Below are 69837 nucleotides of genomic sequence, written 5' to 3'. Positions count from 1 at the left end.
AGAGCTGCTGGGGCAGGAGTTTGCAGGAAGGTTTTCTGGCTTGGGATTTAAGCCCAGCCCCAGCGGATGGTAGAACTTCTGGAAGAGGAGAGGAGGACCCCGCAGGCTGGACTAGGAATTAGCCTGCGGCTTCTAAATATGGTGGCCAAGTCCTTGGTGCTCCTCCCACCGAAAGGTGGAGTCCGTGTCCGAGCCTCCCGCATCTAGGGAAGGCTTGTGACTTCTTCAGCCGACAGAGCAGCAGCGGGCTGCTGGGGGACTTCCAAGGCTGAGTCATAAAGGGCCGAATGGATTGCATCCCAGATCCCTGAGCCGCTGTGAAAGAGTGAAGTTCAGGTCCCCCCAGGCCTCCGGGCTGTGAGGAAGCCCCGACGCCCAGAGAGCCCGCGTGGAGGCCCGGTGGCTCCCAGTTCCAGCCCACAGGTCTCCCTAGTCCCAGCGCCAGACCCGTGGGTGAAGACGGACCCAACCAGCTGCGGCCCCTCCCCCCTCAACAACTCGGGGCATCCCCAGGGGAGTCGGCCCCCCTGGGCCTTTCGGGGTGCCTCACCCACAGATTCTGTAAGCAGAATAACATGGCCGTAGTTCTCTCTCGCTGTTCCGGGACCATCTGTTACACGGCACTAGCTGACCGGACCAGGTGGCCCTCAGAGCTAGGCCCACGGCAAGACGGTCCGAGCCCAAAACTCAGTCGGTCCCAGGAACAGTCTCCCCAGACTCCCGAGGCATCTGCAGCCCGGCCCGATCCATAACCCATCCCGGGGAAGTTCCCTCAAAGGAGTGGATCCCGTCTAGCTGCACCCCAGCCTCATCACAGAGCCGTTCCCAAGTCACTCTCCAAACCCAGAAGAGGGTCTCCCCTTCTCAGAGCTCCCATGGGCCTTCGTAGCTTGGATATTTCATGGGCCAGAAGCTCTGGGGAGTTTCGACGCTCCGTGTCATATGTCCATTCCCTTGTGCCTCAGTGTCCCCACCCATGGCATGGGGCCCTGGCCTCGTGATCTCTGTGGTGTCTGTGCCTGACTATTGGCTCGTGTGTCTCCCCCTCACTTCCTCTTATCCACAGACTCTGCCTCCTAAGAAGGAGGGGCCCTACCCGGATCCCACATTTCATGCTCAGCACCCGGCACCGGGCCTCAGCCCAAAACGAGGATGCCACTGTTGCTGACTAAACAAATGAGTGGATCGGCGAGTGAATCCTTCCTGGCTCCTTCATTCCAGCAGCGCGTCTCCGCACCCACAGCAGCTACCCTTATGCGAGCAGCTCCAGGAGTCGGCTCTCACGCGGGCTGTGTGCTGGGGAGGTCATCACCCTTCAAGGCAGCCCCTTTCTTCTGGGCCGCTCTGATTGGAGAGTTATTTCACTGAGCTGGCCTCCTTCCTGGGCCCCAGGGGCGGGTGGCTGGAGCAGGGAGGGGGCCTGTGGCAGAGGAAGGAGCCCTTGGTAGCCTGGTCCTCAGAGTCCGCGTGTGAGGAGCGCTGGACGGCTAGAAGTCTCTGGGCCCTCTTCGGCCCAGCTGTGGCCCTGGGCACGCCGAGCGCAGAGCTGGGGCGGGACAGGTGGTCTGTGTCGTTTCCATGGCTTCGGGGCCTCAGCCTGCCCAGGCTGGCCTGGGAAAACCGAGCCGGGCACTGAGCAAGCAGGCCTGCGGCTGCCAGGGACAAAGGCTGGGCTGTTTAGGCGCTCCTGGCCGCCAACTGGGCCTGCCTGGCGGTCCAGGAGCTTAGACTAGGCCAGCAGGGCTGAGCGGCCAGGCTCCCAGACGGTCCTTTGGGCCCCTGGGGAGCAGGCTGTGGCTATGGGCATAGAGGGGGGAGGAGAGAGGGCTCGGGCTGGTGTGGGGGGCACTTACCCAGCTCCCTCCCTGCCAAGCCTGTCAGGGAGACAGAGAACAGCAGAAGCTCCTCAAATAAAGGAGTAGGATTTCTCCCTCCGTCTCTGTCTCTGAGTGACATGCCAACAGACCAGGGTGTCAGCTGCCACAGGCCGTGGGCCACCCCTACCCTTCCTAGGGGGACCCCCAAAGACAGACCAAACACGAGCCCGCGTGGCAAGTGTTTTCACTGACTCCATGGACAGAGGCCATCTCTGGCTGCAAGCCAGGCAAACACAAAGTGGAACCATGCTGGGGTCCCGAGGCAGCCCCCCGCCACCTCCAGGGATGGGGGAGCAGGTGGACAAACACCCCTCAGCCGGGCACCGCGGCCTGGCTGCCCTCAGAGGTGTCGGTGACATATTCTGTATTGTCTGGTCCCCTCTCTGCCACTTTCTCCACTCCCTCCGGGTGTCTCCTGGGGTCCCTCCCGAAGAAGCAGGGCTCACATGAATCAGCGCTCCAGGGCCGGCTTCTGGGGAGACTCAGAGCAAGCCAGGAGCTCACAGACAGTCTCTGTGTGCATTTCAGTCCTGGGGGCTTCCTGGAGCCCAGAGACAGAGGAGGCAGGGCTGCATCGTCCCAGGAGCTTTGACTCTGGGGACTGTGGGAGCCTCAGCAAGGAGGGGCACTGAGGCCAGAAGAACCCAGAAGCCATAAGCCAAGAGATGCTGGGGTGCACTTATAGGAAAGGGGCTCAGAGCAAGGGGTCCACCCAAGAGCAGTTCACAGGCCTATGGAAGCCCCTTACGCCCCTCCATCTGGGTTTGGGGGGTTCCCTGCAGCCCTCACCTGCACAGATCTTAGCCCCTACGGCCGAGAAGGGCTGCTGGGCTCAGCTCGGCCGGTGTGACAGCACAGGCTACCAGAAGGCCACTCGGAGGCAGGCTTGTGGGAGGAGGGTGTCAGAAACAGCCCAGGGAGCAGAAGGTGGGGGGTAAGGTTGCAGCCACAGACTGAGGCATGACGGTGCGGGGGCTCCAGAGCAATGGCGGTCTCTAGAGCTGGCCTGAGTTGGCCGGCCTTAAACTCTTGTCGGCATCCATCACTGGGTGTGGCTGGCCCAGTGAGGCTCTGACCTTGAGCCAGGCAGCTCAAGGCCAACCCTGAAGGGGCGAAGGCCCGGGGCTGCGGGTGCTGGAGGGAGCCCCGCTGTGGAGGAAGGGAAGGCTCAGAGCACCCACAGGCCAGCTCTGCCTTGGGGCCTCCCTCCTGTCCAGCTACCCTGGACATCCCGCCAACCCCGCACACTCAGCCTCCCCAAGGCTGAGCTCTTTACCGCCCCAGGCTCCTGTGCCTGCTACTCCCGGTCTAGGAGTTCCAGGGTGCCCCCAGGGGCTTGTCACCTCTACCCCTCCTCTCCTTACGTGTGGGCCTGAGCTCCCCAAAGCTGGCCTCCACTCCCCAGCAAACGACCTTTCCAAACCCTGTGACTGTCCCCAGCCACCTTCATGGCCTATAGCCCTTGATCCTGTTTCCTGCTCACCTCCACCTTTGTCACATAAAACCCTGCCTTGCCCGTTCTCTGAGTCACCCCTTAGCTCACAGCTGATGCCTTGAGAGGCCTTCCCTGGCCCTAGGCCCCAAATCAAGGCTCTCAGCATCTTACTGGCTTTGCTGCTCTAGGCAGGATAACTCCTGTGGGCTCTGGGACAGGACCCTGTCGGTGTCCTCCATGTGCCCAGCACGGGTCCAGGGGCACAGCAGGCCCTCAGTGAACACAGGGAAGGAGGAGGGAGGGAGGGAGAGAGGAAGAAGGTTGGCGGGAAGGAAGGAAGGAAGGAGAGAGGAAAGGAAGAAGGAAGGGAGGGAAGGAGGGAGGAAGAGAGGAAGGGGAGCGAAGAAGGAAGGGAAGGACAGAGGGAGGGAGGGAGGCAGGGAGAGAGGGAAAGAGGGGAAAGCTGTGAAGGAGGGACACACCAGTGTGACTGCGGACAATTTGCATCACACTGAAGATTCCCTTTCTGGCCCCAGGACCCTGGAGACCTAGGAACCAGCTCAGAAAATGTCTTTGAACTCTGGGAGGAAGAAAGAAGCCACCTTGGCTGAGATCTGAGAGGCCCTTTGGAACTTTCCCAGGAAAGGGCTCTCGGGGGCGGGGCTGGGTGGCTCCCGGATGCTCGGGATCCCGCAGGACAGCACCCCCCCACCCCGCCGCCCCTCCACATCCCCAATGGCAGCTGCGCTGAGTCAGGGCCTGAGTCAGCTTCTGCCTCCCACCTGCCTCACGAAGGGCTACCGTGCCCAGCCCCGCCCCTGGTCCCCCAGCGCCCAGCCCCGCAGCACGGAGTGCCCGCAGCCTGCACTGCTCCTCGGTGGGGCTCTGTGCTGGAACGTGCACAGATCTGAACGCAGAGGTCCTTGCAGCCACCTTCCCACGGTGCTGCCCCAACCTGTTAGATTGTCACACGGGTAAGTCCTCGTCCCAGGTGCGGGACGGTGGTGGTAAGAGGCGGTCCCTTGACCTGGGGCAAGGTGCTGCCTCACCCACCTGCTTTTCGGAGCCTTCCCTCACCTTCCAGACACCCAACCCGCCATGCATGCGTCCACACCCTCCCCTCCACGTCCCCACCTGCCCATCCAGGCCCTGGCCCGTCCCCTCCGCCTCCTTGGCGGCCTCCTTCCAGCCCTGCCGCATCTCACCCCTCCCTTCCCTCCAGTGCCAGGCTCACTCCAGTCCCTCCCTCTGCAGGGGAAAAACACCCGCCGGGCCACACCCACCTGCCTCCAGCCAGGGCCACATTTCCCGCCTTCCACCTCCAACCCCTTTGCATCCGCCAACAAGCCCCTCGGCCATCCTCCACCAGAAGGCCCCGGTCAGGGTCTGTGACGAGCTCTCTCTTGCCAAAGCGGAGGTGATCCATCCAACACTCCTCCTTCTGGAAGCTTCTGTTCCCGGGCTTTGCGTGGTGGCTGGCCGGCCTCTTGGTTGGTCTGAACCACCCCCAGACTATAAGGACGGGAGCACACTGAGGTTTCCCACGTCCACATCTTCTGCTCTGCTGCAACCCCAGGGCCCCACAGCAGTGTTACTGCAGAGGGGGTGGGGGCGGGGACTTACGGAGAAGAAAGAGTGAGCTGCAGTGAGACCTTGACCTTGACCTTGACCTTGACCTTGACCATGAGACCCCTAATGCACCTGTAGGCTGCTGGCTCTGTCTCTACTGTGCAGAATTAATTTGCAAAACCCTGGGCGATAGTCCTGCATCTGCCTTGTAATCAAATTTCCCCAAATTCTACTCTGAAAGAGCTGGTACTTACAAGCTTTTTAAAAGTACTTTTTGTAATATATACTATTCTATCCTACTATTATAATATGCTTATAATTATTTTTTAAAAAGGTCGTAGTATAGTGAATTTTTTTATATAATTTTAGAATTTTCCTCCCTCTCTCCTGGATGATCTGAAATTCCATTGTGAGGTACCTTTGTGTGGAATCTTGAGATTTTTTTCTTTGTGTTCTTTCTGGTATCCTGCTTGGCAGTCACTGAGCATTTCCAATCTGAGCTCTTACATTTTCCTTCAGTTGTAGGGAATTCCTGCTTAGTATACAACCATGAATTCCCTACCCTTCTCCCTAGTATCTACTCATGGGACTTCTTACATATACAGGACAATTCTGGATTTATCCTTCTTGGTTCTCAATGAGAAGCCAGATGTCAATGACATCATAATTTTCCTACACAGAGCAAGTGTTTTTTTTGTTCCAAACATTTCAAGATTTTCCTTTTTCCTCTGTGTTTCAGAAGTGGCTTCTCTTGTGTTCCTCGTGTTTGGGGTTTGTTGAGCTTTTTGGATCTGTAAGCTAATGTTGTCTGTTAATGTTGAGATGTTTTCACAAATTATTTCCTCAAATTTTTTTAACCCCCTCCCTCTCCCCCGACTCCTTCTGGGACTCCAATTACATGAATTTGGACCACTTGATGGTCCCACAGGTCTTCAAAGTATGGGGTTTTGGGGGTTTTGTTTGTCTGTTTTTCCAGTCTTATTTCTCTTTTCTCTTTCACTGACTGCTTTCTACTTGTGTATCTTCCAGGTTCACTGGTCCTTTCTCCTGTCATATCCAGAACTGGAGTCCACCTAGCACCTTTCTACACTTTCAGTTACTTGTATTTTCAGCTCGAGATTTTCCACTAATAATTTCCATTCGCCCCTGGAGAGGCCCTATCTGTTTAATCATTGATGTCATCTTTTCATTGAACTCATTGAACCTATTTTCCTCTCCACATAGTTTCCTTGAATTCTCTGAATATATTTAAAGCAGCCGCTTCGAAGGACTGGCCTGCTCCATCTGAAAGTTGGTCCTGCTCTGAGTTCACCTCTGTTCACCTCTCTGTTGCTTGAATGATCTAAAAATGTGGGGTTGAAAACTGGCCATAGGAGTTCGTACACTGTAGAAGCTCGGGAATCGGGAGCCAAGGGAGAGGAGATCAGTAGGGGCTGGAGATCAGGAGGGGCTGGAGCGTGCCAGGAATCACTGGTGTGGGAGGGGAGGGGACGGATGTCATTTCACATTGTCGCTCTTCTGCCCATACCTGTTTGCCTCACCACGCATCCCACTGAATCCTCCTGTCGAGAGTTCCCCCTTCAGGAAGTCTCCCCAGTCATCCTGAACAGGACAGGACCCCTTGTTAAACACAGTTCTAAGTCCTTGCTACAACTGCACTAACTATAAACTTGTTTGCGTACTTTCTTCCCTTCGATCTGTCCCCCCACCCCCCGGAAGGTGAATGAGAGTGAGAGTGAACAGCACGCTGTTACCACGTGCCTGGCACACACAGAAGCTCCGTAAATATTTGTTTAATGAATGAATGTTGCCCACTTTGCCTCCAGGACATTTTCCCAATTTGCTGTCTCCCAGCAACACGTTAAGAGTGTTCGTTCCCTGAAGTCTTACTGCTACGTATCATCTTTTAACCCCCTTCTTCAATCTTTTTAGAAGCTTGTTCAATCTAAGAACTGAAAATTTTATCTTCGTTTGCAGCCTTTGAATTAAACCTCTTCTGTAGATGGATTAGAAATTTGAACTTTCCCCTCTGTTTTCTTCCCATAACCCGTGCATTTATTTTGTCTCATCAATTTGCAAAGGGATTTTTTTTAATATTGAGTTAGAACTATTTTGTAGGGTCTGTATTTTTTCATGGCCATAGTTTACCTTTCAACTCTGCTTACATGGTTTCCCCCCCAGGTGGGAATTGTGTTGCTTAAACTTATTTATTTTTAAAGTGTATTTATTTGAGAAAGAGAAAAAGCAGGGGGAGGGGCAGATGAAGAGGGATTGGAAGAGAAGGTCAAGGAGACCCCCTGCTGGGCCGAGCCCTGGAGCTCAATCCCACGACCCTGAGATCACGACCTAAGCTGAAATCAAGAGTGTGATGCTCAGTGAACTGAGCCATCCGGCGCCCTGAAGAGCAGACTCTTAAGCCCCTCTATTTCCCCCTCCCACTACCCACTTCCCCCCAAGCCCCCGCAACCACCAGTCTGTTCTTTGTATTTAAGAATGTGGGTTTTAGGGGCTCCTGGGTGGCTCAGTGGGTTAAGCCTCTGCCTTCAGCTCGGGTCATGATCTCAGGGTCCTGGGATCAAGCCCCACATCGGACTCTCTGCTCAGCGGGGAGCCTGCTTCCCCCCCCCCCTCTCTGCCTGCCTCTCTGCCTACTTGTGATCTCTCTCTCTGTCAAATAAATAAATAAAACCTTAAAAAAAAAAAGAAAGTGGGTTTTATGTTTGTGTGCCTCTTTTTTCTCTAATTGTTTTGTTCCTTAAATTCCACACGTGAATGAAATCATATGGTATTTGTCTTTCTTGTATGGTATCGTTTCTCTGATTGGTTTCACTTAGTATCACACCTTCCAGGTCCGTCCATGTTATAAGTGGCAAGATATCTTTTTTTTATGGCTGAGTAATAGTCCATAGTGTATGTATGTGTGTGTGTATAAATATGTATAATATAATCTATAAATATATGACGCATTTTTATACCATTTATCCATACATATATGTATATATATAACATCTTTATCCATTCATCTGTCAGTGCACGCTTGGGCTGCTTCCATATCTTGGCCATTGTAAATAATGCTGCAGTGAACATAGGGGTGCATATGTCTTTTCAAAGTAGTATTTTCATTTTCTTTGGGTGCATACCCACTGGTGGAATTACTGGATCATATGGTAGCTCTATTTTTAATTTTTTGAAGAGACTCCATACTGTTCTCCACAGTGTCTGCCACAATCTGCATTCCACATGTAGAAATCCTCATTTTTATATAGCGAAAACCTTTTTTTTAGGGCCCGATGTGGGTTTTATCTACCTCCAAAGAGTTTTATCCACCTCAAAAATTATGTAAATAATCATAGTTTCTCTCGGTTTATTTATGATTTTGTTTTTTTAAATTTAAGGGTATTAATGTACCTCAAGTTTATTTTGGTGCAAGAAGAAAGACATGGACATCATGTCATGTCACTTTTCAGAACGGTTGCTAATTTCCCCGTCTCTGGTTAAAACAAAAGTAGACATATACAGAGAAACTTGTGCGCCACACCTTTCTCTCTTTCTAGGACTTTCTATTCTGTTTATTGATTCACCCATCCCAGGGAGAGTCTTAGAATTTTTTGAAAATGGTTGCTTTGTATTTTACTAGTAGGAAATCCCACTTGAAATTCCTTTATTCTTTTTTTTTTAAAGATTTTTTTTTATTTATTTGACAGATAGAGATCACAAGTAGGCAGAGAGGTAGGCAGAGAGAGAGGAGGAAGCAGGCTCCCTGCCGAGCAGAGAGCCCGATGCGGGACTCGATCCCAGGACCCTGAGATCATGCCCAGGACCCTGAGATCATAACCTGAGCCGAAGGCAGCGTCTTAACCCACTGAGCCACCCAGGTGCCCCTTGAAATTCCTTTATTCTGCTAACACTTACTGAGCTCGTAGTTTGAGTCTGACACCGTTGTAGGGGCCGGATATGCAACAGTGCTGGACACAAGCAGGAATTCTGTTTTCATGGAAACTATGCTCTGTTCACATACCCACTGCTCATCCCCTCCCGTTCTAGTGACCAGTACGTGGCAAGTGATCTCAGTGCTGGACGGTGGGAGATAAACTTATACACAGACCACGGTGTTCCCAGTATTCAGAATCCACTCATCCAGAAACCAAGGGGATCCGATCCAGGAAGTGGGACTGTGTCCTCTGCCACCCATCCCCACGATCTCAAGATTCATTCAAGTTGGGGTCCTGGTTTCCACAGGGACACACATAAACCAGGGCCCACGGGGGCAGGCAGGAGGACTTCTCAGAGCCAGAGAATTCACTGAGTGGCCTTTGTCACTTCTAAGATGGTGACGACATGAGCAGGCAAGGACAGTGACCACAGTCTAGCAAGGGTGATACCCCCAAGGGCTTGGATCCCTCGGCAGCAAAGGTCCGGGACCCCCTTCCCAGCCAGGCAGCATAGACCCGTTGAGAAGCTTATCAGGAACCTGCACTGGAGGCGGGAGGTCACGGTCGACAGTCACGGTCTCATCCCACCCGGGCGCTTCTCTGAGAATGTGGCTTGGACGCCGGAGGAAGCCACTCTGCGCTCACACTCACACGGCCCAGAAGTGCGGCACCCACATCCATGGAGCCGTCCTCCACCAACAGTCAGAGGAGCTGGCGACAAACTGGTCCTGCGTTCACCCCCGTGTACACATTTCTAGGATGGATTTCCCAAGTACCCCAGAAGTTTCCGGAGGATCGAGTACCAGTTCCCAGTAGCCGCAATCAACCTGAAAAAGCATTTTGGGTTTTTTTTTTTTTTTTAGATTTTATTTATTTACTTGAAAATGAGATAGCAAAAGCCAGGGCAGAGGCAGAGGGAGAAGCGGGCTCCCCGCTGAGCAGGAAGCCTGGTGCGGGACTCGAGCCCAGGACCCCGGGATCATACCTGAGCTGAAGGCAGACACTTAACCAACTGAGCCAATCTGGTGTCCCTGATAAAGCATTTTTTTTATTGGTTTCCCCCAGGATCTCATTCCCAACTAAGCAGCCTGCAAGCAAGCTTTCGTCTTGGGCTCTGCGTTCAAGGAAACCAGATGAGCGCCCTTGCCAAGCGGAGAGACAGATGACCAGAAACGAGCTCATGATTTTGAATAAATACAGTAAGTGCTCTGACAGCATGTTAACTCAGAGAGAGGGGACGGGGCTGTGACTCGGAGCTCTGTTGTAGAAGGAGCAGCCGCTAGCCACGTGTGACTAGTGAAATTTCAATCTGAGTTGACGAAATAAAATGGAATTTAAAATTCAGCTTCTCAGTAGCTCTAGCCACGGCTGAAGTGCTCAAAACTTCAACCAGTCACATGGGACTAGGGGCTACTGCCTTGGCAGTTCAGATCTGGAACATTTGGACTGTCTCAGAAAGTTCCACCGGACAGGGCTGTTCTGCACGGCTTGCTCGACACCGGCTACTCCGCACTAGGTGGTTAGTGTGACGACAACAGTCCGCACGCCGTCAGCCGTACTCTCCGTGTTCAGCGACTGACAGAAGCAGATACTAATAAAATTGAGAGAGAGAGTCTGGGGGACAGAGAGGAGAAGGAAGAAAGCAAGGGAGGGAGGGAGGAAGGAAGGGTAGAGGAAAGGAGGGAAGGACAAAGGGAAGGAAGGAAGGCAGCTTAGTCATGGGCACAGAAGGTGACTCCAGACCATCCAAATGGAGACCAAAGCCTTCTTTTACCATATCCCTTGTGGACCTCATGACATTCAACGAAGCCTCGGGCTTCAGGTCTGAGTCTTTCGTCCCCTTGGGCACGAACCCTCTCTCTCAGCAGGGCCGGCAGAACAGCCCTGCCCGGCCAGCTTTGCTCAGACTCCGTGGATGGGTCTTGGATGCTCAGACCCCTTTTCCCTAGCTCCCCGCTCACTCCCGCACAGAGCAGTTCGGGTCTGGGTGCCAGAGGAAGGGGGAGGGAAGACAAAACTGACAGGGCTTCGCGAGGGCCTGGGACTCAGAGGGAAAGAGAGAGCCCAGGAGAAGGACCAAGCAGATGCTGGCATTTACTGAGCACTTACTATGTGCCAGGCACGACGCTCGGGCTGCTAGCTGATTCCACGGATGATGAAACAGGACGGGGAAGGCAGGGCAGCCTGACTGAGGGCACAGCACAAGGGAGGCCAGAGCCAGGGTCAAGCCCCGGCAGGCCCGCTCCAGCACTGGCTCCTTGGCCTCCAGGACCCCCCAGGACGAAAAGAGCACATCTCTGGGAGACCTCACCATCACCCCCGGCCAGCCCCGGCCGGCCCTGCCAGCCCCGCCAGCTGCCCACCGGGATCTCTTCTGCCTGGGTCCCAGCCCCAGGGTGGCGGCAACCCATGGAGGAGGTTGTCCAGCGCCCGCTGAGGCTCCTCCGGCAGCTCATTTCACACAGGAGCCCCACCCATGATGTCAGCGCCGCCAAGATATCCTCATTCACTGCCCCCACTCTCGTGACAGAGCCCAGCTCCTCTGCACAGGATCTGTGGGGGACCCACCACGTCCCAGGTGCTTGCAAGGAGCCAGGACGGAAAATCTGACTCGCCTCTTCCCCCAGCGTGGGATCACTTTTCCATTGCTAATTTCCGAGGAATCCGGTGAAGTAGTGGAAAGATCCAGAAGGCGGGAGACCTGGTTCTCTCCCTGGCCTGCCGTGGTTTTTAGACAAGAGCCCCCAGGGCCTCAGTCTCTCCTTCGGTTGGCCGGCCTCCAGGGGCCAAGACGCCCAGGGCCCCATGCCACCCGGTTTTGACTCCAAGATGCCCCAGTGGCGGTGAGAGGCTGAGGGGTTTCAAGGACAGCAGCCAGCGGACATCTGGGGCTTTGCAGCGTTTGTGGGTTTTGTTTGTTTCCAGAATGTGTCTTTTGGGAGCGAAGACCAGTCAACCATGACTTACTGATTTTATTTCAGAAATCATGCTGTAATGCTAGGAGTATGAAGGACTTAGGAATTCACAACTGGGTCTCCCTCTGTAGCTGCCCTCTCTAGAGGTCTCAGCTTTGTCCCTGATGCAGCCACATCTTCAGTCACAGAAGACCGTCAGGAGGCCCCTTCAGCTGCCTGCCCTGCGAGGCTCCTACCATTTTGCCACCATTCCACTTTCAGCCAGAATCAAATCAACCCTTTGCCATCACCTCTTCCAGGAAGCCTTCCCTGACTCCCCAAGTCATGCCCAGGCACCTGCCAGGCCCCCACCCCAGTCATGGGGCCTGCATATCCAGCATGTGTCCCTCGTGTAGACACTTCCCGTGCTGACTGCAGTCAGCCTGGTGTCTAGCACTGTGTCTGTGACATTTGCTGCTCCGTCAGCAGGAAGGGGCAAGGACATGCGTGGGGCTGGCTTTCGGGGCCACATCAAAGGGCCACCCCTATGCACATAGCTGCTCCTGAGCAGCTCCCCAGATCTTGGGGCCAAGAAGTGTGCTTTTGCTCTGAGGCCGAGAGTGCTCCCCACCTGCAAAGCCTCAGGAGCTCAGGCCCTTCTTTACTCACTCCCCCATCTCATTCTCCTGCCCTGCCACTTCTGTTAGCCCGGCCTGCTCTTGTATTGTATTGTTTTTTTAAGGTTTTATTTATTTATCTGACAGAGAGACAGACAGCGAGAGAGGGAACACAAGCAGGAGCGCATGAGAGGGAACACAAGAGGGAGAAGCAGTCTCCCGGCGGAGCAAGGAGCCCGGCACTGGATCCCAGGACCCTGGGATCAGGACCTGAGCTGAAAGGCTGACGTTTAACCACTCAGCCACCCAGGCACCCCTCCTGTATTATATTTTAATTTTGGTATTTCTAGGGCGGCTGGCCACCTGTGAGGCAGAGTGTATAATGCAAAGAAGAGGGGAAATTGGCCTGAGGAAGGGACTTCCCTAAAGTGCATTCTCAGTGCCTTTGCCTTTTAGAATACTCCCTCCGCTGGGGATGCTCCCTGTCTCGCGAGTGCTCCCTCGCTGGGGGTGCTCCCTGTGTCAGGAGTGCTCCCTCTGCCAGGATAACCCCCTATGTCCTAGAAGCAACCTCTGTCCACAATTTCCCCTCTGCCTGAGGCGCTCTCCACTCTCTTCTTCTCTGACAGGAAACTACTCATCCTCCTTAAGACTCAGCGCAGGCAACTCCCTCCCAAGAGGGTTCTGCCCCCCCCCACTGCCTCTCCTGTGCTCCCCCTACACCACGCCCAGCACTCAGCATGCCTTGTCTCCAGCACATTCACCATCTGCTTCCTCACCCATGCCTCCCCACCCCTCCGGCCTCCAGCCAGTCTCTGAGCTCCCCAAAGACAGGGACGGAGTCTATACCTTTTGGGGGGTCTGCTCCAGTGTCCGACCCACAGGAGGAGTCCTGGCTGTGAAAGGTGTAGCCCTGTGCCCCATTCCCGTTCTTTAAAAAGTGGTCGTACTTATACAGTTACGGGTGATTGTTGAACGTGTTGTATGTTGTATGTGCTATCTATTGTGTTCTCACAATAAACTGAGAGAGAGAGAAAATGTATTAAGAAAATCAGGCGACCCTCCTGAGTGGCTCAGTAGGTTAAATGTCCAACTCTTGGTTTCAGCAAAGATCTCAGGGTTGTGAGACTGAGCCCCGCATCGGGCTGCGCACTCAGTGGGGAGTCTGCTTGAGAGTCTCTCCCTCCACCCCTCCCTCCCCAACCCCCTCCAATAAATAAGTAATCCTTTTTTTTTTTTTTTAAGATTTTATTTATTTGTCAGAAAGAGAGAGAGAACGCACAAGCAGGGGGAGCGACAGGCAGAGGGCGAAGCAAGCTCCCCATGGAGCAAGGAGTCCAATGCAGGACTCAATCCCAGGACCCTGGGATCATGACCTGAGCCAAAGGCAGCCGCTTACCCAACTGAGCCACCCAGGCGTCCCAATAATCCTTTAAAATAGAAAATCATGGGGGAGAGAAAACACATTGACTGTCCTGTACCGTATGTATTGAAAAAAAAAAAAAAAAAACCCACCCATGGACCAGTGCATTTCAAACCTGTGTTGTTCAAGGTCTACCTGTGTATCTAAGAAAGCTGAAAGACTTCTTAGAAATCCTCTCTCCAACCCTCTCCTTTAACCTGGGGAAACTGAAGCCCAAGAGCGCGTGTCTTGCCCAAAGTCCTTTCCTCCGAACCTCTCACTCCTGTCCTGAGCCCGCTCTGTGGCAGAAGTGAGCTTCCTAGCACCTTTGTGGGAATGGACATGCGTGCCTGCATATACAGGGGCCTCGTCACACCTGGCCAGCCTCATGGACCCAGGGGACTGACCCTTATACCCACTGTTTCTGTAAGATGGGCTCTCAGGCGACAGACCCCTTATCAGATGAGGACACTGAGTCCCAGGAGGACAAGTGGGCGGTCCCGGCCATCTTCAGGTCTGGGACATCTGATTCTGGGCTGGGGCTGTGTTCAAGTCAAATTAATAGAAAGTGCTAGAATTGCCAGTTGTGCACATAGACCTAAGAATCCGTGTAAGCGCCCTTCCTGGCCCATGTGCTTTCTGACACACTGCTTCTTGCCTCCTTAGTCAGGGGTTGAAGACAATCTCCCTGCCGGTGACGACAGAGGCCCTAGGGCCCACATTTGGCCTGGCACAACCGTTCTGGGGATCAATTTGGTGCCTCATGGGGAGGTCCCTCCCTGCATTTCCCCTTTGTACAGCTACTTATGGGACTGGTATGACCCTGTTGACAAGCTGCTGTCTCTGCCATGGGGCAGAGGCCCGCAGGGACCGCCACTCAGCCAAGGAAAATACTGCTCGGTCTTTAAAAGGGCCATTGGTGGAAGGCGTCAATGACCAAAGGAGAAGCCAGGTCCGGGGACCAAGGCAAGATGCCGGATTGTAGGAGTTCACCCTCCACGCGGAGGGGTATGCCCCAGGGGAGAGGCCGGGACAGAAACCCAGCCCAGGGAGCACAAGTCCTCTCTGGGTGGGGCGGTTATTGGGGCGACATTTATTCTGATACCAATCACTTAGAGGATTTTAAAAATAAAACGAATAAAAGAAATATAGGGAAGGCAGGAGGGCGGGAGGGCGGGACGGTCACCTAAAAGAGCCCGAGGTCTGGGTCACAGCCGCAGAGGCCGGTGCGCGCGGCGGGGGGCGGGCTGCGGGGCGCTCGGGGCGCGGACGCGGCGCTGCTCCTCCCGGGCGCCCGCCCCTCCCGGCCCCCCGCCGAGGGTCGCCCGCGCCCAGCCCCGAGGGTCGTCCCCGCCCCCCAGCCCCGTGGGCCCGGCCGGGCGAGCCCGCATTGGCATTCCGCGCCGCGCCGCCGGGTGCGTGCCCGCGCCGTTCCCAGCCCGCCGCGCCGCGCGGGGACAGTGGCGCATTGTTCGCCCGGACACCCCGGGCGGCGCAGCGCCCTCGGGGCTTGGCGCGGCCCTGCCGCGATTTGCATGAGCTCCAGTCACAAAGGTTCAAGGTCAGGAGCGCTGGGCGGCCGAGCCCCGCCCGGCCCAGGCGCTATTCTTCGCCCCGGCGGCGGGAATTCCTCGCCGCCCGCGCCCGGGCCGCCCCTGCGCGTGAATGGCCGAGCGCCGCCGCCGTCTGAGGCGCTTTGTGTCTCGGCCGGGCCAGCTGGGCCCGCGAGGGACGTGCCAGCTCGGCCGGCGGCGCCCCCGCGCCAGCGCCCCTCGCCCATGCTAATCAGCCTGGCAGCGCGTCTGGGCGGGCGGCCCGGCGGGAGCCCCCCATGTTCCCAGCTAGGAGGCCCCCAGCCTTTTCCTGCTGCCAGGAGGTCCCCAAGTCCCCCGCCAGGGGCCCCCCACTCCCATCCCCCTGCCAGGTGCCTTCCACCCCTCCTGCCGAAGAGCCCTCCACGCCTCCTGCCAGGAGCCCCTCCTCTCCAGCTGCCGGAGTCCCCCTGCCCCCGTGAGAAAGGCAGGGCCACAGCGCGGTCAGCGACTGGCCAGGGAGCCCGGCCTGGGACCCTGTCCCTGCTGTGACAGGACTCCTGGCGGGGTCCGGGGCAGCCTCTCTGGGCCTCAGTTTCCCCAGAACAGTGGGGCAGGCCGCCGGTGCCTGGTCTCCAGAGGCCCATCTGGAACTGGGGCGTGTCTTCCAGCAGGCCCTGGGGGCCAACCTTGCACCACCTCTGCAGCCCTCCAGCCTGGTGGCCTGGGGACATTCACCCTTCCCTAAATTGCTGTCAGCAGAGATGTGAGGACTCTGAGCCTGACAGCTTGGGGGAGGGGGACTCAGGAGCATCCTGGTCATAGCATGGCATTGTCACCACTCCCCAGCAAGGCCCCACTCACGCGGCATCTAATTGTGCCCCACTCAACTGCAAACTTCTTGTGGGTAGAGCTGCTCTATCCCCACAGCTCCCTGGCACCTAGGCCGAACTTACTGATGGCATATTCGGATGAATGAATGCCCGGCCATGTGGATTACACTGTGCCAGGGCCGATGGGGACAGGCAATGGCATTTGGTATTTCTAGTTCTTGGAAAGAGGCACAGAGGGAGAAGCAGGCTTCTCTAGGACCTCTGAGCTCCACTGTCCCCCAGGAGTGTCCCTAACTTCTGACCCTCTGGGGAGGCCCAAAAGTTGTCTCTCTGCTGAAGGCTGCCCCCCAGGGGCACCTGCCAGGAGGTCTAGAGCCTGATGCTACCAAGGACCCTCCCCTTTCTGCAGCATCTATGATCCCACCAGGCACCAGAGGAGGCCTAAAGGATGGGGAGAGGGAGCAGCGTGTCCGGGACAGGGGCTGGTGGGGAGGTGGGGTGAAGCTCCATGGAGCTTCTAGCAGCCAAGGCTAAGTTGGGCCTCACTGCCAGTCCACCCCAGACATCGCAGGCCCAGGAAGGAGGGTCTGGGTGTGTTGGTGGCATAGGGCACCAGAGAGGGGACTCCCATCACCATACAGACCCTTGGGTGGCAGGGAGTCTGCCCTTTGGACTTGAAAGACCCAAGTTCAAACCTCTTCTCTAGCACTCGCTCACTCTGTGCCCCCGGTGGTCCTTCCTTCCCTCCAAGCCTTATCTACGGGCACAATTACATTTTCCACACTCCTTGGAGAATTACTTAGGACCCTGATGGTGACACTCCCTAGTCTCCTGTCTGTCTCCCTGGCTTCCGTTTCCCATGGGTCCCTGACCCGGTCTCTGCTCATGGGATCCTACTACTGGGCATTTTTCAACCATCCCAGCACATGAGGCTGCCCTGCAGGGAATAGCCCCTCCAGCCGGCCACCTCTCCCTGCCTCTCGGTCCACCCCTTGCCATCTAGCCCAACCTGTCTGCTTTGGTCTGGATACCGCCTCCTCCAAGAGTTGCCCCTAATCCTTTCTCCCTTCCATCCTCCCTCCTCCCACCTGCCTAGACTTTCCATGACGTGCTAAGGAAGGTGACTCCAAACGTAAAGGTAATGGGGAGCCACGGCGGGTTTGAAGCGAGGGGTAGCAACCTGGTGAGTCTCGCTGGTGACCTCGGCAGGGAACGGGCAGAAAGGCGTTCTCAGGAAGACTGGAATCCACAGACTGGTCAAGTTTGAAAGGAGATATCGGGGCCTACTGAAGATTGCAAACTTTCTGTTTTTCCATGTGGAGGGCTTTAGAAAAGTCATTAATTTTAATTTTCTTTTTTTTTTTTTAAAGGTTATTTTTAAACCAAGAAAAGTAGGAACACAACCTCAAGATAAAGGCCGTTTCCTCCTGCGGGGCACACATGGTATTTAACTGACCACATTATCCTCACGTTGTCATTTCATGTGGCAGTAACACACGCGGTCACGGCAGGCCCTCACAGTGGGATCCTCCTGGTGGCATCCCTTCCTCCCTGGACCAGGGGGATCTCCTGATGGGTCCCCTGGCTCCACTGGGGCCCTCTAACCTGGCAGCTCTCAGAGGCCAACCTGGGGCACCCAGCCAGTCAGTGGGTTGACAGCCGGACCGTGAAGAGGGGCCATGGAGGTGGCCTGCAGCTGTGACACAGGTCTCTCAGACCACTAAGATCAAAGAGCCTTTATGAGGAGAAGAGGGAACAAAGCACAGATGATTCTCTCTATCCCTGTGCTGTGGGATCAGGAATGTGCAAACATAAGTATTCAATGTGCACATGGACCGTTGGCGCTCCTGCCACAAGCCAGCAGACTCCGATCACTTGGCGGGGGGCAGAGCACAGGCCCAGCACAAGAGCAGGACCTGTATGGAGCCTTGCAGAATGTTCTAGATGGAGACTCATCCTCACTTCCAAGGGCAGGCTGTGCTGTGGACATTTTGCTGATTGGAAAGTGGGCATCTTTGGTAATTAGCATCAGAGTCCTGAGATGGGAGGCCCTGGGTGACCACAGAAGGCAGCTGGGTATTGACCAGAGAGGGTACCCGGCCAGGGACAGCTCTTGCCTGCAGTCACCCAGCAGGGTTAGAGTAGAAAGACAGTTGCTCCTTTAGGTGACGCGGTGAACCTCGGTCGCCTGCCTAGCTTCCCGTTGCTTTTCAATCCTTCTTTGTCAAGAGTACATTTCAAGCTTCCCTGTTTCCAGATGACGGTGTGTTTGAAACAGGAGGGTCTGAATTAATTTCCAACCAGTGCCTCTCCGAGTATCAGCGCTCATACGCTGTGCCATCCTGGACTTCACACTGGCAACAGGTCCTGGGTTGGGCACTGAAGACAGAAATCCTTGCTTTCCAGAAACTCACAGCCCAGTGAGGCTCTGGGGCAAGGATATGGAGCTTGTTCCCGAAGGCGGCAAGTGCCGGGCACCCCAGGAGCTGCTTGTCATAGCCAAGGGATGCATCCCGGAGAGCTTCCTGGAGGAAGTGGTAGCTGAGCTGAGCCTTGCACAAGGTACATGCTCCATAACATCAACAGTTGTTGTTATTCACAGTAGGAGTAAGGGGAGCTGCCAGCAAGGCAACTATGAGTGGAAGACCAACCCCACCAGCAGAAAGAGCTGGGAGAAAAGGCAGGCAGTTCTCCGTGGCAGGAAAAGGGGGGGAGGCACGATGGGGGAAGGTGAGACTAGAGAGAGAATCCAGGAACCACCGTAGGTAGCAGAGCACTCAAGGGGTTCAAGAAGGCTAGGGATGGCAAAGCACCTGGGTGGCTCAGTTGGTTAAGCATCTGCCCGCAACTTGGGTCATGATCCCAGGGTGCTGGAATCGAGTCCTGTATCCAGGTCCTTGCTCAGCAGGGAGCCTGCTTCTCCCTCTCCCTCTGCCTGCGGCTCGTCTCTCCACCTGCTGCTCTATCTGCTTGTACTTTTATTCTCTCTCCCTGATAAATAAATAAATAAAATCTTTTTAAAAAGTGTGGGGGGCTAGGGATGGGTAATGAGAGTTTGGAGAACCATTCCTGCAGCCACCCCGGAGGAGGCAGGCAGCCTGTGGGGAGCCTGTGGCCCTGGGCAGAGGACAGGGGCCTCAGAGGAAGGGTGGCCAGGGCTCTGTAACTCTGGGGGACCTGGTGGCCTGACTCGTAACTGAGATGGGCACCTGCAGATAGTGTGCCTCATACCAGCCCCGGGGTACTGGGCTAAGCCCCTGTGTGATGGGACCAAGAGCACTGGCCACAAGAGAGTGTATGGGACAGACTGCTCTGTGGCAGAGGAGGCTGCGGGGTGTTCCCGGTGGTGACCCCTTGATCCAGAAGTCCTGCGGTAAAGCACAGATATGTCCACGACTGTTGGATGCCACCCACCCTGCCACAGCGAAGTGCCAGGTCGGCCTGGTGGAAAGTCGGGGGTCCTGCCACATCCTGCACCTGGGAAATGGTCCAGGCAGTCCTGGCAGTGTCAGCAAACAGTGCAAAGTGGCATCTGGGGCCAAGTGGGAGTCAAACCTTTGCCAGTTGGGTATCTCGAGTCCAGGGTTATGGCCCCACCAGAGCTCAGAACCCAGAGCCTCCCTGCCCACCTGTCTTTGGAATTTGTTCAGCAAAAGTAAGAAGATGGGGTCCACAGAGGACCCATCCTGGGACAGTGATGTTCCTGCAGTAATGCGTCTCCTATTGGGTAGAATTAAGACATCTCTGGGCAGAAACCCACCAGCACATACTCATATGCTCTGGGTGCTGGAATAATCCATTCACCTCTATGCTCCCAGTGCTGGAATAATCCATTCACCTCTCCTAGAGGGCCAATGGGGAATATACGCAGGAGTCTTTAAAAAGCAAATCCTTGAAGTGCCTGGGTGGGTCAGTTGGTTAAGCATCCCACTCTTTTTTTTTTTTTTTAAGATTTTATTTGACAGAGAGAGAAATCACAAGTAGGCAGAGAGGCAGGCAGAGAGAGAGGGGAGGAAGCAGGCTCCCTGCAGAGCAGAAAGCCGGATGCAGGGCTCGATCCTGGGATCATGACCTGAGCCAAAGGCAAAGGCTTTAACCCACTGAGCCACCCAGGCACCCAGCATCTCACCCTAGATGACTCAGGGTCATGAGTTCGAGCTCAGCACTGAGCTCCACAATGGGCATGGAGCCTACTTAAAAAAAAAAAAAAAAAAAAAAAAAAAAAAAAAAGGCAGATCCTCTGTGACGTTACAGTTCTTCTCCTAGGAGTGCCTAAAGGGGATTTCTGGAAATGCACAAGGAGGATGTTTGTCATAGCACATTTGTAAATCACCTTGGCGGCCAACAGAGAATTAGTTACAGGCGTTAGGTACGGGACATCTGAATAACGGATTATTCTGCAAACATTTAAAAGTGGGCTATAGACGTTTATGTAAAGTCAAGGTGAATTGTCCCTTGTGCATTAGTGAAAGTGCAGATAATAAAACATGATACAGGACGACGGTGATTTTAGGTACGTATTATGAATAGAGAAGAAAGCCAGGTCAAACAGACACTCAAAAGTCAGCTGAGGTTTCTTTGAGTTGGGATGCCACATATTTATTATTTTCTCATGAGTGCTTTTCTGTGTTTGCAAAACAGACAACAGTAAATATGTATGTTTGTCATCAAGACCAAAAGGCATGCACGCGAGTGTGCATATGTGCGTGTGTGTGTTTCAATGGCTCAGAAAGAAAAGTCTAAGTTCAGATAAAGGTCCACAGTGACTCACTCCTTCCCCAAAGCAGGCTTCTGTCTCCCGGCTTGGAAATTATCATGGAAAATGCTGAATGTGCAAGGCCTGGTTTGGTCCCTGTTTCCCCAGAACAGAGCTCCCCAGAAGGGCTGTCCCTGACAAGGTACCTGGCAGGGTCACCCATGAGGAGCTGACCACATGCAAACCTTGTCTTACCCAGGCATCCTTGGAACCAGAATGCAGGAGAGATACATTCCTACTTTCTCCTCCACCCCGAAATATCTTGTGTGTGTGTCTAACTTGTAACATGTACATCACATAAAATTTACCACTCACCATTTCAGTGGCATTAAATACACTCACAATTTGTTGTGGGACCAACATCACCAACCATTCCAGAACTTTCCATCATCCCAAACTGAGACTCTGCACCTATTAAATAATAACTCCCCATCCTTCTCTCCCGCCCAGACCATGGTAACCACTACTTCCTGTCCCTATGAATTCAACTAGTGAAGGTACCTCACATAAGTGGCCTCATACAGTATTTGTCCTCTTGTGCCTGGCTTATTTCACTGAGCATATAAACTTTCAGAATTAATCCATGCTATAGCAGGTATCAGGCTTCATTCTGTCTTAAGGCTGAGTAACATTCCCTTGTATTTATATACAATGTTTCTCCATTCATCTGATGGATATTTGTTTCCACTTTTCCTCTATTGTCCAAGTAAATGTGGGTGTATAACTATTTGCTAGAGTCCCTGTTTACAGTTCTTCTGGGTGTATACCTAGGAGTGGAATTGCTGGGTCCCCTAATTCTGTGTTTCATGTCTCAAGGAACCAGCATGCTTTTCTTTACTGCAACTGCACAACTTTACTTTCCTACCGAACATATGAGGGCTCCAATTTCTTCACACCCTTACCAATGCAGCTTCTTTTCTTGTTTTTGTTTTGTTTTGCTTTTCTTTTTTAATTTTATTTTTTTAAAGACTATTATTTATTTATTTGGCAGACGGAGATCAAAAGTAGGCAGAGAGGCAGGCAGAGAGAGGGAGGAAGGGAAGCAGGCTCCCGGCCAAGCAGAGAGCCCGATCCCAGGACCCTGAGATCATGACCTGAGCCAAAGGCAGAGGCTTTAACCCACTGAGCCACCAGGTGCCCCTAGTTTTGGTTTTTTAATAATAGCCATCTTACTAAGTGGGAAGTGGCATTTCATTGTGATATTGCTTTGCATTTCCCCAATGATTAGTGATGCTGAGCGTCTTTTCATGCGTTTATCAGCTGTTTGAATATCATCTTTGCAGAAATAACCGTTCAAATCCTTTCCCCACTTCTTAATTGGGTTTGTTGCTGTTGAACTGTAGGAGTTGTTTTTAATGTATTCTGGATGTGAGAGGTTTTTTTTTTTTGTACATAAAGTATCCTTGGGTCATATCCCTTGCTAAAACATTCTTTTACTACTTAATTCTGGAAAACATGTAAAGGAAAAAATATACAAGAAAGATTAGTGATTATAATCTTCCCTTTACCGATTGTGCATCTAGGATCTGTCAGGAGGAATCTTACTGAACTTTGCAGATATTTAGCCACTTAGTAGTTCATGTACAAAGAGGAAGCCAGCGATGGAACTGTAAATAATGATGTTTGATCAGAGCATGCAAGTGAAGTGAAGTAAGGCCCGTCCAACGCAAGGCTGTGTGATTACAAACCTTGTAGATGGGCAAGGGATGTGGGGACATTTACAATATGGCCGCATCTGAAGGAAGTTTCCAAAACAATGTTTACCCTACAGTCCCAATTACATTTCAAACATAGGTGTAATTCTGCAAAAGCAGGAAGGAAAAATGCCAAAATGTTAGCACTGGTAACCTCTGTGTGCTGGACTGTCAGGTCACGTTTATTTTCTTTTTTGCATTTTTCAATTCTCCAAGTTTTCTGCAAAAACATGTGACTTTTACAATCAGAAAAAAATAGTTACTTTTAAGACATCCATCAGTATGTGTCCAGTGATTTCCCGATCGTGTAAAAATCTATGTATTTACAAAAAAAAGAAAGAAAGAAAGAAAGAAAAAGCAGCCCTTGGCCATAGTTTGGGCTGTGTGAGATTCTGAGAGTTTTCTCATTTTTTACTTGGGATCTCCTGCATTTCCCAAACTGTCTACTATCTGGTTGTTTTGTTATCTGATTAGGGAGGGAGTTAAAAGACAGAAAATTATTAAACTTTTAAAAATGAAAACTAAAGTAAATGAAAATCAGAATCAGACGAAATTTGGCTGAAACATCTCGGGCACGCCCGCGAAGGCCAGGCCAGGCTGGAGGGCGGGAAGGGCGGGACGCGGAAACTGCATCACCACCGCAGCCCCAGCCGCTCCAGGCCCCGCCCACGGCTGCGTAAGGCCCCGCCTCAATCCCGCCCACCGGGCTGCGACGCTACATTCGCTCCGCCCGCCGGCGGGGCAATCGAACGGGGCCGCCCGGGGGCCCCGCCCCGAGTCTCGTCAAGAGCACGCCTTCGCCCCGCCCTTCCCGCCCCCACCCTCCCCCACCCCCCTCACCAGCCTCGGCAGAGCCGCCGCGTTCGCGCCTTTGCCCGCCGCGCCTCCTCCTGGGCTTCCGGAGCCGGCCGCGCAGAGGCCCCGCCCCCAGGCACGTCGGGCTCCGCCGGCCCCGCCCCCTCGCCGCCGCGCAGAGTCCGCGCCGCCTGTCGCTCTGGGGCTGGCTTCCGGAACGGGACGGAAGGGCGGGCGGCGGCCAAGGCCAAGGCCAAGGCCAGCAGAGCCGAGGCCGCCTAGGCGGGGCTGCGGAAGGGCGCGGCTCCTCAGGGAGGGGGCCCGCGCGCACTTCCTCCTGTCCTCCTCGTTCCTGCCCCTCCCGCCCTTAGGAGCAAGGGCTGCGGAGGCCGCCGGCCCGGAGAGGGGGGTGCAGGGTGGGGGGCGGAGATCAAAGGGGGGCGGGACCCCGGGGTCGCGCGCCGCTCGCCGGCCCGGACCGGAGGGGCAGCGGGCGGATCAAAGCGCGCGGGCGGGGCTGGCCCTACCGAGCGGCCGGACGCGGCGCCCCTGAGCCGCGGGGTTGGCGCTCCGCCTGCCTGCAGGGTGGAGGTCGGGCCCAGTGAGGCGCTCGGCCCTGCCCCGCCGGCCGCCACTCCGGCCCGAGCTGGGAAGGCGGATGCCGCAGCTACAGTGCCGCTGCGAGGTTCGTCGGCCCGGGCACCTAGCAGCCGCTGTCCAGTGTTGCAAACCACGTCGCCCACAGGCGTGGGATGCACATGCCTTTATGGCATCTCAGGACTCCGCACTGCGCGGGGAAGCGCCGCCCTCGTCAGCCCCAGCCGGCGGGGGCGGGGGGACCGGGACCGGACGGGGGCCTCGCCGGAGCCGGGGCACAGCCGGCATTTGCACCAGACCTCCGATCCTGCATCTCGGGCGTTCACGCTCTGCAAACCCGGCCGTGATAGCAGTGGCCGGCTCTGGTCCTTACCGTAGCTCCTGCGGCCTCACCCCCAGCAGGAAGCGCCACCAACCCAGAGAGGAGCCGCACTCCCCGCTCTGACGGGGCCGGGCACCCGGGACCTCTACCCCAGGAGCCTGGAGATCTTGTGCCAAGTAAAAACCCACTGCCAAACGCGGGGTCTTTTTGTTCAGGCGACGGGAAAAGACATCCTCCGCGCAGAGAGGGTGTGGGAAAGTAGGTGATTCCAGGACGGCTGGTGTGTTGGTGCAAGTCAGACGAGCCCATGGCACCAGGCTGGGGAGTGGGTGAGAGCACCCCGGGATAGTCGCGCACAGCCACAGACTCCACGGGGAAGAAAACGAAGCCCCAGTTCTTCCACTGCGGCTTGCCTCTCCTCTCCACCCACTGCTCTCCCTGGGAGACTCTGAGGGGGCATTTTGGCTTTCCACGTGGCTCCCCAGGGTGGCATAGGAAGGTCACGTGGCGCTGCAGGTTGGCAGCACATAGGACACAGGGGCCCCAGCCCAGGCCAGCTCAAGGCCCAGCGCCGTGTGCCTGCAGCCATCCAGATTTTTCAGCCTCGAAATGTACCTCAGAAAGGAAGCTGCACATTTGATTTTTTTTTTTCTTTTGGCTCCATATTAAAGAACAAAGTATGGAACTGGACAGGCCCCTCTGTAAACAGAAAACACATGTTTTCTGAGAGAATGGGACCTTCCTTTCCTGATCTCTTCTACCATGGACAAAGGCCTCCTTAGCCCTCTGGGCCTTCAGGATTAGAGAGGCCTCAGACCCAGGGCTGAGAGGAGGTGATTCTTCTTTGCCCTGACTCCCTTAAATAGGGGCAGGAATGGGGTGTTTGTGGGCCTGCAATGTGGTCCCAGAAAGGAAGTCCCTTGGGGACCTGAACAGGATTTAGGGAGGAAAAGGGAGAATTTGTTTGGATCATTTACATCCTTCAAGCACTTGAGAATCATCTCGGGGTCTACTTGAACTTGCTTTGGATGAACATGCATTTCTTGGGGTCTGCTAGCCCCACACAGGGGCAGAGACCTCTCCTAACATCGAAGAGAGGCCGTGCCCTTATGTCTGCAAAGAATAGGCATGCTGAGACTCTTGCCCGCTGCTGTGTGAACTTGGGCAAGTTTCTTAACCTCTCCAAGTCTTGGGTTTCACATCTGTAAAATGGGGGTGACAATATTTGCTCATCCAGGATTAAATAAATTAATGGGTATGGCCTGGTTGGACACCTAGGAGCCAATTAATAAGTGAACAATGTCAAACTTTGTATCAGTTTCCATGCTGAGCTATTTCCGTGCCACCAGAGTAACCTTAGAGCCCTCTACAAGTATATAGGATGCCTGGGCTCCTAGGAGCATGTCCACGTCCCTTGTCCTCTGCCGGGCACTGGCTGAGCACCAGGCCTCAGCCACCTGCAGACTGGCTATGCCACTTAATGGATCATCACTTTGAATCCGCCCAGCAGCCTGATCTCAGTCCTCAAGGGGAGATTGAATTTTGGGAAATAACCAGACGTCCTTTGGGCCAAGTCTGCTGAGTAGATGCACGCAAGCCAAGCCCTGTCTCGGGCCACAATGTGCCTTGGACTGTAGTAAAGTCAGGAGCCCCTGTGGCTCTGGAGTGAAGGCAGTGCGGATGGAAAATCTGGATTGGATTGTCTGGACTGGCCACCACTGACACTGGCGAGTATAGACCGCCAGTGAGCCTGAGTGTGAGCAAACACAGAGATAGTCACACACACCCAAGCTGCATAGATGAGCCAAATCAAAGCCAGACTAATTAACATGAGGCTGCCTTTCATCTCAGCCTACAGTTTGATTTTCACGAAAATGTTTGTGGGAAAATTCCAGCGTTCCTGATATAGGGGAATGGAAGCATACAGGACTTAGAAGTTGGGGTTCCCTCCCAGTTCTGTCCCTGACCGGCCATGTGGCCTCTGCAGCCCTCTGTTGTCCCATCTGAGCAGTGGGGATCATGAAGCCTGTCCTTAATGTGAGAAGCAAGTGGGGAAGAAATGGATGTGAACTTGGGTGGAATTCCCGGCCACCTGTGTGATGGGTCTTAAGGACATGGACAACCTTGGACCCAACACTCCACTTCTGGGAATTTATCCTCAGGGAAATCAGCACAGCCATACATTAAAATGTCCGTGTAAAGTTGTTCCCAGCAGTGTTACTGATAATAGCAAAAACTTTAAAGAGACTGTACATCTGGCAATAGGGAGAGAATGGACTATTCTGCAGCTCTCGGGGGGCTCCAGGCAGGAGATACACAGGCCATGCCCACACGGTGCTAGTGACACCGCCCATTAAACATTTTTAAAAAATAAATCGACCAGCATTCACAAAGCTCACTTCACAATAGCCAAAACGTCAGAAACAAACAAACAAAAAAAAACAACCAGTTGTCCTCCAAGACCTGGGCGGGCATATATATAATGGAATGCCATAAAACAGGAAGTGCAAGCATGAGCTGTGGACGAACTCCATGACATAGAAGAAGGTCAAGTGTGCTGAGCAGGAGTTCATGTCTATGGGGCACCTGGCTGGCTCAGTTGGTAGAGCGTGATCTCAGGGCTGTGAGTTCAAGACCCATGTTGGGTACAGAGCTTACTTAAAGATAAATAAAGTCCTTTTAAAAAAATATTTAATTAGTTTATTTATTTGAAGAGAGATAGAGAGAGAGAGCATGAGCTGGGAGAGATGCAGAGGGAGAGGGAGAAGCAGACTCCCCGCTGAGCAGGGAGCGGGACCCAGGACTCGGTCCAGGGACTCTGGGATCAGGACCTGAGCCAAAGGCAGACACTTAACCAATTGAGCCACCCAGGTGCCCCCAAATATTTGTTTTGTTTTAATATTTTATTTATTCATTAGAGAGATGGCAAAAAAGAGAGCTAGCGCAAAGGAGGAGCAAATCGAGAGGGAGAAGCAGACTCCCTGCTGAGCAGGGAGCCCAGGAGGAGGCTCCATCGCAGGACCCTGAGATCACAACCTGAGCTGAAGGCAGAGGCCTGGGGTCAGGGTCTCCGGGTTATGAGATTAAGCCCCACATGGGGCTCCATGCTGGGTGTGGAGCCTGCTTGGGATTCTTTCGCTCCCTCTCCCACTGCCCCTCCTCCACAAAAAAATTAAAATAAAATCTTTTTTTAAAAAAGAGCTCATACTCTATATTCCCATTTATATAAATGAATCAGATAGGTGGTAACCTGGAGCCTAGGAGGCAGGGCTGCCTACAAGTTGGGACCAGGGGACATTTTGCGGTGACAGTGTTTTCTCTCTTGACTGTGATTCTGGGGATGTGGGTGAATACCTTTGTCCAAACTCATCGAACTGAACACGTGAATGGGATGTCACTGAAAGGAACTTGTACCCCAGTAAAGTTAATTTTTAAATGATTAGTATTTATTTTCCAATTCCTAGAGAGATTAATATTTAATGACACGAAATGCCCACAACATAGTAAACAAAAAGATTTCTGAAATGACCCTAGAGCATAATCACACACACATATATCAGCACATCTAGGGAGCCGGCTCAGAGATTTTTCCAGAAGGACTTTCAACAAAATGTACCTAGTAATTAATTCATGGGTAATTTCTGTTTTCTATCTTGTGCTTTTCCTGTATTTCCAAATTTTCTGTAACAAACATTTTCGTTTTCATAAACACATTAAATAAGAACAAACATACCTCTTTTCCCTTTTTCCTGATGTAGCAGTCCAGGGACATGGGGCTGGGCCCTAGGACAGATGGTGAGGACAAGCCTGCTGGGTGAAGGGGAATTCCCTGGGAGGTGGTAGCGGACAATTAGGGGTGCAAGGGGCGGGGCCCCCTTCCCCGGTCCTTTGGCCCAGTTTCTGTGCTGGATTAGTCTCCAGGGCTGCCATACCCCCTGGCGCCACCGGTGTAGGGAGGACCATTATCCTTGTGTTGGCTCCAGTGGCCTGGAAGCCAGCCCCTCCCATCTGGGGTGCCAGGGCCCTATGGCTTCTCTCCTGAATGAGCTTTTCTCCTGTGCTGCCTTGAGCAAGGGGTGGGGGACAGAAGACCCTTGCCACCCCCTCCAACCCCCGGCCCTGGGAGGTCCGGGATATCGTTTACCATAATCCAAATTGGGGAAACCAAGAGGATAAGTAGCAGATTGCCTACCATCACTCAGCCAGTACCTGGTGGGGCTCAGACTTGACCCCACCCAGGGCTGGATTCTCACTGGATTCATGCTTCTTTTCCCAGGAGCTTCTGGGCCCCAAATAGCTCATTAATGCAGTGGGTTTGGGGACCTGGGGCTGTGTATCTCCCGTGCCTGTTGTCTGCTCTGGGTTCCTGTACGATTTACAATCTTCTACACAGTCAGTGGACCGGTCCGCTGGGCTCAGCACTTAAACATGAGCTTCTCTGAGAACAGGGCTCTGCCCGCATGCAGAGCTGCTGTCCCCCTCTCCCCACATCGCCACCCCCCCCCCGCCCCCATGGAAGGCCCCTTCCCTCTAGCCAGCTGGCCTCACAAAGGTTCTGAGGAGGAGGCCTGATCGATCCGGTTTCTTTTCCCCCCCTTGGTTAGCAGATTCTATAACAGACTGTGGAAATTAAAAATAAGAGCCTGAAACTGTTAAAAAAATATTTTTTTTTTTAACCAAATCTCAAATGGGAAAGATGAGGCAATAGCAGGTTAAGGACACTTTGTGATGTTGTGTTTTTATCACTCAGCACCTTCCCGACTATAAATGTGCTGGCGGATGGTCCTTGTGAATGGGGAGCAGTGGGGACGGCTTATACCTGCGTTGAGGCTGGGGCTTAGCATTAGCTCACGTGGGGCGGGGGTGGGGGGGTCATTGGTCCTGCTCTGATCCTCCTTCAGGGTTTCCAGTAAAAATCAATTGATGATGTAAAAGAAAGAAATTCTAACAAATGTAAGGTATTTGCGTGTCTATTTATAGAACTGTAAAGAAATTAACTGTAAAGTGAGTGGCCAAAGGCTTTAGAGTAAAAGGACCAGGAAGGAAGGAAATGTTCTCCCCTTCCTCCCTTCCTTCCTTCCCTGTATGTTCTTTAAACTTTCTGTAACAGTTGTAATTTTTTTAAAGATTTTATTTATTTATTTACTTCTTTTTTAACTGATACTCTACAACGTGACTTGGGGCTCGAACTCATGACCCCGAGATCAAGAGTCTCGTGCTCCACCGACTGAGCCGGCCAGGGGCCCCTACAGTTGTATTACTTTTATAACAAGAAGAAATAAAGGAGATAGAATACGATTATATTAAAAGCGGCGGGACTGCCCCTGAGCCTTCCCATCAGATGATAACCATGACGATCAAGGACACTTTGGCTCCAGTACCTGCTACGTACCAGATCTCCTGCTACCCTCTCCCATCATCCTGGCTCCTCAGAACCGCCTGCAGGTGGGAGCTGTCCACCCCCCCCCCCGCCCCCCCGAGCCCAGGGGAGAGGCTGGGGGCTGAAGGGGATGATTCTGATGCTCAGAACTGTACTCTTTCCCTAATGGCTTCCTGCCTCTTCAAGGTGAACATTTTTCCTAAATACAATGATCTTGGATGAGAACATTTTTGTCCTGTTGACAGAGAATCTGGAATAACTTCCGTAAACAGAATTTAGTAAAAGAAATATAAAAGTTAGTTAGTTTTGTTTTTGTTTCTGTATTCATTTTGTTTACTTTCTGACACTGTCCACCAGTGGCCAAACTAAAGATCAGCTCCTTCATGTTCAGAGCCTAGGACCCTTGGGGCCCCTTATTCAAAAAGGATTCTGAGGGGTGCCTGGGTGGCTCAGTGGATTAAAGCCCCTGCCTTTGGCTCAGGTCGTGATCTCAGTGTCCTGGGATCAAGCCCGCATCGGGCTCTCTGCTCAGCAGGGAGCCTGCTTCCTCCTCTCTCTCTCTGCCTGCCTCTCTGCCTACTTGTGATCTCTGTCTGTCAAAGAAATAAATAAAATCTTTAAAAAAAAAAAAAAAAGGATTCTGAATTTTACGATGAGGACTATGGAGCACCAGGCCTAGAGTACCTGCACCGTCCACAGGCCCCCAAAGCCTGCCCCAACAAAGTCTGGACAGGTTTCGATGGAGCTACAGGGACATCCGCTCTGGGGGCAAAGCGAGCACCAGACACATGCCGTCGAGCTTCAGGAAGATATGTAGTCCCTGATACATTGTCCAGTCCCGGAAATACAAAGTAAGGAGAAGAGAGGGACAAGGGACACCAGGGACAACTCCAGGAGAGAACCCCCCTCCCCACCACCCAGGGGGAAGAGCTGGGCCCCTGCACAAGGAGTTTTCCTGTAAAGCAAAGGATACCTACTGCCTGTTCTTGTGAAACATCCCACCCTGCCCCGGAGCCTTGATAGAATTTGCGTGGCTTTGCTGGAGTCATTTGCGGGAGGCTCTGCTGTATGGCTGGCCAGCCTCGGTCTTGGAGAGAAATGAGCTCAGACCAACGCTCATGCTTGCTCCAGCAAAGACACAATGAGAAACTCCATCGCACCCGCTTTGGGAAAGGATCTCAGGCTTCACCGACAGGTGGATTCCACCCCCCAACCCCCAGATGAGGCCCGAGGGTACTAGGGACAGACTGGACACCTCTGCATGTCAGCTGAGGACGATCTGTGGCTCCGAAGGCAGGCTGAGGCTGCACAATGCCCCTCCAGCCCGTCACACACACAATATGTCGCTTTCACCGTGCTCGCGTCCTCAGCCCCATGGCGGGTTCTGGCAGTTTCCAGGTGGATGGACAGCAGCACTGAGGGCCTCGACCACTGCAGCCCCTGCTGTGAGCAGTGTGTGAGAATGCAGGATCAACGCAGCAAGGGTCACGATGGAGAAGTCCTTGGGAGGGAAGCGAGGCTCCAGCCCTGTGAGGCCCCGTCCACTTTCACAGGACCACAGACAACATACTCCTCCCCCGGCCCTGCTCTCTACAGACCCCTTGCTCATTTTTCTTTAACAAACAATCCACCCCACTTCTCCCAGCTTTCCATAGCACTCTGGAGTAGCAGGCCTGTGACAGAATATTTTCTCCATAAGCATGTCTTGCAAGGAGGGACAGACAGACAAATGGTAAGCTGGGCAGCTGCAGGGACATCCCAAGGCAGATTGGCAGCTGCTCTGTGCCCCTCAGCTTCTGTTCCAGTGCTCACAGGGCCCTCGAAGGGAGTGGGCTTGGTCAGTGCACAGGTTCCCAGGCGTGGGGCCACTCAGCTGCCTCCCCCAGCCCAGATGGGTCCCCAGGACCCTGCCTGGGACGGTTCCAAGCCACGCAGAGCAAGAGGGCAGAAAATGGAGGGCCACGGCCAAGAAGCCGCTGAGAGGAGCAGGGGGAGCTCCCAGGTCAGCTCAAGGCCTTGTGCAAGAAACACCTGCCTGTGGGGACAGGGTCCCACATCCACGCCGACTGGGAGCAGGCGGGCCTCTCTTAGGTCCTGTCCTGGACACCACGGGTCCCAACTGTCCCTCCGTTCTTAGAAACGCATGGTGGTTGACCCAAGCCCTCTGCTGAGGGGACAAGACGAGACAGAGCTCAGGGGCTTGCTGATACCCTGGGGACAGCCTCCTAGTGACACTCCCTTCCAGGAAGCATGCTGGGCCTGTCTCTCCCCAGACTTGCCCAAGGCGCTTTGGAGCGGGTTTTAGCAGTGGGACCAGGGAGGGTAGAGGAGCCCCCTCCAGAGTTGAGGGGTGGGTGTTTATCCCTAAAGAAAAAGCAACCCCAAACAGCTACTGGGCGGATTTTCAGGTTGTGGGATTTCTAAGTAGCCAGCCCCTCTCCACCGTTTTCCTTTCTTTCCTCCCCTCTCCGGGCCTGCTTTCCCTCTTTGTTGCCAAGCTCAGACGTCGCTGCTGAAACCGAGCCCAGCGTCCGCAAAGCCCGGAAACTTCCAGCTCCGCGACTAGCCAGAAAGTTGGGGTCGCAAGGCCAGGGTGACGGCGGCGCCCCAAAGGCCCGGCTCGGCGGTGACCGGGGGGCGCCTAGCGGCCTCGTTCCGCTTGGCCGCGCCGAGACCTCGGAGAGTCCAAGGGCCGGACGTGAACTTGACCGCGGGGGCTCCCCGGGATGACCTGGTAAGCGCGCCCGCTCTCCCGCCCCCACGCCCCTCCCCCGAGGCGCGCTGCGGCCGGCCGGGGTCCAGAGCGCGGCCGCGGGGGCCAGGGTCCCCGGCCGGGGGTGTCCAGGGACCCGGGGAGGCCGGGGGCCGGGCCCGAGTCTCCGTCCGGGAGGGGGCGCCGCCGCGGCCGCCATAGGAGCGCACCGGGAGCCGCGGCCCTCCGAGGCCCCACGAGGTGTGCCCTCCCGGCCTCCTCCCCAACAAGGCCTCGGGAAGTTCGGAAGGAATCTTTCCCGACATGTTCCCTCCCCCGGCTGCTGGGTCTGGGCGGCGGCCATCCCGGCTCTTAAAGGGGTAAGAAGGCCACTCTGGCTTTCTTCTCTCCTTTGCTTTCTAGCGTGCGCCCCCCCCCCCCCAGGCCCGCCGAGGAGGAGAGAAGAAAGGTAGGGGCGGGGGGCAGGGATCCAGTCTACCTCTCAGGTGGGAACGCAGGCGGGGGCCTGCCTGTGGGCTCCACACTCAGATGAGGGCCTGCCAAGAAGAGGGACCCGCAGCAGTTCCGGGAGAGGCAGGCCCTGCCACAGGAGTGGGTCCTGGGGGATCCCGGGGGGATACGGCTCCTGACCCACTCCAGTGGCCTGAGCAGCGGCCCTGCCCTCTCCTGTGTGACCCCTCCCCCTGAGCGGTACCCCCAGCCACAACCTCCCTATCAGCTCTGCCCTGGGCTCCTTGTGCCTGGGTAGCCACTGTGGCCGGTGGTGGGTTCGAAACATGGCAGCTGTGCTCAGGGCCTGTGTAAGACAGGGAGTCTGGCCCCGTGGGACCTTGTCTCTGGCGTCTCCTCCACCCCATGGCCTTTGCCCACAAGCCTGTTCCAGCAGCCGCTCCAGCCCATTCCTCCACACCTGTCCTTTTGCCGCAGACAGGCCTGTGAGTGTCCTGATCCCTAAGGGGCACCTTCAGGATAGGGAAGCAGAGCTTGAAAATGTCGGAGTTCTTCCCTGGGTCTGGGCCTGGAGTTTGACTCAGTGCTCCCCAGCCATAGCAGGGACTGTCTGCGTGGCTTTGCTGTAGGCAGTGGCCTGGTCCCTAACCTTCTAGAGAGCACTGTTAACCTCATCTCCATTCCCAGGGCTCCGGGAGCCCAAAGTCCTTGTGAGAGGCTGCAGGGGCAGTGGGTAGAGGGTTCATGCAGGAGTGAGAAGGTCCGGGCCAGCTGGGTTTGGGCAGGTCACCACCCTCAGTGCCCTGGACGTTCCAGCAGCGGCCTCCAATGGGCAGCCTGCAGGGTTCAGGAAGACCAGGTGGGGCACTGTAAAGAATTTTCAGGCACGGGGGGGAACAGAGACCCCAGGCCTGCCAGTTGCTGCCAAGAGGGTCAAGGCCTTGGGTGCCAGAGCCTCAGACTTTTGGGGAGAAGGAAGTCCATGTTTGTGCATGGAATGTCCACAGTTTGAAAATATCACATATCCTGGGTTGAACCCAGCCTGCAGACCCCACTCTGCAACCCCTTGCACACCTGAGCTAGTTAGTGCGACACGGAAGAAGGATTCCCAGTGACCCCAGCGCCAGCCCAGTATCTGATGACGAAGCCCCATAGATCTGGAGAGCAGGTGGGAGAGTCAGTCTGCACCCCGCTTAGCCCACATCTCAGGGAAGTCGAGGCCTGAGTGCTCCGGACAACGGGCCGGCTTGCCTCTTTCAGATCAGATCTGGTTCATTGAGCTGATTTGGAGTTAAAATCTCCCCTTAAACCAGGTAATAGAACTATGCCATCCCTAAATCCTCTGAGGAGCCTCTGTGCCCACTCAGGCGGTGCCCGCCAAGTGTGCTGTGCAACAAAGCCACGCAGGGCAGGATGCGGAAAGCAAACTTGAACTTGAACTTTCTTCCTGTCCCAGGTGGTAGAGCAACCTCCAGGTATGAAAACCTGGGTCTGTTGCTGCCCAGTAGGGCCAGATACAGAGAGCCAGGCCTGTACCTGAACCCCAGCACTGCCTCATGCTGCGTGGAGGTGCTGGGAGACTGACCTCGTGTCCCCTGTCTTCAGCTTCCCCCGCACCCTGTGCCTACAGCCCTGGGCTGAGCACTGGGGATCAAGAGGCGGGTCTGACACTGGCTGTACCTTGAGAAGCTGCTGGCTGACTGCCCCGCACAATCTTAGCACCAGGGGAGGTTCTCTGGGCTAACTCCCATCTAGGGAAGGTGTTTCGCGCACAGTGCTTCTGCTGGTGCCCTTGAAGCCTTTGTTGAATGCCCCCAGAGATGAGCAGCTCACCACCTCTCTGGTGGTGTTTCTTGTAGGTACCCCTGAAACTTTACTGTCAGGACCAAGGTCTGAGGCACCTGGTTTTATGGGGAAAATACACACCTGGTAAGAAGGTCCTAAAAAAAATTGGCGAGGTGTTGATTTTAGTCTCCAGAGGGAGCCCTGCAAGGGATGGACGCGTGATTCCCACTTTGTGGGAAATGGCCTATGTAGCAAGGAGAAGACAAGGAGTCGCTGAGTGGGGAAATTAAGCAAACATGGTACAAGAGGCCGGCCGCCTCACTCAGGAAACTGGAGAGCAAAGTCAAGGCATCCAGAGGCCTTGGGTTCCTTTGGCAGGACGGGCTGCATAATTTGCGGAGCGTGGGGCAGAATTAAAACGCGGGGTCCTTATTCAAAACGAGGAAGAGTTTCAAGATGGTGACCACAGAGGATTAAGCTAAGTGTGGGCCCCTCTGAGCACGGGGCCTTCCTGAGCGTGGGCTCTTTGTGGCAGAGAGGTCACAACCCACAAAGCTGGTCGAGCACCTGGCGTGTACCTAAGCTGGGTGCCGAGGCCCAAGGGGACCCACGGGCAGCCCTCTGGAGGGAGCACGACTCCTCTCCTGCACTGGGTGTCTTCCGTCACTGGGGTTGCATGCTAATTCTAGAACACTTCCAGTCCTCACAAAAGAAGAGAAATATTTCCAGTCACCCGTGAAACCACCATAGCCAGTGGGAGCACTTTGCCCATCTTCAAACTTGGGTCTTTTGAAACAAAATCGCCATCTGAGCTTCTTATTAGAATACGTATCATTTTATCTTATGTTTGTTTTACCAAACTTTTTTCACTGCCTCTTCCTAAGTCAGATGCTGCTGTTCTGCCGGTCGATTTTTTTTTTTTTTAAAGATTTTTTATTTATTTGTCAGAGAGGGAGAGAGAGCACAGGCAGACAGAATGGCAGGCAGAGGCAGAGGGAGAAGCAGGCTCCCTGCTGAGCAAGGAGCCCGATGTGGGACTCGATCCCAGGACGCTGGGATCATGACCTGAGCCGAAGGCAGCTGCTTAACCAACTGAGCCACCCAGGCGTCCCCTGCCGGTCGATTTTTAATGGCTAATGTTTCATGGGCACAGCTTTTTAACAATCCCCGTCATTGGACACAGGTGATTCTCCGCTCTGTTATACACAGCTTTGAGGAACGCGTGTGTGCACAAATCTGCACATTTCCGAGGGGAGTGTTTCCAGAAGCTTCCAGAAGCCTTTGGGGTGTCTCTGAAATTTCACCTTGGCCAGGGCCCGAGCTGCCATCCCCCTTGCGGTGGCACTGCTGAGGGGACAGCCCTGCCTGGCATCTTAGTTCTTTTTAGAGAGAACCCAGTCGTCCCGCAGCTGGGACTGCGGGCAGTCGTCCCACTGCCTGGGCGGTGCTGGGCCCCCAGGGCACATGCAGCAACAACTGGTCGCCTTCACGGCCACCGCATGAGGGGCTGGAATCGGCCCCCTTTACAGATGAAGACCCCGGGCCCAGTGACGGGAGACATTGACCCAAGGACTTCCTGCCTGATCTATTGCAAGAAGGACATATTGATGGTAACGAAGCAGAAGATGGCCCCTCTCCGCCCCGAACTGTGGACAGGATTTTGGGGTCTGGGCTGCCTCAGTCACGAAGCCTGAAGGCTGGGGTTGGAATAGATCTTGCTTCGCATGGTGCCCACTCTTGGGCAAGGCTCAGTCAACGGTGGTGTGGAGAAGCAGGAAGAGGAGGAGGTGGGGGAAGGGAGGAGGAGGACAGGGAGGGAGAGCAGAAGCCAGGAGGTGAGGTTCGAGCCCCTTTAGGACAGGAGGGCTCTGCAGGGCATCTGATCCCTGGACGAAGCTTCCTGAGGGCAGGGATGAGGTGTCCTAGCTGCAGCCCAGCACGCACCACCGCCGATGAGCCCCGTGTATGGAGTGACTAGTAGTCAGGCCGCACCCCCAGTCTCCGTCAGAAGCATCTGGACGTGTTGGGGAGGAAGGAAGGTAGTGTTAGTCTCCTACTGCTGCCATAAGAAAGTCCCCTGGTAGGATGCCTCACAGGTTTCAAATTCATTATCCTGCAGTGGTAGAGGCTGGAAGTCTGAAATGACTCAAGGGGCTAAAGTCAAAGGTTTGGTAGGGCTGGTTCCATCACGAGGCTCCCGGAGAGAATCCTTTTCTTGGCCTTTTCCAGCTTCTAGAGGCACCCACTTTCCTTGGCTTCTAGCCCCTTCCTCCATCTTCAAAGAAAGACATTGTATCTCTCTTTCTCTGACCCCTGCTGGGCCAGGGTCTCCATTTTTAAGGGTTTATGTCATTAGATTGGACCCAAGTGGATAATCCACGATGCTGTCCCAGCTCTAGGCCCTTAACTTCGCCCCTACCCCCGCAACCTGGGTTCAGACTGTTCTGGGTTGATGCAGAGGTCCTACTGGCCGCACCCTTCGCCTATGGCAAGGACAAAGGTTCTGGGAGCTCAGGCAGGTCCTCTGCTCAATCAGGAGCTGCTTTTCCTCACCCCAACCCACAGGGTTGGCAGGAAGAGTGGGCACTATTATCCCTATTTTACAGGTGGGCAAACTGAGACCCGGAGTGGCTAGATAAGTTGCTTAAGGCCCTACAGCTGCCAAGAGGCAGGGCTGACCCTCAGTAATGGCTAGACCCTAAATCCAGGTCTCCTCAGGGTCTGCCTCTAGGAATACAGACTTCCTTGGCTCTCACGGAACCCCAGCCCTTGATTTTTTCTGGAAGGGTTGTGGGCCTTCTTGTCCCTTTCCCAGAACAGGCAGGCTGCTCTCATGGACAGAAAGGCCTCAGGACAGCCCCTTGGCAAAGGGGGCACTTGTGTGAGCGTGGGGGGATCTGGGAGCCTCCCCCGGCGGCAGGGCCTCATTGCAGCGTGAGTGTGGGTAGGGTAAAAGTCTGGATGGCAAAAGATGGGTCTGTCTGTCCTGGCTGGAAGGGCTGAAGCTCTCCCTGGTCCTAGCAAGGGCTTGCCAGACGTCTTACAAGGTGCTGACCCGAGCAACGAACAACTCAGAGCTGCTCTGAATAAGGATGGAAGGAAGGGAACGTTCCCAGGGCAGCATCTGAAGCTGGGGTAGCCCTCCAGACACAAAGGCAGGCCCAGGTGTGCACCCCAAGGCCGGGAGTGCACGGAGGGCAGGGGCAGCCTTCCCTCCAGGCCGCCTGCTGGAGCCAGTCCCACCAGGGGCCTGGGCCTGGCACGGGAGGGGTTAAGCTGCTGCGGGCACCTTGGCACATGGAGCTGCCCAGAATGTCCGGCTCTCCACCCCCACGGCTTTTCTTCCTTTTTGCCTTTTTCCTTCTTAATTAATCATACGCTGCTGCCCAATTTAAATATGGAAATGCCCAGGCCCCGGCGATGCAATTGCTCCCGAGGCCAGGCGGGCTGTCCGGCCCCGGCGCGGGGCTCATCGCGGCGTCGCCTCCTGTCTGGGGTGTGTGAAATTATGCGCACAAAAGGCGTCTCCTTATCTGAGTGTGTGAACTAAATAAATAAATAAGGGCTTTTGTTTGTTCGCCGGCTCCCGCACATGACTGTTTTGACTAAACCGCCCGTGTTGTCTGTGCCTTTATGGGCCTCGGGAGAGGGGCCGGGGCGGGGGCGGGGGGCCGCCGGGCATCTGGGCCTCTCCCTCCGCGGGCACCGCCGGGGCCCGCACCCCTCCCCGCACACACCCTCGCCGGAAGGTTCCCCTGCCCGGGCCGGGCTCCCAGCCGCTGGCCCCGTGCCAGGCTCGCCGCCGAGTGCGGGCAGCGAGGTGGGGCGAGCGGAGGCGGCGCCGAGGACGTGGCCGGGCGCCCCGGGCGCTAGCCGGACCCAGGCCCCCGGAAGGTGAGGGCACCCCGGGTGGGCGCAGGGTGGGCACTGGGCGGCGGGGCCCGAGTGGGCCATGGGGGGGGCGGGGGGGGGCTGGAGAGCGGCGCGGGGGGGTGGCGGGGTGGCACAAAGCCGGGCAGTGCCAGGCGACGCCGCCGCTGCCCCGGCCTCCTCCCTCCTCTCTCCCTCCCTGCGGGCCGGCTCGGCGGGGAGGCCGCGCGTGTGCACCGGCCCGGGCCGGCGTGGCCGTGGCGGAGGAAGGCCGCGTGCGCGAGGCGGGGCCCCGGGCTGTCAAGGAGAAAAACATCCCAAGGCCTGCGAATTGCTGCTCTCAGCTTTTTTCTCCCCCTCCTCCTGCTTGAGAGGGAAAAAAAAAAAAAAAAAAAAGCAGCGCTTCCTCTGTAGGCGGATGCAAAAAGGATGCAGACTTTTAACCATCTCCTGCACCCGGGCCCTCCTTGCACTGGGGCCTCGAGGGAGGACGGAATGGGAGGGCGCCCCGCGCCGTTTGCTGGGAGACGTTGGAAAGACAAGGCCGCCTGGGCAGCCCCGGCCAGCAGCTGGGCCACAGGCTGCTCGGGTATGAGGGCTGCAGGCCATGGGGCACGTGGTGGGCCCCACGGGCAGGCCCAGGGGCCTCCGATGCCGCCCTCGCCTGGGCTCGGTGGCTAAAGGGCTTTGTCTCTTGGTTGAGCCAGGGTGTCTCTGCACAGTGCTGGGGGCATCGTGTCTTGGTTTTTCCCTGACTTGGGGCCTTCAGCCATTCTGGGATCCTGGACCTGTCTCATGACTAACTTTCGTGTTTAAAAAAATCTGGAAAGTTTTCTGGCGTCGGGTGGGGGTTTCACACACTGTCCCTTCTGGGCAGGACTTGAGGAGGGGATTCTAGGGTGAGGGAGGTGATCCGCCCCCGGAGAAGCAGCGAGCGGGTGCCCAGTGCAGAAGGAGAATGAGGATGCGAGGCGGGCTGGGTCGCAGGAGCGCGGTGGGACGGGGTTCCGGGAGGCACCGTGCCCGCTGAGGGCCCATCAACGTGTTTTAATTTTAATGTCTTTTAAAATCAGGAGAAAACAATAACTATAATAATAATGAATATATAATGAAGAATTCAGCCTCGATCATATTTGTCTTTATACCAAGGCAGTCATCAAATATCCTGTCTCATATGTAGGGGAGAAAGGGGCAAAGGTGTTAGGGGCCGTGAAAGTCATAAAGGGGCCCTTGGTCGGTCCAGTCTGTCCTGGGACATAGGTCACATGTCTGGCTCCAGGGAGGCCTCCGGGGGCCATCGGGCACCGGGTTCACACAGATAGCTGTGAAGGGGATCCGGGGCCTTGGAGTGTTTGCGTGTTTCTACACACATGTGAGTGTTTATAAAGGATTCTCAGGCACATGAATGTGCGAGACTCGCTTCTGGAAACCGGTGAACACGAGGCTGAGGCCAGATGCGGCCATGAGAGCCCGGTCCGCCTGGTCTCCGGGTGTAGGCTGGTCGCTGGGCCCGGAGCCACCGTGCTTCCTCCCTGCCATTGTCTCCCTGCGAGGAGGAGGCTTCGAGGCCCCTTCCCGGCCTCGCCCAGCCCCGCGCAGTAGACACGGGCTTTGACGTGTTCGCACAGCCGCATTTTTTTAAAAAGTGGAAACCGACAGGTGAAATTCCCTCTAAAAATAAAATTTATTTTATCAAATATATATCCCAAAGTTGTGTATTTCAGTGTGGAATTAATATGAAATTATCAATGAGGTTTCCCCCCCTTTTTTCTGGATCCCGATTCTTTGAATTCCAGATTTTTGTCCTCACATGCGTCTCCATCCGGACGGGCTCCCTGGGTTGCAAAGGCTCAGTGGCCCCACGTGGCATTACAGTGCAGGCCTGCTGTGGGGCAATGCAGGTTGAGCAGGTCCCCATGTCCCCCCATCCCAGAGTTGGGGAGACTGGTTTTTCTGCTTCTTTTTTTTTTTTTTTTTTTTTTAAATGGGTGGCCCTTCTTGGCCCGGGTCAAGGGGCCGAGTCAGGCCCCCAGCATCCCCGAGAGCTGAAAGAATGGGCATTAAGGCCGCAAGCTTCCAGGATGAGGGGGGACTGCTGGAAAGGTTTTCTTCGGCCGGCCGTGCTCCCAGACGCCAGGGGGATGGTACAAAGGGCTGGCTTCAGGGTACAATAGTGGGGCGGTTAGTCACAGTGCCGGGCAGCGGGCAGGCACACAGAGCTCCCTGTGTCTGCGCCTGGCTGGGCTGGGCCCTGCAGCCTGGTTTCCCCTGCTGGTTTCCCATCTCTACCCATGGCCTTTTGTTTGCACCCCTCCCGACTCCCTGATTAACCCCCTGCTCCCCGTTGTCTACCTGGGTGCCCGGCTGGGGCATCCTGACTAAGGTCTGGTTTCCATCAGCCAGCCTGGCCAGAGGCAAGCTCCTTCTCGAAGCAGGGCTCGGGCCTGCATGATTTCACCGGCATCTCTTGGGAGAGACGTGTCGGAACAGCTCCGTCACTGTGGCTAGGCGGCATTTGGGCAGCTGGGGGAGAGGTTTGTGCCCAAGGTATGTAGCCGTGCGTGCCGGTCGCCCCTCAAAGATCCCACCAGTCTTTGAGAGTGCTCCCCATGAAGGGCCGTGCATCGCTGGAAACAATGAAAAGCCAGAAATGAACACCCAAGGAGTGGCTCAGAAGCTGACGCCGGCTCCGCACATCTTAAAGTGAACAGACTGATATAAATATTTTAATCTGGTGCATAGATGATGGATAAGAGAAAATAAATTAGTCATGTCCCAGCCCTGTCTGGGGGCCCTTGGGAAGGAGGACTTCTGTCAGCATTTGTGCCTCAGTGGTAATGACGGAAATCTCCCTCCTGGGTTGCAGTCTTCGCGGCTCCAAGATGGAATTAGCTGTTTGTTGTGATTTGACAGTTAAATTATTAACACGTGGAGAAGGTAACTGCTGTCCCAGAGGTAGAGGGCACGGCGAGCAGTCTCTCTCTTTTTAATTAAAAATTATCTGTGCAGAGATTCTGCGTGTTGGATTTTCTTTGCTAAATTAAAGCGGCATGTGTTTGTATTTATTTTTTTTAAAATATTTTATTTATTTATTTGACAGACAGAGATCACAGGCAGAGAGGTAGGCGTGGGGTAGGGGGAGCAGGCTCCTCGCTGAGCAGAGAGCCCGATATGGGGTTCGATCTTAGGACCCTGAGATCATGACCCGAGCTGAAGGCAGAGGCTTAACCGACTGAGCCACCTAGGTGCCCCTGCATGTGTTTTTATTTTAGAAGGCAGGGATGGTTTGCTGTGCCCTGTGTGAGGAGAAGTGAAAATAAAGGGTCTTGGGAAAATGTGCCCATCTACTCGCAGCTTAAAAATCCCAAGTGCCAGATGTCTTCCCGGGAGGAAATAAATGTCTCCAACTCACTGATCTTACCTGCTGATTACACATGATAATTATTTGTTTTAAATAATTTAATCTTCGGCTGAAACCGGAAGTGTCCTCGGAATGTAAAAAGCCCAGGTTCGCAACACCTCTGTGTTCAAAATCACCACGTGCCAAACCCGGGGCCCGGGCCACTCTCCGACGGCTCGCGGGTCCACAGGCTGCCGCTCGTCCCACGCTGTCTCCCGAAGACAAGAGACGGAAGGCATATGTTCTGCTCACATCATTTTGTCCTGATTTATTTGTAACCAGTTAAGATGATTTTAGCATAAAGAGTGGTGTATCTTACTTGCTTTCCGAGAGCCATTGGATTTTCAAGCTGGAGTAAAATTTTTCCCCCCCAAAATCCAAATTTAGCAGTTGCCTGTTAGAGTAGAAGACAGCATGCTGGTTCGCCTTTTAACTCGCTGTGAAAGAAAGAGACTTAAGATCAAATACATCGGATTCGTAGGTCTGTTCCCATCGGTTGTTATCAAGGGGCCGGAAGGGGCCCCGTTTTAAAAAATAAGACAACAAAATGCATGTTCCCACACGGGCATCATGAGTTCTTCTGGGGGGGACTCTGGCCTCAGAAGTTCCATAGACAGGAACGTGAGTTGTCATCCTACCCGTGTTTTTTCCTTCCCGGGGGCAATGTGGCATTCGGCTCTCCCTGTGACAAAGACAGTCCTTGCCCGGCTGGCGCCCGCACACCTCAGCCAGCTGCGTCCCAGCGCGCCCCATACCTCTCAAGGGATACACAGACTGTGCAAATACCAGTATTTTAAAACAAACCCAAGAAAATCTTCACTAATTGCGGTCCCACCGTGGCCACTGGCACCGCCTCCGGTCACGGGGGGGAAAGGAAAAAATGGAATAACGGGAAACACAGGCGTTCCCCGGGGAGAATGTCTCCCCCGCAGGAAGGCACCAGGACAAGGTGTGGGAACCACTGTGGACACACGGCCGACTCACAGCCTCTGTTCCCGTCCTTGGGCTCGTCGCTTCTCCAAGCCTGTTTCCCAGATTTAAATGGAGAAGAATAGTGTCCGTCCAAGCCCACGGTCAAGGGCTATTGCAGAACTAGAATAAGGCAGCCAATATTTGCACAGCAAAGCTGCCCAGTTTCATTTTCTGTTTGAAAGTGTTTTTCTAAAGGGCCAAGTGCTGGAACCACGTGAATGCCATTATCATCTTAGTCACTTCTCCAGCCTTGTGGGATTATTACTGTTTATGTTAAACTCATACCTGTTTAACAGTAATTTGTTTCATTCTGGTGATGAATTAGATCTGCTTGACTTACAATTAATACGGTGTTATCAGTGATACAATCCTTTTCTGAGTTTGTAGGCAATATACGCTCATCACGTGAAACTGGGAAAATGCAGGAAAATGCCCATAAGGGAGAAATTGTTCATCCCTGTCCCCCCTGCAGCTCGGTCACATTTCCAGGATTGCTCTCCAGGCTTTCTTCGCGGCCACCGTGTCAGTTCCTGGGGGCACCTATTTTCGGAGGAACTCGGGGAGTTCTCTGCCATGGCCTCCAGTTCTTTCCAGGCTGCTCTCCTTCAGGGGCAACTCCTCCCTGGCCCACAGGTCGCTTCCTTCAGGCAGGCCCCCGTGCAGGCCTCGGTGTTTGGGGAGAAGACCTCAGGCTGCACGGCCCCCAGGCTTTGTCCCCCACCGTTCTGGGAGCCAAGTCAGGGCAGGCCAGACAGACGGCCAATACGGCGCCATGGCAGAGCCCGGGCTGACTCAGGGTGTCGGAGGAAAGGGGCAGGGGCCCCAGACGCGGCCCCTTGCAAGGCCCAGGCCGCGGAGATGGGGGAGAGCCGGGCTAGACCTTCTCCGTGCAGGACAGGGCAAGGGGGCGGGAGGACAGAAGCAGCTGGGAGAAGGGGTGAAAAAGCAGGCCCGAGTTCTGGATTCTCGGCAAAAGAAGCTGCTGGAGCCAAATCACTTCTTAGACACACAAAGTTTTGTCAGAACTATTGAGATAATGTTTCCAAGGTGTTCAGCTTTATGGTCCTGACTTAAACCCACCACACAGTGGGGGGTTCGTGCCAAGCAGCTGGGTAGGCAGATATGGGCCAGCCCTTCAGCGCAAGGGCACCATTGCCAAACGCCGTGTCGCAATCCGGTATGTGCCTCGGCTGGTCCCACAAATCCGTCAGGCCTCCGGCGGGGGCACAAACTGATTCCCGTCTTGCTTTCTGGGGTAACTGTGATCTAGGGGAATTCTAAGATTTCCACGTTCGTTTCTGATGGGACAAATGGAGCGTATGAGGTTGGCCTGAATGCCCCTTAGAAGAATGCACCCTTCGACACCCTAATAGCGGATCATTAGAGATCGATTCATAACCCACATGGCAGACAGACTTCGCAGGCAAGGCCACTGGTTGGCCGGGTTAGATACAGCAGAGTAATATTAGCAAGAAATGAAATTTGGAATAATGGGGGACGGTGTCCGTAGATTATCATGTAACAAAATAATGGAATAGTATGTCCCTGTTACAATGCTGTTGACAAAGAGTTTGTAAGGGCTTGGGTACCAACAGATACAACATTTCACATACAGTAAATATGGATGTAAGTGATGTAATTGTATGCACATGTTTACTGCTGGGAAGGAAATACAACAGCATGCTCCTTCTGAATAATGGCATATCGTTGAATTTTCCTTTTTCTGTGTATTTTACATCTGAATTATTTGCATTTTATGTTTACTGTGTAAATGATCTCTATCTTAAATATCTATCTTTAAATTACTCAGGCTTTGGACCTTGCTGTCCCTTTTCTAAACACATGGTATTTTTATAAGCAGAAAAGAAAAATGTTTTAAAGGCTTGTGAGTAGAAGTATAGACAAATGGCGTATTCTCCTTCAGTAGTTATGGATAGATGGTATGTAGCAGAAATATTCGTTAGACCAACAGATATGTATAGTAAGTAAATATTATTCATTTCTTATGAAAGATTTATACCTTGATAGTTTATTAATCAAACACTACATGCGTTTACTAACCAAACATGTACGTTTACACAACCAGGGCATAAAAAACTCAATTCAGATTTTGTGTGAACTTAAGAAGAAATATTTTTGCCCCCTCAGCAATAGCATTGGAAAGGGAAAAAAGGGCATTCTTGTTCTTCTTGGATACGTGGTCCCATACTTGGTCTAACCACCTATGGTTAGACCCTGTTCTTGATTGCGGGGTTGATGTTTACTGCCTCTACTGCTTGGCAATTTTAAAGGTTCTTCAAGTTCCTATCTGGAGAAGCATATAGATTTTGGGTTCATAATGCCAGATGATAAACTGTGGTCTTTGGCGGGAAACCTTGGTTTACTTATACTCATTATTTGTCTTTGAAAAAAGAAAGAAAACACATTTCTCCACACCCACCCCCCCCCCCCCGCCCCGGCTGTACTTTGGCAGGACTTTCCTATCACAAAATATTATTCTGCAATCTTAAGACACCTGCTGATTGACAGCTGGAGATGCATGGGAACATCTCGTGTCAAGACAGGAGGGGAGGATTTTCTTTTTTAACTACAATGCTACAGGATTTTGTGATGTGGAAAAATCAGTCCATGTTTCCATCTAAAATACTGTATCTTCCAAGCAAGTGTCATTTTTTTCCCCCGTAAAATGAATTTCCAGGATCAGCTGCGATGGGAAAGGCAGAATCTTTAAAACGCAGGGGTCTGGGAAATAATGCGATGCCCCCCCCAACCCCCGCCGGCTTAAAGGGCCCCGTGGGGCGCACTCGGAGCCACCCTGAGCGGGCTGCCACGTGGCGCAGGGGAGCCCAGACCTGCGGGGACCCGCGAGGACGCGCCGGCCTTCCCCCGAGTCCCCCTCCAGGCCCTGGGCCGGCCCCGGGCCCGCGCTCCTGCCCCCCAAGGCGGGGCCTGGCGGGCGCAGCCTCAGTTTCCCCGGCTGTCTCTGCGGGTGGGGACGCGGGCGGGAAGGGGTCTGCACGCGCTAGGCCCGGCCGGCCTGGGAGGCGCCCGGCTGGGAGGTCCCGCCGGCCTCCGGGGCGCGACCCTCTAATCCGCTTTAGCCAATATATTGTGCGCTTTACTTCGGCAAAGTAAACAGGGCGGGCGAACAAAGTGGCGGCCGCCGGCCCGCGACTCCCTGACCCCGGGGTCGCGCCCTTTGTTCGCCCTCAGTGGGGCCGTCCCACCGCCTGCCGCGGCTAATTGGGGCGCGTGCCGCCGCAGCCGCCGCCGCGGACCCCGGCCCCTGCTCGGACCCGGACGCGGACCCGGAGGCGGACCCCAGACCCCGGCCCCTGCTCGGACCCGGACCCGGACCCGGAGGCGGACCCCAGACCCCGGGCCCTGCTCGGACGCGGACCCGGAGGCGGACCCCAGATCCCGGCCCCTGGCTGGGACCCGGACGCGGACGCGGACCCCAGACCCCGGGCCCTGCTCGGACCCGGACCCGGAGGCGGACCCCAGATCCCGGCCCCTGGCTGGGGCCCGGACGCCGACCCGGACCCCAGACCCCGGGCCCTGGCTTGGCCGGGAACTCGGACCCAGACCCGCACGCGGACTGAGACCTCGACCCGGACCGCTGCGCGGCTCAGGACTTGGGCCCGGGACCCCGGCTTGGACCCCGATCTCTGCCCTTCGCAGACCCGACCGCGGACTCCGACTCCGACTCCAGGCCTCGGTTCGGACCCCGGACCCCGTCCTGCCCCCTACGGACCCGATGCCCGGCTCGGGGAGACCCAGCCGCAGGCTCGGACTTCAGGCTGGGCTCTGCGCGGGATGCGGACCGCAGGCCCCAGGCCCCAGGCCCCAGCCCCGCTGCCGCACAGCCCCGCCCGGGCCCCTCCAGGACCCTGCCCTAGGTCCTGCGCCGCGAGCCCCGGGGCTGCCTGGTGGAGGCGCTCGCGGGCCTTCCCGCCGCCACCGGAGCTGCTGCAGGCACAACCCTGTCCCTGCCCAGCCCGGACTCTGGCACCCCTGGGGCTGCATGAGACTAGCCCCGGCTGGCGGATGAGCCTGGTCCGCGGACAGACCGTAGGCAGCCACCACGGCCGCGCGCGCACCTGTCCCCTGGGGGGAAGGACCTCAGGACCCCAACAGGAGGCACCTCTAGGCAGGGCCCTTAAGGCTGGGTGGTGGTGCAGAGAAGAGAGGTTCACTGGACCCTGTTTTTCTTTCTTGCTCTTTATTTCTGCGGGGAATCCGGCAGATGGGAAAGAAAAGGAAATCCAGGGAAGCAGAATTCTGAGTCCCAAGTGAGGGAAAACAGGGACCTTCAGACCCCGCTCTGGCTCAGGGGCTCTGTCCGGCTCCAGGCCTCACAGCCTCTCTGGGGTCTGCGGACAGCTCTAGGGAGGGCTGGGGATGAGAACATGTTAGTAAGGCCGTGGTGGCTGAAGTCGGGCCTTGGCCATTCTGTGTCCTCTGTGTTCTTTGTTTTTCCCTCAAATCCTGGCTAAGGTTATACTTTTTACCCCAAAAAGCTTTTGTGACGAAGCTCCTTGTAACTCTTTTTTTTTTTTTTTTTTTTTTTTTAAGATTTTGGTGTTTTTTAAAAAGGACTTTCTCCTGTAGTCAGGTGCAGAAAGGAAAGAGGAAGGAGTCTTGGAAGGCTTTGCTTTGAAGACGAGCCTGGTGATCTCTAGTTCTCGTTTGCCCCACTCCTCATGAATCCCATAGCTGCATTCGCTCACCTTTGTTAGGGAGCCTCTTTTAAATGTTACTTGTGTTTCTGAGCGTGCTGTCTGTGGGGTGGAACGTCCTAACACGGAGTCCGGCTTCGGGAAAGTATGGTGTCCTGGAGCCGTGGGCCATTCCCTTCTGCTGGGAGGACGGAGCGGGGCTGGGGGCGAGCGGGCAGCCAGGCCAGCACTGGGTACGTTTCCATATGTGGTGCCGATCTCTGCCGGAGAGGGAAGGGCCCTGGAGTCGTGCCCTCATGGCTCACCGTCCCTAGTGCTATTTCCTAGAGGACCTGGTCTCCTCATTCACTGTCCCTTCCTCATTGTCGGTCCCCCACCGCCACAGTCCCTACCTGTCCTTTCTCTGCTCTGACGAGTAATTAGTTCATCTGATCCGCTATGTGTGCCCCTGCAGAATGCGGATGTCTGGACCTGGGCCCCGGGCCAGCCCTCCCGGTAAGAACTGCCACGGGGAGCCTCTCCACAGGCAGCCAGGTGTCAGTGGTCCTTGCTGCTGTGTGACTTAGAGATTTTCCCTGGCCGTCCTGGTCACCTGCTTGGTCTTTTATACTAAAACGACTGGCATGGGCCTGCCGGCTTCAGAGAAGGCAGAAAGCAGGGGGAAGGCTCAGGTGAGGCTCAGAGCCACCCTGGCTGTGTGGCTGGGGAGATCCTGCTCTCGGGGTGCTGCCCCCCACATCCCCCCAGTAGGAAGGGTGGTGGACAGAGAGCATCACAGCTCCTGAGCTCAGGCGAGGCTGCTTGGTCCTCCCGACCAAGGCGGACTCTGGCGGCCCCAGCGGCAAACCTGTGTCTACTATTTTACACAGGACATAGACTCATCCCAGCCCAGACTTGAGGGGGAAATCAGGATGCACCTGGCTGGGAAGGGTGGACGCCTCAGATGACCGAATCTGGCTGCAGGGGTGGGGGACCGCCAGAGCTGGCCAGCTTAAAGCAGTTCTGGGACCCAGATTTCAATGAGGCTCTGTTCTTCCTGGGAATGGTTCGTACCTATAAAATAAACCTGTGTGTGTATGAGTAGGAAGAGGTGGGTGGTGATGTATAGGAAGAAAGAAAGAAAAAGCAAGCAAGCAAGGCAAAATATCAAAGTGGCATGTGTGGGTTAGGGTCCCAGGCCAAGTCACTGTTCCACCCACGTGGGCCTCAGTTTCCCTGGCTTATAGGGAGGCATCATCATTTTGGTTGCGTCTTCCTCTCGGGCTGTGAGATCCCGTGAGACAGAGACAGGGGAAACACTGAGTAAATTAGGACGCGTTTGTGGTACGCACTTGAGGAGCTCTCCTTATTAGCACAGGAAGAACCCTTTACTACAAGGCTGCTGATTCGTGATGGAAATTCCTAGCGACTCCTGCGGTACCTGGCCCGGACCATGTGCTCTGGCTCTTTCTGTTGCCCTGAATAGTATGGAAACCCTCTGCATCAGCCAGACGAAGGACGTGGGGGCCAAGCGTGGGGAGCAACTGAGCAAGATAAAGAGCGTCCTTGTCCCCTTAAGGCTTCTGGACAGGACACGGAGATGGCCCCCAATTTCGGGGATTGGCTTTGACGGTTTGGAGACCTTCCTCCTTCTGACATGGATGCCCGAGAGCCCTGAATGTTGATCCCAGAGTCTAAGCCCAGACTGTATCTGCGGCCATGCCCAGCCTAGCTAGGGTAAGGGTCTGCGGGGCCCAAACCCCGGCCCAACCCGCAAAACATGACTTTCTCTCAGAGGAATCCAGCCCCTGTGTCTCCCAGAGCTGCCGGCCCTTGCCTCACTCCCCAACACGGGCTATGCCGCTTTTGTCCTAATGACAAAGAATGAGGTCAGCTTGGTTTGCCTTCCACAAATCACCATTTATTCCAGGCAAAGACTTTTCTGTATCTGAGATCGGCCCTTGTTATCTACAGCAGGTTGTGTTTTCGCTGGCTTTGGGTGTTCGCACATGTATAATTAGAGAGGAAGGGGCCCAAAGTGAATGCGGGGACAGCCGGCCTGTTGCCTGGTTTAGGGGCTCTCCAGCAGGACCTCGGATCAGCTCCAAGCCGTAGGGCGGCAAAACTTGTATTCCTACATACACATACACATGTGTGTACACACACACACACAGAGAGAGACAAGTGTGCGTGCACACGCGCGCACACAAGTATCCCAGGATATCCTCGTGTTGTTAACATTTAATGTTCTAATTTTAAATTTTGAGGCACCAACTGGCTGTTTTAAGAGGCTCATTCAGCCTGTCTGCCTTGGAGCTGTTTTATTTACAAGTCTTTGCGTGGCGTCAAAGGGCTCTGTGTTTCTTGCAGACTGTGTTCGGGAGGTTGAGTGTTTTGGTTTTGGGCCGCAGCTGGTTAGTTTTTCCAAATCTGTAGATCCAGGTGTGTGTCGAGAAGGTTTTTGTTTTTTGGTTTTTGTTTTTTTTCCCCCCAGTGAGAGAAGTTTCCCAGTAAGCCTCGGAGCCCTCCTAGAAGTTTCCGGCATTCTAGGTGTGAGAGACTGTCAATTTCAGGTTGTCGATGTGGGGGAAGGAAGCGGCCGTCACTCCTAGATGAGACGGTGCAGAAGGGGCCACCTTGGAAGCGTAGCCAGTCTAGAATACAGAGTTGAAAAACTGGTTAATGGGAAGATATTAGCCAAGGCTCGAGTTTTGAAGATGATTAAAAATCACTTCCTGGGAGTCTCATGGAGAGCCAAGCCTGTGCACTTCTCTCTTAATTTTGAAATAGATTCTTTTAAAATACAAGTTCCTCGTGTGAAAATTATGTCGACTCTTATTTGCAAATTCCAGGCCACCCCTTACCCGATGGTTTACACTACCCCTTTCTCTTCGTTAAAAGAAATAAACTTCGTGTCCTTTTAATATGAAGAATTTCACCGAATGTTGCTCTGTAAATAGCAGGAAACAAAACAGAGCAACAGCATCGGCTCTGTTTTTGAGTATTTTCCTTTGCAGCCATTAAATATTATCTTGTCCTTCAGTGATAAATTTACCTAAAACACTTCTTGACTTTTTGTAGAAAGGGCATACATGCAAAATCCTGCTTTACCCTTGTCTCCGTGTTAACCAGAACTAAAAGCTACAATATTTAGGCACATTCAGGAAAATGAAACTGTATTATATACAAGGCAAATTACTTGCCTCTGTGGTGTGAAATCATATTAGATTTTAAGAAAATAAAACGGGAGTATTTCGGTAAGACCACCATGGTCAAATCGGAAACAACTTGAAATTGTCCCCTAAAAATTCCCTCATTCTGCATGTGATTACTTCGCAGGCAGCTTGGGTTCTTTGCAGTCATTTTAAAGAACAGATCTGTGAAATCTTGATTTTAAAAAAACATTCCTGCTGTCCTTTGCAATTTAACAATGAGCCTTTTGAGTTCTAAATCAGGATTTATTTCCTTTCTTTTCTTCTTTATTCTAAGGGCTTATAATCTACCTAGCTCACTGAGAAACTGTATGGCTAAGAAATGATGCTAAAGTTCTCGTTTCATCTGGGGGGAAGAAAACAATTGAGCTGACTTTCAGCAGTATTTAAAAAAAATTTTTAAATAAACATGACAGTTTCTCAAGTTTAAAATTGCTTTAAATGTATAATGGCAAAGTCTGCTTAGATGTGATTCAAAAAGACGATGTAGTTATTGAAATAATGGCTATTTCAGGCTCCATATAAAGGATTGATATGATGCAAAAATATTTCAAATAAATCAAGGCTTTTCAACACGTGAAATGAAGGCATTCCTTGGATATTTGGGGAGAGAAATTCTATTCAGATTTTCTGATGTTTTTCATTTTCATGGAAGTTGGTAACTGTCTACCAGAAACTGTTAAATTCCAAATTCCAATCTGCCTTTAATTGCTAATACACATTTGCTATAGGTGGCAGGCTAAATTCTTTAGAAAGTGTCGGTTTCCTAATTGGTGATGATTCCATTGGAGGGACTACAGAATTGTACAACTGCAATAAATTCAGTGTCCACTTCTTGTCAAGAGTTAATTTTGATTTTTAAAAACTTTATTTTCTTCTGTGCTTTTTCTCATTCTTTATGTCATGCCGAGGACCTCACTTTGCCATTTGATGGATGCATGGATGACCAGGGGTATTGGTCTGTCATCCTTAATTCATTTTTTTCTGATTTGTGTTGTTACTACTTGGGAATGAAAAAGATTCACTTGATTCTTGATCTGTAAGGAGAAATTTTTGATGCCGGTACGTATGTATTATATACAGTATATTCACATATATAGACGTATATGGGACCGAACACACATTTATTGCAGACTTTTGGTCGTTTTAGGCTCTCCTTTTATTTGAAAAAAAATATTTAACCTCTTAAGAGTGCTTTCAGCATTGTTAGATTTTTTAAAAAATATACGTATGCAGGTAACACATCATGAAAGGTGAATGTGTGGACTTTGCGAGTGTGTTAAATTTGACAAAACAGCTGCCCACGTGTTTCTGAACAGGCATGTGAATATGCGGGCATGTGAATATGCAGGTGAATATGTATAATATATACAGGCATGGGAATATGCGGGAGTTACTACCCATCAGTTAGGAGGGAGCGTGGGGCGTGCTATTCATCGTCGTTGGGGCAGACACATGAAGTCTGTTCCATATATATGTGGATATATTTGTATTTTAGGAAAGAAGACACAGAAATGGTCTGCCAGCATGCTGGCTTTTTTTTTTTTTTTTTTTTTTCTTTTTTTCCTGGGGAGAGGCGGGCGGCTGCTAGTGTAGATTTCTGCCCTCTGTTTTCTTCTTCAAACATGCTTGTCCTATAGCTAGAGTTTTATTTCGGTTGTTAGTGAACTATGCCAAGGTTGACACAAAATGGGGTGAACGAAAGCAAAGGATTTTGAAAATGCTTCGTTACGTTTGCAAGGAAGGAATCCTTTCTGTGGGGCTGCTTGCACTTCCTTCCCCAGCCCGAGACCCTCACTCGATGATCTTTCCCTCGGTTTACCTGTAGCTACACTAGCAGGCTTCTTTGCCCTGGCATCTCCATAAGAAAAAAAAAAATGCTTACCCAAGGTAAATTGATGCCAGTGAGTTTGTGCACAAATCATTGAGCGTGCAATTAAAGCCTGCATAAAGTAGGGGTACACATTATTATGAAATAGATAGAAATGGAATTCCAAACCTGCAGGCTACTTTGAGATAAGAGAAACAACAACAACACACACACACACAAAAAGAAAAAAGAAAGAAAAAAAAGAAAAAAAATGTTAAAGCTTGTTTGCCTTTCCACGCCGCACCCTTAGCCTCCAGTAGCTCCTCAAAAGGGCACATTGTCTGGGATGACTGAAGAAGGGGCATCTCACCCAGGAACCACCACGCTCTGACAATCTCAAGCTTATTGGGCCAGCTTTGAAAATATCATTATTCTTGAGTGTGCAAGCTGGATGTTCAAAACCCAAGTGAAAATGTAAGTTTTCAGTCACACGCATCCTGCTTGCTTTAATTAGATTAAACACATCTGTTTACGAAGTCCTTGGAATGCCTTGGATACTGACATTTTTTAACCATTAAAAGTCACGGTGTTGGGAAAAGAGACAGTGAACTGGAATGCCCGTGGCCTTCCTAGGCTGGTGTGAGGCCAGAGGCTGAGCCGGGGACACCGGGGCTCAGGGGCAGAGCAGGAAGTCGCCAGCTGCATTCCCATTAGGCAGATCTGGGGAGAAATCAGGAAAAAATAACTGTATAAGGCCAATAGTGTAAACATCCTGCTATATCGAGAGCCTTCCTAGGACTTATTTTTTTGAGCATCTGACCTTAGGCGTGGTATGGCCCACAGGCACAGACCAAGTTCTCCCAGGAAGGCTGTCCATCGATAACACTCACCAACAACATAAATCTTCTAGGTTTCTTTTTTGATAATTTGAGCACATTTTAAAAAATGATTTACTTTGAAAAATGTAATTTTATAGCAAGTTGGAAAAAGACTTGAAAAAACCAATCTAAATAATGCCCGGTGAAATTACCAGAGAGCTATTATTTTCCTTGAATAAAGCGGAATTTGATTTCTGAATTCACAACCAAATTATATGTAAATCCTTGCCAAGTACAGAGGGGATAAAAAAAAATTGTGCGTTCTCAAATATTGTTCTGACTCATCCAACTTCTTGTTTTACCAAATAAAAATTGGGAGGAGGAAAATGGCATTAAATTAACTTATTACTGTGTGCAGAGAACGAAAAAAATCAGCTAATAAAAAGGTTAGCAAGTTGGTATGATTATACAATGATTTCAGGTGAAAATTACAAAGCTGATATGCTAACGTTTGCTTATTGCCTTCAGTAATGATACAGTTGTCAAATTTGTATTTTGCCAAAGGAACAAAAGTTTTAAGTGGCATAAGGTAAGATCATCTCTTTCTCTTTGTGGCTTTTTAAATTCAGTGTTTTAATCCACCAATTTAATCACAAGATATATATCACATTAGTTATAATATTTATAGTGTTTAGGGAAGAGAGTATAAATAGATTACAGTGTGTGTGCGCGCGCGTTTGTGAACGTTATCGCAAAGGTATGCACAACTTCAGGGTTTACCCTTGGGAGCAGTTTTGTGTGAAAATATATTTATTTTCAAAATCCCGGTTCGATCATTAACCGTGCTTGCTCATTATTTTGGAAAAACAAGGTTTGGTATTAAAAGGGCCCGAGACAGTGTGTTTAGATGCCTGCATTCAGCCCGTCCCTGAAAGCATTTTGTAGTTCTGGAGTCCCCAAAGTTGCTAAGCCACAGAATGTCTAATGTGTTTTTTGAAGCAGTTGAACCATGCAGTAGAGATGAGTGGACGGGGTGGGGGGTGTGTGTAATGGCCATTGGTGCTCGGGTTCTTCCTCGGTGTGGAAAGAAGGCTCTGGACGGCTCTTTGGGACCGCCCGGCACATACTCAGCTTGTAGCAACCTGTTCTCTTACCCTGCAGCCCAGGTTGGGACTGGGCACTGTAATAGGGAAGAAAATTATAAAGGACTGTGCTAGACAGGAGACACTGTCCTTCTGCTGTATTGCTAGAACATGGGCACGGCATTCCTGCGTCTCAAACCGCTACAAGGGTGTCCATTTCTGAGGAAGGAGGAACACAGAATTCCTAGGCTTCCAGCTCTGGACCCCCACAGTCCTCAGGTCTGGGAGGGCCACCCTGGATCTTCCCCGGGAAAAGAGTGAAACCCACCCCATTGTGAAGTCACCCCTGCTTGGGCTCTCTCTGCTCTGCCTGTCGTCAGCAGCTGTGAAAAGTGAAAGTTGGTCAGCGTTTCAGTGAGAAGATGAGCCGGAAAGCATTTCATAAAACTCCATTTTCTCATAGGAGTAAGAAAAGCCGTCCCTAGAAAGAGGCTACACTCAGAGCCTAACACCCAGCAAAACCATTTTGGAAGATTCCTCAATATGTCCTGGACATTTCCCCTCCCCCAGGAAACCATGTTTGTCATGGGGGGGGCGGGGGGTGTCCAGCCACAATTCAAGGCCAAGATCAAAGGGGTCTAGAGAACTTCTAAGCTGGGTCGGTGGTCAGCTCAGGCCTTGGCAAGGCTGCTCCAGCCGCCCCAGCCCAGCCCTGCCTCGGGCAGCCAGTTCCCCCTTTCTGGGCAGTCCAATCCAATATGGGATGGAGTTTCCTGGGAAGCAGGGCACACGAGGAACTTTTGAATGCACCAATGGCATAAAAAGTATATATATTTTTATGACAACGAGCAAGTTTCAATTGGTTGACAGAAATGGCGAGATGTGACGTCAAGGGACACTGGTTAGAATGCCAAGGCCGGCTGTGGGGGGGGGGTGCGGGAGACAGGCACAGAGAGACATTGGGATGGGGCCCAAGAGGCCTTGTTCCTCTTGGGCCCCCGTTGCGGGCGTCCGGGGACAGCCAGGTCCATCTGGCTCTGAAAGAGGTTCATGCCCGGACAGGGAGAGGGGGTCTGAGTATAGTGACCCGGTGTTGTCCCCAAGCGTCAGAGGGCCAGGCCGGACTCTCTGCGGGGAAATCACTCAGGCGGCAGGAAAAAAGCTGCTGGGGCCTCCTTGGCATTATAACCAGAGGCGGGACCCTGGAGCCCGGCCTGTCGAGACCCCCCCCCCCGGAGGGGGCGCGGAAAGGAGCCATGCGGTCCCGGGGTGTTGCAGTGTAGTCGCCTCCAGGAGGCAAGCTGAGGCCTAGAACCCCCCGCAGCTCCTCCGCCCTAGGCTAGCGGAGCAGGAAGTTGTTTCTGCGGGGAAGGAAGAGCGAGCTCCAAGCTGGGCAGCGGCCCTGGGCACGGTGCCCCCGCCATCCCACGCCTTCCCGGCACCCTGAGGGCACCCCTCCTCCGCCAGGCACCTTGCGCACCCCCTCCATCTCTGGGCTCTGTGCGCTGCCCCTCTCCACTTCACCAGATCCCGTGCACCCCGCCCCCCACCACACCTGGCACCGCGCCCCTCCCTCCGCCGGACGGGCGCTGTCAGCAAAGCCGCCGCGGGGTCGCCTGGCACGCACCCTGCCCTGGGGGAAGGCCGCCGCCGCCGTCGACCCCGAGCCCTGGCCCGGGACTTTGTCCAGAGCTCCGGGGCACACGCCGGCCCCTGCAGTGCCGAGCCGGCCACCCTAGCGGCCGTCCGCGGCGCGCCCGGGTCTGCGCGCAGGCCGGAGACCGTCGGTCCGCCCCGGGTCCCTGAGCGGGGCCAGAGCCTGCGCGCGCGCCCCTCCTGCCCGCAATCATGGCAGCCGGCGCCTCGGAACGCAGCCGCCGAGCGCGCTCCGGCAGCAGCCTCCGTGCCAGGGCGGCCGGGCGAGCAGGGACCAGGGCTCGCGCCCGCCCGCCCCCGCAGCCGCGCGGCCCCGGGACGCGATGCTGGAGGCCGATGGGGGTCCTCGCGGCGCGGTGCCCCCTGGCCGCGCCGGCAGGCGGGCGGGGCAGCGGGCCGGGGGCGCGCGGCGGGGAGCGCCGGGGGTGGCGTGCCCGCGGGGGCGCGCACGCGGGCCTGCGGGGCGAGGCGCGGGGTTCGGGCGGCGAATCCGCTGCTCGAGCCGCCCGCCCCGCCCGCGCGCGCCGGCCCCCGGAGGAGGGTGCGCGGCGGAGGGGGGTGGTGGGAGTCGGGGAGGGGCCGCGGCCCGTCCTCGCCCGCAGCGGGCACGGCCGGGGGCCCCCCGAGGCTTCGTTGGTATTCCGGGCACAGCCGAAGCCTTGACCTCCCCGCGGAACAGAGGCGCCCGGACCCGCGGGCACGGCCCCTGTCCTCGGGAGGTCTCTCCTGGCTGCGGGGCCCGTAGGCGCCTTGCTTCCCCCACCCCCACCTCCCCGTCTCCTCCTCTCCGGGTCCCCCGTACCCCCTCCCCCGCCCCGATCCGGCGGCGAAGGGGTGGGCAGGGAAACGCGCTCTCTGGGACAGGTGCCAACTCCGAGACAAAAGACATAAAATAGGCGGCAACGTGGGAAGCGCGGCCGGCGCGCTCGGGCGGGGACGGAGGCGCCGCGGGGGCCGCATCCTCGGTGCCGACCGGGGAAAGTTTGGGAAGTCGCCGCGGCGGCTTCGCAGCGGCGGGGGACGCGCGGGCCGGGCCGCCCTCCGCGCCGCGCTCGCCCTCTCCGCGCCGCTGCTGAATAATTCATGGCGCGGCCGCCGGCCATTAGCATGCACCGGGCGCGCGGCGCGTCTGTGCCAAGCCGCCGCCGCCGCATTCGGCGCCCGGGCCGCGCCAGACGAGCGGCCGCGCGGCAGCCGGGCCCGCGCTGTCCCCGCGCCCGCCCGGCGGCGCCCATTGTGCCCGGGCCGCGCCGCGGGGCCGCCCCGAGCCCGCCCGCAGCCCTCAGCGCGCCCGACGGCCGGGCTTTGCAAGTTGCGGCCCGCGCCTCCCGCCGGCCCGGGAAGCACGTGAACTTGGAGAAAGTCGCGGGGCGCGCCGGCCCGGACCTCCGCGGCAGGGCGTGGGCGTCCCCGGCCCGGCGCGCTTTCGTTTTCGTCGGGGACAAAGGTCCCCCGAGGCGCTAGTCGCGGACGCGGAGACCGGGTGCTGTCCGCCGCTCCTCGGAGAGGTCCGGCGGCTCCGTACGGGCAAGCCGGGGTCAGAAGAGGAGGAGCGGCGCGGTGCGGGACATGGGCGCTGGGGCCTGGCCGTGCGCCTCGCCCGGCCGTCTCTCCGTCCCGGAGCCGTCCCGCCCTGCGAAGAGTTGCGGGAGATGGCACCGCGCTGCGCTCTGCGGTTTACACGCGCAAGGAGGGAAGCGTTTCGGACCAGGACTCAGACCCGTGGCCCAGGGCCTGTGCGGTGCAGGCACGAGAGCGCAGCGCCGGCCGCGTCCCCGCGCGCTCCTCCGCCAAGGGCAGGGCAGTCGACCTGCGTGTCCCGGGTCACCATCGGGTTCCGGGGAGACTCCTGAGGATGGTAAGTGCATTTCTCACTTTCACTACTTAGTGAGTATTTAAATATTAATGAAGGGATTTCTAAGAAGAGCCTGTAGAGCAGGCAGGCCTTCCGCAGACCCGGGAGGCTGCTCTTGAACCGGCGGCCCGTCCAGCTTGGCAAGAACTCCGCGGCCGTCGTTAAAATTCAGGAACTTGTTATTTGTGAAATACGGTTTCTGATCTCAGGTGTGCGGACCGTTTGCCAGACAGAATCTTGTCGGACACAGGAATAGCCAGAGCAGCTATCTTCACCAGAATAGAAAAAAGAGAGAAAGCAAGCATCTGTTTTTAGGGGCGATGTGTTTGGAAGGGTGATCTGGAAGCAGCAATCCCTCTTTGAAAAATTGACATCTTTCATTCCTTTCCTAAGCCAGCCAAAGCGCCAATTTTTTTTTTTTTTAATTTTTTTTTCCCCTGCTGGTCAAGCATTTATGGAGAGCGGGCTTCAGGGGCTGCAGTCAAGCGTTGGTGGCCACTGGGCCGGTGAGTGAAAGGCCCTTGTGTGGAGGCTCTTGTTTATGGTGGCATAAAATGAAAAACAACTCATAACTTTTCGTAATAAATCCCCCTTTATAGGCGGCTCACACACAGGCCCAGCCGGCGGCCCTGGGGAGTTTGTGGGGAGGAAGAAATGGGTGAAGGAATGCACGTTTGCCATAATTACAGGGTTGTAAGGTAACGCTGAAATGAATTTCTTCAAAGTTGGGTTTCAGAAGCCAGGGCAGTCCCTGCAGGCCGTCCCTGTCTCCGTTTTTATTTTCGTTCGTTGGTTCTAGCCATTTGGGATTTTAAAATGCACGTTTGTACTCGCGGGCACCTATCCGGTTAAAGTGAAACCCGTCCTGGGGGTGGCAGGGGCGGGATTAAGGACGCTTTTTCGTACCATCCTATCAAAGTACGATTTCCCCTCTGCTCTCCCCATCTTACTGATGTGGTTTGGAGAACCTTAATGGGTGATCTGACCACAAAATAATGGGCAGGGGGGCCCCCTGTTTCCATAACACCCCAGAGTTGTGAGCTGGCACCTGAAGGCCATGTTTCTGGGAACGTGGACAGAGGCCCAAGTCGCCCAGGCCTGCCTCACGACAGCGTCTCCCCGGGCTGCCTGGGTTCCCTAGAATCCGGAGGAAAGAGGAGACCGTTTGGCTAAGATATGGCCAACTCCGGGTGCAGAAGCCAAAAGTTTGCTCCAGTGCTGCGTACCGGACCCCGGGGGCCGTACCCTCTGCTGGGCCGCTCTCCCCCCACCCCCCTCACTCCACCTCCCCACCTCCCCCATTTTGAATTTTTATTTATGACGCTGTCAGAGGCAGTTAGCAGATGTGAAACCCGGGTGGGACGTGCCAGAGCGATCTCAGGAGCGGGGTTGCCGCTGCAGAAGGCGTGCTGCTGCGGCCGGGAGCTGTTGCTTGGCGTTGGCAGTGGCCCGGCCCATGCTCAGAAGAAGCTCAAGTTCCGGAGGACCCTCGCCTGCAGAGTGTGGGAGATGTTCTCTCCGGGTCCGCAGATGACCTGTGCCATATCTCGTGGTGGGCAGGGCGGTGTGGCATTCTGCCGACCCCCCAAATGAGGGGCATCCGTGGCTGCTTCTCCCCGGGCCCGTGGGAGCAGGGAAAGGCCTGAGCATCCAAGGAGGTGCCCGCAGGGCCACTTAGTGGGGGGTTACCATTTGACGAAGCTCCAGATCCCCGTCTCGGCGGCCCGAGTGTGCCCCCAGTCCCTGGAGGGAGATGGGGTTGACAGTCTCTAGTAAATTGTGCTCCCCCACCCCATGCTCCCGGACAGAGGCCTGGCCTCAGCCCCAGCACCGTCCTATCCTGCCTTTGTCCTTGTTGCTTTGGAGCCAGCCCAGTTCCGAGGAAGACTTGGGCCCCACCGGGGGCTTCTTACCGTGTTGGGCTATCCCAACTGGGCAGAATTCATTTTTGAGGGTATGCACACCAAAATCGAGGTTCTGGAAATGGCTCCTGTGTGGTTTTTGTCGCTTCTGGACTGAATAGAAAGAATGTGCTAGCAGGGGGACAGGGGCTCACGGACTGCGGTGGGCCAGTGGGAGGCTGGCCCTGGCATTTCTGCTTTTGTTTTAAACCAGGGCCGGGCCCCGGGTCTTTCCTCGCCTGCGCTTGGGGCTGGGTCCTGCTCAGCCGTTGGCCACTTGAAACCCCCAGATCCTGGGTGAGGGGCGTCCTGGGTGCTGGTGGAGTCCAACTGCTCAACACAGGCGATGTGTGGTGACGAGGCCTCCCCTGGGACCTGGGTGTACACCATCACCTGAGCGGGGGCGGATGGCGCTGTGCTAGGCTCCATGGGAACAGCGGCAGCTTCGTGGCAGGGTCACTTTCTGGGTCTGTGTCATTTGCCCCAGTGGGGCGGTTTATGAACCAGTCTTGCTTGCTCCTGTCCTCAGAAGGGGCCTGGGGCCTGTTCTGCCCTGGTGTGGATGAGGCCTGACGGAAAGGCAGTCCCTGGGGCTGAGGGATGGGGCCTCTGCCTGAGCAAGTGCTCCCTGGTGTCCAGGGAAAGCAGTGTGTGTCCCTAGTGAAGGCCAGTGTGTGGGAAGGGGGGCAGCCCTTGCAGGCCTGCGAGGAAAACATCTCACAACCATTATGCTTGGTTTTCCTCGGGCTTAGAGGGCATCCTTGCATGTTTGGGGAGAAGGGAGAAGACACTTGTGGGAACCCCATGAACGGGTCGGGGGTGGGGGTGTCCTGGCTCCCGTGGGGCAGCTCCCATCTGGGCTTGCCCCTGGCTTACTGTGTGACCCCAGACAAGGCGGCTCACCGCCCCGGGCCTGCACTCTGAGCCCTAGCCCTGGGAATAATGACAGCACCGTCAGTGTCCAGACAGCTCTCTCCCCACAAAGCACAGTTCCTGGCACGTGGCAGGGACACCGTAAAGCGTGCTGCTGTTGTAAATGGTGATCACTGTGTTTACCATGAGGGATGATTATATTCCTGAGTTTCTAAGAACCAGAGCCCAGTTTTGGTTTCTCTCGGAAGGACACCTACGAGTTTACTCCTCACCCCCGAAAGGCGGTGCAAGGTGAACTTTGATATTTTCTCCCAGGTGGAATGCCAGGAAGCTTGCAAAGCCGGGCTTCCCTTGTCATGGGGACGTGGCTCGGAGGCACTGGGGACACTAGATGGGAGCAAGGCCCCGTGAGGTCCTGGGACATGTTAACCGAGGAAGGAGGGGAGCCTCCCCACAGAATGGCACTTCAGGAGCTCATGTGGGTGCTGACCCGGGGGTCTGACCTGTGCCTCTAGCCTCTTTGGGGCTCCAGGGAAGATCGAGGGCAGGCCGTCACCACTCGGGGTCCAGAGTGGCCACACCAGCTGCCAGCATTCGAGCTGGCAACGCGGGTGTCGATTTAGTGGGAGGGTTTCACTGCCGGTGAGCTAATTGTTCTTCGGCCAAATACAAGCATGCATTTCCCAGAACGCTTCGTTGAGGAGAATCTGCTCTCTTAGCCGATGGTTCAGGAAGACCAGCAAGATGGCCCTTTCTCAGAACACGCTGTCGGGACGAGAAGGGAGCCCGGGCATCGGCCGGACATGCTGATGTGTCAGAGCAGAGGAGGGGAAAACGCAACAATTGTCTCCAAGCCAAGACAATGGAACTTTTATATGAAATACTTATTTTCAGGGCTGACCAGTGCCCTGTTGGCTGGGACGGCAAACCTTGAGTATCTGGCTGTCACAGGCCCCGAGAACCCAGTCAGGGACGGAGATTTCTAGAAAGGGGAAAAGGACAGTCCCCTGACCCCCGATTCTTGGGAAATGCAGTGGGAACGCCTGGCTTTCTTTGTTGAGTGGAGGCTAAACTTTCTCAAGTTTAATTCTTTCCTTCCGGGATCTCTTTCGCAAGATCTCTTTCGCAAGCACGCAAGCACCAGAAAGGTAGCCAGGATTGCAGGGTTCTGGTGGTGAGCTGGGTTGTCCCTGCCAGGGGCCAGACCTGATGAACCTTTGTCTGCTGGGGGGCGTCGGAGGGTTGGCAGGGTAGTCACCCAACGGAAGTGAGGAAAACCGGGACTCTTAAGAGGAAGGGTCCATCTTCCCAGGAGGAGGCCATGGAGAACAATTTCGGATGAATCTGTGATTCTCTGGGGCCCTTCGCTCCTCCCAGAGCCCACGGTCCAGTGCACTTGGGAGCAGCGTGTGGGTTATCAGAGAGCCTGGCCTGCCGTGGTGAAGCCACACGCCAACCCTCACATTCCGTCCCCGGCTGGAGAGGGTGTGTTTGTAACTCCTGACGGCCTGGCCCAGAGTTCGCCCTGGAAGGATGGCTTTCTGAGCGACTAAAACGAACAGAGGGTCACTCTGAGGCTTAGGCACCCGCCGTCTGCCTCTTCCCCACTCTGCCGCCGTGGATAGCGTTCAGCCGGGTTCCTGCTAAATCCACTGCCTCCAGGCAGCCGGGAAGGCGCCCCAAGAAGCGGGGCCCGGCCCCCAGGCTCCCGTTAGGGACTCGGAGGAACGGATCCGGCTGGGGCCGGAACTGAGAGCGTCTTCCTGGCGTTGGGGGGACGTGGGGAAGGCTGTGGGGCTAATCGGCCTGGGATCCCTGCCAGCTCAGGGGGTCCTGAGTCTGGGGCGCCCCTGCGAAGCGGGTGAGGACGGGAGGGAGCGGCCCCCGTGGGGGGTGACGGATGAGAGTCCCCTCCCCACCAAGCTTCCCCTTCACCCACGAGTCTTTGTTGGCAAATGATAACATTCGGCTTTCAAAACGGAGGTTTCGTTTTTTAAAACTGCTTTTACATGGGTTTTTTTTGGTTTGGGTTTTTTGGGATCCTGGAACTGCTTCACTCTGGTCTGTGTCACCTGCCTCCCCTCCCCCGAAATGCCATCAAGAGTCTCTTTTGGGAGTGACCAAAACGACGTCCAAGGCCCCGTGTCGATTTGGTAAAATCGAAGTAGAAAGGGCTGGAACGGTGTGTCAGGGGCAGAACAGCCTCGGAGACGGGCTTTTATTCTGGCGGCTGGGGCAGCCGCTGAAGTAGAGGGCCGAGGGTCTCCCTGTGAGATCGGGATGGTGGACTTGTTCGCGCCGGATCCTGGACGCGTCCGAAACCCGCGTGGCTGCGGTGGGCGGCCGAGAGGTGGCTTCTCCGAGGAGACTGTGAGAGCAGAGGCGATGGCTGTTACCGTGGTCGGAAATGTACGCATGGCGTGGATGACGTGAAACAGCCTTCTCTTTCTTTTTTCTTTTCTTTTCTTTTTTTTTTTTTAAGGAGTGATAGTATTTTCCCTTAAGATTAAAAAAGGAATGTTGTCCCTGATCCCTTTGGCTTCTAGAGCTGGGGCTGGGTTTTTGGGTGGCAAACCGCCCTTCCTTAATTCTGGCATCTCAGACGGCAGGAAGGGTGTTTAGCTGAAATATGTACCTGCTTGGTCTGGGGCTCTTAAATCTCGATTCGCCTTTCATGTGTTTAACAGCGATATTTACATCCAAATCAGCGCTTTATAATTACATTTTAAGTTATAATAAAACGATGGTGCCGGCTTTGTTGGCAGCGGGAGTGAGTTCCATGCGGGTGGCACCCCCTCACCCAGACCGGCCTGGGCTCCGAGGGGGCGCCAGACACGCGGGTTCTGGCCTGCGGGGACACATGTGTGTACTGAGCATGACAGGGTCTGTGCGTGTCACCTGTGGTCCCCTCCCCGCTCGGCCAGGGGGAGCAGGGCTCGTCCCTGGGGATTGGCCCTGGCAGAGGGGCGATGCTGCCAAACCTTCCGGCACAGGGCTGCAACCGAGAAGGACCTGATTCGGGCCTGGCTGCTCTGCCACCCAGACCGACGTGTTGTGTCCTGAGCCCCACGCTGGGGCAGAGGCCACTATCTCCTGGGCAGCCCTCTGGCCCAGCAAAGGCCACTTCTGGTTGTGGTCATATTGTGTACGCCTGTGCTGGGGTAAGGGACGCCTACTGCCTCTGCCTCTGTTAACAACCGAGGTTCTGCTTTCTCTCCTCGGTCAGGGGCCAGTCCCAAAATGGCCACCTGGTTTTCAGTGGCTTTCCCTGTGGAGCATGGGAGCTGGGGGGGACCCTCTTCTCCCCAGGGGCCAGGCTGTTGGCGGCTGTGCCAAGCCGTTCCTGGAATGGAATTGCCCGCGTTCCTGGTTAGGCGCGTGGCACCGGAATCCTACCTGCTTTGTCTCTGGCATCAACTGGTGAGCTGGTCACGTGGTGGTGTGCGTGAGGCCAGAGCCCGAGGACCAGAGGACTCCTCCTGGACTGCTCCCTTCTTGCTTAGTCGCCTCGCCACCTCCCACCCCCTCCTTTTTGGGCATGACCGTGTCTGAGCCTGCGCTCCCGTCCCCAGATGCTCAGGTGTCTAGACAGCCCTTACCCCCAGTCCTTACCGGCAGAAGGGCCCATGAGCCAGACGACAGGCCCAGCCATGGCCAGTCCATGCTGTGCCCTCCACTGGAGCACAGAGCTGGCCCTGCCTGCCTGGGGAGGCCCTGTCTCACAGTGACAGCCCCGTGGCTCCCCGTGCACGGGGATAGCAAGTGCCTGGCCACATAAAGGGTCTAAGGAGAGACTTGGGCAGATAGCACAGCCCCACAGACGTGGCCCGCCTGCCTTGAGCAAAGGACAGCCAAATCTGGTGAATCTCCAAATAGAAGCTCCAAGTTAAACCCTCAGGCCCGCTGACCGGTTCTGAGGGCCATAGATCGGCCCACTCCATCGTGGCCCAGTGTGGCGGCCAGGATTGACTTTGGCAGAGCTGAGGAGTCTGTGATAGTCTGACAGGGTGTGGTGGCACGCCTGGACTCTGGACGCCGGGGCCCTCGTGGTGGCCCGGCTGCTTGGCAGCACCTCTGGGCGAAGTGGCCGGCTTCTGAGCACCAGCGGGGTGCCTCTGTGTGCGTTTTCCTTCTGTCCTCCAGCAGCCCTGAGTGGCAGGAGCCGTTATCCCCGATCCTTCTGTGGACGGGGCAACTGAGGCTCAGAGAGCTGCCACGGCCTAGGGCCAGGCGGCCCCTCGGACACAAGGCCGATGCCAACCCCTGGCGGCTCAGCCTCTCGGGGCATGGTTGGAACGGGCTCGCTCCGAGGCCGGGGGTCCGCGGAGAGGTCGGGGTGGGGTGGGGGGCCCTGGGCCTCACCTCCCCCCCTTCCATCCCCGGGGAGCACGCCGGGTGCTGGCCGCCGCCTGCTCCTCCTCGGGCCGGCCCGGGAACAATGCGGCCTCTATGCCCGCAGCGGGCCCGGGCCGCCTGGGCTCGGGAGCAACATGGCGCCCAGGGCCGCGCCGCCTGGCCACGGGGAGGGCTGGCGCCTGGGCCGCGCCTGGGCCGGGCCGGCTCCCCCGTCCTCCTCGGGCCAGCCGCTGAGTGGCCAGCCGCGCCTGCTGCCTCCTCCCTCTCCCACTCGGTACCCCCCCCCGCCGCCCCCGCCTGGTGGTGGGTTCGGGGGTCCGGCCCACCCGCCTCTGCCACGTCTGCCATCCTCCCGGCACCCAGGAGCATCTTTCAAAAATTCCCGGTGGGCGGGGCCGAGCCGCAGCGGCCGCCTCTGGCCCCCCCTCCCCGGGCAGCCAGTGCCAGATGAGAGCAGGAGACAAAAGTAGCATTTTCCTCGTCCTCCTGGGCTGGAGCAGAGCCTCCCCCAGCACCACTTGGCTCCTGGCAGCCCTGCCTCCGGGTGCCGGGGTGGCCGAGGCCCAGGCCGCGCCGGCCAGGACCGAGGGGACCGATGGACAAGGTGGCTGGAGAGCAGGACGCCCGAGGGCCCGTCGGACCGGGGCTGGCACCTGGGGACGGCCTGCTGGCCGGCGGGACCTGCCCTCCTCCTCCTGCCACCGTGCCCGGCCAGGCCAGGAGGCACCCTTGCCACTTCCTTGCTCTGGAGAAAGCTCCTCACGTCCCCCCGCACCTTGGGTAAGTCACCTTCTTCCCTTCTCTTGTGCTGGAGACAAGCCGAGGACTCTGCCATCTTGTGCTCGATGCCTGTTACGTTTCCTTCCCTCTAATTGGTTATCCGAAATTCAAAATTCTATTTCCGACCCCCCCCCACCATCTTCAGTGAAGTAAGCCTTTCCAAAAACTGCAGGGAAAATGCAGAAGCCAAGCCCATTTATTTTTAAGATCCAAAGCTATAGGCTTTGGGAATCACAATAAAAATGAATGTTTGTTATTTCACAGTAGCTGTGTGTTCAATTAGATCCGAACGAACGTTTCAGGGGGTATTACGAGGCACGGCCTACTCGTTTCTGCTCAGGAGGACAGCTTGTCGTGGGGGGGGGTCTCATCATCATCATCATCATCATTATTATTATTATTTTAATTTTTGGTGGTGCCAGGAGGGGCAGAGGGAAAAACACCAGCGTGCCCATGCTCCTCCCAGCAAACTCCTCGGCAAGCAGGGCTGGGCTGGCACACGGGAGGGGTGGGTTCTGCATTGAGAAACAGAGGCCTTTTTATTTTACCCGGCGTCTTTAATGCTGCCATGTCCACAGTTTAGGGATCCAGTTCTTTTCTCCCTTTCGTTTTATTTTATTTTTGGGGGGGTGTGCGGGTGTCGGGAGAAAAAAGAAGGCTCTTTTTGGCTCTCAGCTCAGTATGGGGAAAATCTTTTAGGTTGTTTTGTGCTCTGTTTTTAAAACACTTACTTAAGCCCGGGGATTCCGCCTAATGGTGCCGTGTCCAGCTCATAACTGCCCTACCCACAGATGGTATGTGGGGTCCACGTGGACCCGACCACCAGACGGACCCTCAGGGGGCCTGAGTTGTCCAGGGCCGGCCTGTGCCGGATCCCGTCCTGGTTTCCCATCTGCAGAACCATGGGCCGAGACGTTCGACCGTCCAGGGCCTGAATCGTGGCCAACAGGGGTGGGACTCCCTCGAAGACCTTTGCTTCCCCAGGCCATGCTGCCGTCGCAGCCCAAAAGCTACCCTCCACGGTTACCCGAGCTGCTGTGATGGTCCCTGACCCTTCAGAATGGCTGGACCTTTTCAGATAAAAGGTGGGCTTTGCAGAGTTGAGTTCTGACTTACCTCCGTCCCCTGGCAGGCTGACAAAAACGCCTACAGATGCGGCCTGGTTTTTTCCCCACAGTGGAGGGTAGCCGGGGTCTTGATTTATGGAAAATGGAAAATCAGGCCCAGAAAGTTCTAAATGGCAACGGAGAGGAAAATTCCCACGTAAATACATCTTTGTTTTCCTAATTCGGAGGCGTCGGGCCCTGTCCGTGTGGGTCTGAGCAGCCGGCCTGGGCAGATACCACCAAGCATAAAAGTGAGCTCAGCTGTCACAAGGACGACCACGGCTGCTTTTGTTCTTGCATTAGACAGCGGTCCATACTGGGGGTGCGGGCGTATATAGCAGAGATGATTAAAACATTTTCCTGATTGGGACAGCCACATTCTGCTGCTGCAAGCTGGAGGGTGATCCTACCCAAATATTGAGCAAGCACCGAATGGAACACTGGTGAGAAAGTAGAAGTAATGGGAAAAAGATGGAACGCCATAAATTCGAAAGGAAAAGAGTCCAGAGTCTAGAGGGGTGGGTTTTGGGGGAAAGGAGGGTCTCTTGTGGTTTTGTTTTTTTTTTTAAGAATTTGTGCTCTTCGTAGCTGCCCATGCCTCATCTCCAAAAATTTTATTTTTTTGGTACTATTAGTTAGGTAAATAGGCCTTTTAATCCTAAATTCTGGAATGACAGTCACGTTTCCCGAGCACGACCTCGTGCTCTTTTTGGAGGTAAGGGCAAGCAGCATAAAATCAATTAATTTCCATAAATGAGCATTTTCATTCTAAATTAGTATTTTCCTCCAAGATTATGATCATCTAATGGGAGTAGTGTCTCTGGATACCACATTCTCCAGCACACACCTTACAGAGCCGGGATGGCTGTATGTGACTGATTACCGCGTTTGTTTTGTAACTTGGGCAATGACATTCCGCCTCCCCACAAAATCAGGAAGATGCCCTGCAATCTTTTGTGTCCTGAATCAGGCAAAATATCAGCGTTCTCCATGGCACTCAATACTTCTCGGCAGGTCGGGTTTTTTTTGTTTTGTTTTGTTTTGTTTTTTTTGTTTTGTTTTGTTTTTTGTTTTTTTAAGAAAGTACCACGCATAGCAGTTTTCACATCATTGCTTCTATATAAATTCCACTATACACCGAAATTATACATTCTCACAGCACAGATGGGCTGGTCTGTCACGACTGCTGGGTCCTTGTTGGAACACACAGCATATTTCAATTGTGGAGTCGACAATTTCGAAGAACTGAGGTCAAAATAAACAAGTGGCATTTGTATATAAAAACAGTCCTGTGGTCCTCTCGTCCCCTGACCAGCGCGGTGGAGGAACCGCCAGCTCCTTCATTAGATGAGAATTTAATCGTTGGTCTTCCTCTTTGCGCTTTAAGACTCCGAATGCCCTACGTCAAAGGTCTTAAGTGTTTTAACCAATGCCCAATTTTTATGTTGTTTGGCAGCATGAACAGCGTTAACACTAGATTTAAATTCAAAATTACGGGGTTTGCGACTTTAGATTTTGAGATCTTCATTCCATCTCTAGCTGTTTTGTATAGGGTTACATAAAATTATTCCGAGTTATTTATGAAAAACCGATGACAGATTTTTCGAGTGATTTAAAGGTACATTTAAATCCCCCACTCGGCAAAGCACACATACGCACACACGTTCAACAGGTAACTACGAAGAGAGGCTGTAAACTTAAAAAAAAAAAAAAAAAAAAAAGAATTATCTCACCGAGATAACAGGGTGCAGAACTTATTGGCCATCATCACACGTGAGGACAGGAAGTTTTACAAGCACAAATAATTTGCACACGATAACTGTTTTGTGAATTTGCTCACATTATGATGTAATCTGTTCCGAGGGTTCTTCCCTGCCCCCCGCCTCACTTTTAAGTGATTGCTTCTGCTTTTTCCCGAATTCTGGATCCCGGCTCTGCCCTTCCCAGCCTCTGAGGCCGCCTGCCCTGGCCTTGGCTGGGAGCTCACACCCGGGGCTTGTGGCTGAACGGGAACGAGACCCAGATGTTTCCCTCTGCGGTCTCCTGCGGGCTCCCAGACCTCCTTCCATTTGTTAGTAGAAGTGCTTTGTTGCGGCGTGTTTGTTTGAAGGCAGGTACCTGTTGGTGGAGATGTTTGGAAATAACAGGAAGGGCGACAAGTTGATGAAATTTGCCGGAGCTCCTGGGGAGCCGGTTTCTCTAGCGGTTCTGCTCTTGGGTTTTTTTTTGTTTTGTTTTTAACCACTTCCTCCTTTCCCGTTTGGTCTTCCAGCCCCTGGACCCTGGTCGTGGCATCAGACCTGTACTCACAAGCAGCCCCGGGAACACGGCGCCGGGCTGGGTGCTCCCGCAGGAGTGGGCAAGGTGAACCCCGCACTCTGCTCGTTCGGCAAAGCCAAGGGCAGAAGAGCAGGACCTTCGGGACGGAGGCCGGGGTTCAGACGGAGTCGGTGTTAGCTCCCGGCCGCGTCCGTCAAAGGCAAGTCATCACACCTCTCTATGTCCCCGCTTCCTCATCTGTGACACGGGGACAGTAAGCGTCCCCACCGCAGTCACACACGGAACGCACTCAGCCCAGCGCTCCGTCCCCTGAGACCACCCCATACCCGCTGTTCGTTCTTGGTTGGTTTCTGAGTCTCAGAAATGCCTGCCAGGCGGGGGTTAACGCCGGCTGTGTTCGGCCAGGGGAGGCCCCCGGCCTGAAGCCGAGGCCCCAGACTCCGCCGGCTGGCCACAGTCAGGATGGAGGCCGGACCCGGGGCTGCCGTCCGCCGAAGCCCACGTTCGTTCTGCACGTCCACACGGTGTCCAGGTGTGGACGGCGCACCTTTGCCAGGGCGTGGGCCCCACGGTGTGCGCACACGGGTAGTGCCCTCTGCTCTGCCTGGTACGTCAGGGGTTTCCA

The 69837-nt window shown here is 54.8% G+C and overlaps 1 protein-coding gene across 1 annotated transcript; it reads left to right on the top strand.

Moving 5' to 3' along the window:
* The first annotated feature begins 36307 nt into the window (after nucleotides 1-36307).
* Nucleotides 36308-57914, top strand: LOC122892319 (basic proline-rich protein-like). Its single transcript, XM_044228622.1, has 7 exons — nucleotides 36308-36370; nucleotides 38333-38477; nucleotides 45666-45814; nucleotides 46090-46896; nucleotides 47959-47999; nucleotides 55933-56602; nucleotides 57168-57914. The coding sequence occupies exons 1-7, from the start codon at nucleotides 36308-36310 to the stop codon at nucleotides 57912-57914; spliced, it is 2622 nt and encodes an 873-aa protein (XP_044084557.1).
* Nucleotides 57915-69837: the final 11923 nt, after the last annotated feature.

Source organism: Neovison vison, chromosome 12, assembly GCF_020171115.1.
Source record: "Neovison vison isolate M4711 chromosome 12, ASM_NN_V1, whole genome shotgun sequence".
Classification (NCBI taxonomy): Eukaryota; Metazoa; Chordata; class Mammalia; order Carnivora; family Mustelidae; genus Neogale; species Neogale vison.
Note: the sequence above shows the minus strand (reverse complement) of the source record. Positions and strands in the feature narration are given on the sequence as shown.

Bases quoted from the DNA above. Each gene is read 5' to 3' on its own strand.
- LOC122892319 (XM_044228622.1), top strand. From the start codon at position 36,308: ATGGTGCCCACTCTTGGGCAAGGCTCAGTCAACGGTGGTGTGGAGAAG. The intron at 48,000-55,932 runs GTAAGAACTGCC...CCACTTCACCAG, and splicing joins GCCCCGGGCCAGCCCTCCCG to ATCCCGTGCACCCCGCCCCC. The intron at 56,603-57,167 runs GTGCGCGGCGGA...GCCGGCCATTAG, and splicing joins GCGCCGGCCCCCGGAGGAGG to CATGCACCGGGCGCGCGGCG.